We start from the raw sequence: 72,089 nt of genomic DNA, 5'->3' as shown, positions 1-72,089 counted from the left end.
TAGATACATCGCCTTTTGTATTAACCGGAGGATCATAGCCTTTAACAATACGTACCCAGGTTTGAAAATCACAAGCTTGAAGATAAGCACACATAGCAACTTTCCACCCTGAGTGGTTTGAGCCATCAAAGACTGGTGGTACGTTTACTGAGATAACTCAGCTGTCCATAGAGTCAGATCGCTACAAACACAGACTTGTGAGGTCTTAACGTGTTTGCCTGCTTTGATACCAATTGAAAAAGCGTGGGTCTAACAACACCACCCAATATTTCGCGTGGCAATATGTATGGACTAACTCCGAAACACTTTCTAGAGAATCAACTAGACAGTCAGACTCAATCTAGGTAAAAGTATCTCAAGGAGTTAATATCTCTCTCTTGTTTTGATCCACTCAAGCTAATAGAAATCAGCGAGTCTATAATCAAACACAAGGAATAACTTGGACGGTACCAATGACCAATGTCCAAGGATCAATCAATATCAATCAACAACCAGAGGTCAGATTTCCAATTGATTGATTCAAACGCACAACCTGTATTATTTCAATTATATAAACAAATATAATGTGGAAATAGAAATAACACAGACACCATAATTTTGTTAACGAGGAAACCGCAAATGCAGAAAAACCCCGGCACCCAGTCCAGATTGAATACACACAGTATTAAGCCGCTACAGACACTAGCCTACTCCAAGCTAACTTCGGACTGGACTATAGTTGAACCCCAATCAGTCTCCCACTGATCCAAGGTACAGTTGTACTCCCTACGCCTCTAATCCCAACAGGATACTACGCACTTGATTCCCTTAGCTGATCTCACCCACAACTAAGAGTTGCTACGACCCAAAATCGCAGGCTTTAACAATAAACAAATATGTCTCACACAGACAAGTCTATCAAAGGATCAATTTGTCTCCCACATAAAAACCCTAAAAGTTTTTGTTCCGTCTTTTGATAATAATCAAGCTGAACATGAACCAATTGATAATCCGGTCTTATATTCCCGAAGAACAGCCTAGATTAATCAATCACCTCACAAAAATCTTAATCGTATGGTAGCGAAACAAGATGTCGTGGAATCACAAACGATGAGACGAAGGTGTTTGTGATTACTTTTTATATCTTGCATATCGGAGAACTCTCACGATCTCAAGCCAATCAATATGGTTGTACTGTTACGATAGAAGATGCAAGATCAGATCACACAACTACAATAAAAGTAGCATCGATCTGGCTTCACAATCCCAATGAAGTCTTTAAGTCGTTAACCTGGTTTTAGAAGAAGAAAACCAAAGGTTAAAGGAGAATCGACTCTAGCACGCAAACTAGTATCACACGTAAGGTGTGGGGATTAGTTTTGCACAATACTAGATGTCTCCTTATATAGCCTTTCAAATCAGGGTTTTGCCTTAGTTACAAAGCAATCAATATTCAACGTTAGATGAAAACCTGATTTAGATTCAAGCTAATATTTCTCAACCATTAGATCGAAAACTTAGCTTGTCATACACAAATGACTTTACGCTTCTAGGTTTGTTAACCTCACCCAAACGTGTACATTGTTGGTTCAACAATATTTTACCCAAAGTGGTTAACCATATGAGCGTTTCATACCAACTATGTTCTTCTTCACCATAACTAGTTAAATTGACTCAAATGAACTAGTTAAGAGAGTTGTTCAATTGCAAGGAAATCTTATGTAACTACACAAGACACAATTAAAGCAAAGATGATTTGATTCACTCGAATCGGTTCATGAACTTTAATAGCCACGGTTTGCAAATGCATTCCTTAGTCTTTTAAGATTAAGTTCAGAAATCATCTTTAGATATATAACTTTCTCAAGTTCGCAGACTAGGTTCGTGGACTTAAGACACCGGATAGAGTTTACGAACTCCAGCAAAAATTCTCGGGTTCGAGAAATACGCCGGTTCACGGACTGGGTTCGCAGACTTGGCTCACGCAAGTAGTTTGTCAACTCCAGCAGAAATTATCTGGTTTGAGAACTTCGGCAGTTCGCGGACTGAGTTCGCGTACTTGGCACTTGCCATACTTCCGGTTCTCTTGATCAACAAAGTTCGAAAACTTCGGTTCAAGGAATCCATTGGTTATGTAATCTAAACTCTCATTCCAATCGTTGAAACATTCTTAGAGGACGTTGTATAGTTGCTACACTATTTCTCGTCAAAGCAATTTTCAAGGTGATTGAAACATTCATGACTTTCGTCACTAGGTAAAGATAAACTTGGTCGAAGCGAAAAGATTACCAACACATATTTCGAGATATAGATAGGCGAGGTATACTCGGCTCGAAATACCAAATGTGTATGATCTAGTCTATATATATAATATACGACTTTTGTCTCAAAGAGTATGAGATAAAATAGATAGACTTTTGAGTGACAGATAAGTTCAAGTCTCCACATACCTTCTTGTCGAGAAGTTCCACCGTTCCTTGAGTAGATCTTCTACTTGTATGATGAATCGCCATGAAGTCCTTGAGCTCAACTACACTTACTATCCTAGTCCGAGACTTAGCTATAAGAGACTAGAAATCAAGACTTATAGTTTTGATCACTAACATTGACAAACATGCCTGAGATAGCAACGGATGCGAGTTTGACCGAGCAGTTCTCTAACAATCTGTGAGCCGGATCAATATGTGAAATAAATTGGATGGTACCAAAGACCAATATCCAAGCGTCAATCAATTTCAATCAACAACCAAAGGTTGGATTTACGAATGGACAATCTTGTTGACTTTGATTTCTAAGATGAATATCTTGATAACTCAGTTTCATTGATCATAAGACAGATTATAACTTTTTAGGAAAAAAAATAAACGGTTCACTAGAGTAAAGTCTCCAACGTAAGCTAAGACACATAATCGTATATCTGTCAAAAATAGAGATTCTAATGAAACTGACTATGATGATCCACAGTGCTTCAAGTGTGAAGGGTTCAGTCACTTTTCCAATGAGTGTCCAAATAGAAGGAAATACACTGGCAACAACAGTTTGGCTGCATCACTTGATGAAACATCTGATCATTATGATTTCTAAGATGATGAAAGTTCAAGTGTATGACTCTTGGGAGAAATTGTCAATTTTGAGGAATGTATCAATACTCATATCAATCTTGATAATTTTATTGATGACTCTTCATCAAAAACTTTGGAGGATGTTATGGATTTTTCGTACAATAATGGAATTTCTCTTAATATTTCAGGTACCCTGTGTGTTTAACTGCTAACGTCGTTCCTGAATCAATCTCCAAACTGACATATCCTTAATGTACCATTGAGGGTCACGGACTCACACAATGTTTTAAGTACAAACACAAACGTATGTCAACAAAATACAATGGAGGGCTAGTCGTTTGGCAAATGTGCTTAAACTTGTTCAAAAGTCCAATCCCGAGGTATGCAAAGTTAACTCTTCTTCTTCCGAAAGATTGATTGATTCAAAGGTTAAGGTAAAATCTCAAACGAAGGAAAGAGTCCGGACTAAATGTCTCGTAAAGAAGAATATTGCATATTCCATATAGGAATCTAGTGGTGAGCACTCTATTGCTCACCTCAACATAATTTAGTTGTGTTGAAATGTGCATCTTGTCTCATGTTCCCTTAAAAGATCTATGTAGAAACTTAAAGAAGGATAAAAGTAACATTTTCATTGTCGTTGGGTTTTATGTATACTCTAGTACGTGAACTTTTAAGGTTTCGAAATCCTGCATGGTAAATATCTTCTACTTCAAGACTCATATCTCTTTAACAAGAATTCTTGCTTGTTGAGCAATATATTTGTGTTTTTCACAAATCCATTTTATTCTCACGAATGATGGAGACTCCAAGCACAACATCTTCTCATGAAAATTATGCTCCAATGGTTGTTGATACTCGTCCAACTAAAAAGGAATAAGAGATGTCCTATCATGTTATCTCATCTCTTAAGAGGAAAAGGAATAATCAGAAGAAACCTAAAGCGGATAACTACAATCAGAAAAGGTTTGAAAATCTTCTTGAATAACTTAAGAAAACCAAGAATGAGGTGTAGGGACTAAGGAAGCTTCTACATAAATTAATCTCTTAAACTACAAGAAGCACTTGTCAATCAACAACCTGCCAGGTTTGCAGGAACTAACTCTTTCATTCATAAACCGTATGTTCCCATGCTAGTTATTGATAAGGAGTTTGGAGATGATAAAGAATTTTTCAAAGATTTTAAATATTATGAAACTTCTTGTGAGAATTTATTCTTACTTTTGAGAAGGATAACTAGGGTTTGGTATAGCAAAAATTGTGATTCCACAAGCTATTTTCAACGTTTTTCATCTTGCATGTTCTTAGATTTATTTATTTAAATTCTAGAGTTGTTGGAAGATCAACTTGCAGTATGTAATCATTATTGGATTAATTATTGCAAAAGTCTTATGACATATATGTGCCTTTACGTTTTTCGTGAATCGAGTTGATATTTCATATATGCTCAGAAGTTCAATCTATTATGTTTTTATAAACTGAAAATAAAACAAACTCTTTGAGAAATTTTATCGCAATGTTGATATACTCGTGATCACACTTTTGTGTTATTACTGCAACATACACTCTGTAATACTTTCTTATGTTGAGTCATACCGATTGAAATTATCTCTTTGATCATAACTGGCGTTGAGATTAATTTAAGTCAATTTTAAGGATACAAATCCATGTGATTTGTTAATTTCCGACAAAATTCTTCTTTTCATAAAGCAAGGTCACTCATGTTGATCTCTTGGGAATGCTATCTAATGGGGGAGAGTTCTTAAATTAACTTGTGTTTAATTGCAATATGTTTTTTGGGGGTGTGTGTGGAATCTGAAGGGGATGCTTGTATCTCAAATGTCCTCGATGAGCACTAAGTATTGTCTCACTATGTGAAATCATCTAAATAAAGTTGATATGTAACCACCTTGGAATCCTGCAGTATCTTTTGGTTGTAATCGTTACGATCCCATGATTTTCGTACCTTTGCCTATTTTATTGACAAAAAGGGGGAGAATTATTTAGAAGTTTCACACTACATACATCTGGTTTACGGATCATTATATAAGGGGGATTGAATCAATAATCTATAGGTTTCACCTATTATGCAAAAGATGTAAGTATTGATTAAGGGGGAGAAACACATTATCGTAGTATTACTTCAGAGTTGGACAATTGAACTTTGGAGAAGATAATAATACTATGTTTCTGTATAACGATGGTTGAGAATATTTGTTTTCAAAGTTGTTATCGCTACGGATCTTCAACAACAATGATGCTGAGTTGAATACGTTCAGAATCATTACAACTTGAAGTAACGAAGAATTCAAGGAGTTGAAGAAACCAAAGAAATCAAGCATGATGGTATCTAAGAGTTTTAAAGCTTTATTTTTCATCCATATGTATTGGTTTTGTCACTAAATTTGACAAAAGGGGAGATTGTTAGAGCATTGCTCGGTCGAACTCACAAGTGTTGATATCTCAATCTTGTTGTCAAATTTAGTTGTCAAAACTATATATTGATTTATAGTCTACAATTAGTTAAGTATCGGATTAGGATAGACGTGTAGTTGACAAACGAACATCTCGGAAGTCATCAATGCGTTCTATCATTTGAAGTCGAAGATTAACCGAAGTTTTTGGAGAACTTCTTCAACAAAAGGTAAGTGAAGAATGAACCGCCTATTTCTCAAGTTATATTCATCTTTCTATCTATGAGATGATGTCGCATAACTAATTAGACTGTCATGCATATATAAGAATTTCGAGTCAAGTTTATCTTGGTAATTAGTTCTCGAAATATAATGACTAGGCTTAATGAACATTTGTTCATACTTGATGAATTTCGGTTAAGAAAAATTTATTGTTCGCAATCAAAATCATGATCCAAATTTTATCATTCGAAAATATCCTGGAATAATGATATGTGTCATTGATGTTATTCGGGAATGTTTCAAATTGATTTAGAGAGAAATATAGAACTACTGTAGATTCAGATATAGGAAAGTGTTATTAGTCTTACAAACTGGGAAAATTGTTATAAGTCTAGAGCCGTATTACTTGTACTCGTACACGTAGAGGAGTAGCTAAATGTCGACAAGCGGATTTTTGGTACGCATATCTTTATGCACATCTTGTAAAAATTTGTTAACTCGTGAACCGAATTGGTACGCATACCCATATGCAAAACGAAAAGGAACTGTCATCACAGAACCATCTTGGTATCCATACCGGTACACATACCAGCAAATTTTTGTGTTCCGAAACTCGGTTCGTGAATCCATACAGGTAGGCATACCAAAATAGTTCTGTGGACTCTGAAACTGGTTATAGTCTTAAGATACAGATACCGGTACGCATACCTAATTAGTTTTTTGAACTCCGCAACTTGATTGTGCTTAACAGTATACAAACTGTTACACGTACTATGACTGAACTAACTCAAGAACGACTATGGTATTTGTACTTTGTACATCTACTAACCATGTCGATTATTTTCAAATACAATAAAATTATTTCTACGAGATAGTTTCGTCTAACTACCTTGAACATAGTCTTTATACACTGTTCGATTACGGTTTTACCTAACCAGAGTGTATATGTTGTTTATGTAAATAAGATTCAAATATTCATCTAACAGTGGATAATGTTTGCTTGGTTCTAAAGTTATCTTAGCTCAAACCTAAAACAACTTATGCTTTGAATGTCTATAAAAGAAGAACTTCAAGCAACTAGGATATTTGAATCCCGACACTGCTTTCCTTGGCGTGTCCTAGTTGTAACTAGAGTCGTCCTCTTCCTAAAACCCTTTTAGGGTTTAGCGACTACAAAGACTTTATTGGGATTCGTGAAGCCAGGTCCAGCTATTGTTTATCTTGATAGCCCGAGTATCCTGATCTTGTTCGATTGTTGAGATGCTCACTCGAACAAGATATATAGAAATCATCAAAGTTATCTTCGTCTCAGACTTTGTTAATTCCACAAATTTTATACTTGTGAGGTGAATAATAATCTGGGATGCACTTCGGGTTGCATAAGTCCGGATTTTTAGGTTAGCTAGACTTTGTCTATTGCTATCGATTTCCATCACCGTGATCAAACTTTTTGATCGTAAAGGAAATCACATATAAGCTTATCTTTGGGAGGAAGATTTGTTTAAAGTCTTAAATTGAGTTGAAGAAACTCTTAGTTGGTGTGACCTCGGCTAAGGGAATCAATTGCGCGGAGTCCTATTCAAGAGGCGTAAGGAGCGCGACTGTAACTGAATTGCTGGGAGGGTTTAATTCAGTTTCAAATACATTCTAGTCCGAAGTTAATTGCTAGTAAGCTAGTGTCTGTAGCGTCTTAATACAGTTTAGTGTTCAATCTGGACTAGGTCCCGGGTTTTTTTGCATTTACGGTTTCCTCGTTAACAAAACTTCTGGTGTCAATGTTATTTCTTTTTCCGCATTATATTGTTTATCTTTATAATTGAAATATCACAGGTTGTGAGTTAATCAATCATAGTAGATACATCTAACCTTGTTTGTTGGATACAACTTGATTTATACTTGGAAATTGATCTTTGGAATCACCAAGTAATCTCACCCGGAAATCAGGTTCACAGACTTGTGTCTTTAAACGTTGTGATTTGAGAGAGATAGATATAACTCTAAATATTCGTTCTTGATTGAGATTCATTAAGTTGAACTCTCAGAATTATATTTGAGTTTGTTCATAAAGATTTCCTTAGAAAAAGTTGGTGTTGTATTTTGGTACCCCCGTGTTTTCATATATCTTTGTGGTGAGTGCCGGTATGAAACTTTAGGAGAGAACAATACCTATAAAAAATCTTTCCTTAGTGAAGATGCTAAGCTACAGAACTTGGTGGAAGGGTATGCTATCTTTAGTCTTGATAATCTCTTAAGGCGTATTTCATTACAATCCCTATATGAAAAAAAAAGGTAAAAAATTATTTAGTAGAAATACTAAGACATATGGCTTTACCGAGCTTTATCTAAGGGGAGGTGAATTACCAGTGTGAAAGTAAACTTCAAACGTAACAAAAAAAAACAAGTAAAGACTAAAGGCGGGTACATATCACCGAAGTATTGCTTTAAAGTTTTGGTAAGCGGAATTTAAAGTAGGTAAAAACACTATGTACTAGCACAAAAACGTGAGTAGATTGATTAGTCATTCTAAAAACCCTCTAACTTGAGTATTCTCCTAAGTTTTCATTATGCTAAAGATCTTCAAAAAGTACAGAATGGGCATGCATAACCGAAGGCGTTAAAGATTTGATAAATCAAGAAGCATATTGAAATTAGAGCATAATGTTTTTAAAAGTCCATATGTCAAATGATTTCGACACCAAAAATGACAGTCATGAAGGTTATTAGATTGTTGATCGGTTGAACCCACTGGTCTTGGTATATCAAGTCAGTTGTCAAATTTGGATGTCAAAATCATTTTTTGTTTAGTCTACTAAAATCGGTTCATACTATAAAAAGTTTAGATAGTAGAATACATAATCAAAGTTATCCTTGAAGACTGAAGATTAAAGATTCACAAAGATATATATGGATAACTCCATTAAAGGTTAGTAACTGTTAGATCACTGCTCGGTCGAACTCAGAAGTGTTTTTTTTTTTTAAATCTCAAGCTTGTTGTCAATGTTAGTAACACAAAACTATATCTTGATTTCTAGTCTACTAAAGTCAAGTCTCATACTAGGATTAGAGTATGGTAGTTAAGTACCAGACATCAATGAATAACCTCGAAGATTGAAGATCAAACGAAGACATTTGGATAACTTCATCGACAAAGAGGTATATGAAGACCGAACCATTCTATTTACTCACGAAAACCATTCTATCTATATGAGACTATGTCTTATGACTTCTTCTAGATTTAATATTGTAAATAAGAAGTTTTGAGGCAAGCTTGTCTTTTCAAACATCTCGAAATATGATTCAATCAATGGATGTTCATAGATCTTTAACAATATTAATTAAAAATGATTTATTTTTCAAGAATTTTTTTTGTTTCAAATGGATCATTTGGAAATTTCCATAACAATGATATTTTATATCCATGACGATTAAGAATGTTTCAAAACATGAAACGAGAAGTTTTCAGAACTCCTGAAATCTGGACACACAGTAGGTAGCATAGCCAGTACGCTAACCCTAGTCAACTAAAGGTAGGTACGTGTACCCCGAGGTTCTGAAATTTGTAAATGGAGAGGTACGTGCACCCATTATGCGTACCCCAAAGGATTGATTTAGTGAATAACATAAGGATATGCATACCCAGTACGCGTGCCTTATCTCTCTGAGTTCACAAACTGGTTCATAGGTACGTGAACCCCTGTACATACCTACCCACAGATGTTCATAGGTATGTGAACCCCTGGACAGAATAATTAGATTTTTTTAGTAATTGTAGTTCTATTAGTTCTTATACGATAATTAACGTGAAATTTTCCAACATTTGTTTATAGATTATGAGGTCACTTAAAAGATTTGATATGCTGTTAACCAACATCTTTACCTGACTTTGCAAAAAAAATAATTTCCATGATTGGTTGTGTTCAGTTTTTAGCTCTAAGAATGCAAATGTGCAGTGTGTGAGCTTTTTATTTAGGTATATTGGAAATAAATATATTCAAAATCTTTGGTAATATTCAGGTTGAGGAGAGAGCTATAGCTTCCAATATCCTTAAACACATGGATGAGTGGAGTCTGTCTTTCATAAATACTCGACCTCAAAACAGAGTTAATAATAGTCAATATAATCACACCTCGAAACCACCTATATCTCATGTGGGAAAAATAAACCTTGACTCATCTTACATTGATAATGCAAGTATGTTTGGGTTAGGAGTAATTTGTAAAAATTATGTCAGCAAAAGTAATAGATCCTTGGCAAGCTAAGGCATCCGCAGTGATAGAAGCAATTATTTGGCAAAAGAAAGAGGCTTATAAAATGTACACCCGGAAGGGGACAACATAAATGTGGTGAACTCTATGAACGGGAACTCAACTGCTGTGAAATGGACTGCCAGTAACATCATTAATGATACTTTGATCATTCTTCTTTTGATTCTTGGACTTTTTCCTATGTCCATGAAAATACAAATTGCGACGGATTGGAAAATTTTCCTAGAGCGCCAGGGCACGCATGCCATAACTCCCCGATGCGCCACTCTGATGCTACTTATAAGGCCTTAAAACTCATCTTAGCGCCAGGTAAATTTACGTACATTTTCTCTTGCAAGCATGCTCGACAAGCATGAAGCAAATAACTTAGCTTCCACAATGTTCCAACTTGCGCGTAGGCCATTGTAGACCTTATTCCATCTCTTTACTTAGCTTAGGCATTGCTGAAAGTATGCACTAATCTTTCTCATGCCAAGAATGTATCAACCAGGTTAGTGCCATACCTTTCTTAGGCTTATGCAAGCTCCGCTACTTGCATATCAATATAGCTTATTTTTCTGGCCATGCCCAATGCGCCATTGGTGTTTGCCTACGTCAAACGCCTCGATAGAAAGTATGAGCATCTAAGGAATGAAATACAACTTACCTCATCAAGTTTGACCATGATCATCTCCTGCATCGAATGTCAAGCCAGATGATATGAGAGAACAATACGTCGCAAGCATCTCACAATTAGATGATATGAGTGGCAACATGCTGGACTGACAATGCTGCAACTTATTCCACATGCCTACTTACCCTTCCCTACTCTAAAGGTATCAAGCACTGACCGTAGTTCATCCACGAAGGGATAAGCAACTTAAGACAACTCGTGTTGCAAGGCCGTGGCCAAGCAATAATGGCCTAGTCCGCATAGACTATTCCATCAAAATGCATCAAGGAGATGCATATTTAGTCCGCGACATGACATAGTGACGCCTAAGAATCATATGCCCTTTTGGCAAGGCTACACAACTATAAATGAGGCCTAAGCATCACTTATGCTCTTCCAGCTAAGCTATGAAGCATACATGTGCATGGTCCTTATATGCACCTTCAACCACTATACACCTCACAATATATGTCTTAAGGAAATTTCTAGAACTCAAATCGAGGGACCAGTTTGACATTCACCAAGTCACATTTTTTAGGTGCTTGCTTCATTATTCATGGCCATTGCCACGACTAAGATCTGTGAAGCATCATGATGGATGTATTTCCAACTTTGTCTCATAGGCCAACTCCAATGTCCAACCATGATAGTTGTGTTTTCGTTCCGTCTCATAGGCCAATTCCAATATTAACAACCATGATAGTTGTACATTATCTCGGCCAGCCTGCTACGGACTGATGCACCATTGTGTTGCGATATTAGCCATAGGCCAATGATCCGCACAATGTGCAATAGTAGCGCTATTTTGCTCAAGGCCATCCTCCCCACTGGCCCGATGTATCATGATAATGCGACATTGGCTCTTGGCCAATATAGATCACTTAATGCACCATCAATGGTGCTATATTAGCCCAGACCAATATGCCCAACATAATGCGCCATTTTGACGCGGTATTGGCCTTTTGCAATATGCCTTCACAATGCACCATACTTGGCGCCACATTGGCCCTACGTCAAACACGCAACATAAACTTCAGACTAAACTTTATCCAAGGCTATGGCGTATCTTTGATCATACGCCATACGAAAAGTGCAGATGTTATACAAATAATATTGCTGATTTATTAGGTAGTGTTGCTGATTTATTAGCAAAACTTGTAAAACTCAAACTAATGAAGACGAGAGGTTTAATGGTTGGCCTGATCAAAATCAAAATTATGATCCAAATATACCAAAACAATTTGTCATCTCTCCGTAATGTGTTGATGATTTCATGTCCTACTAAATCGAAAAATATAACTTATCCGAGCCGGGCCGGCACATATCATGAAACTATCAAGAGATGGGCTCACCCATTTTTTCGATGTGCTGATAGGTTGACCCGGTCCAGCCCATATGAAACCCCTAGCTCTAGCTATAGAGGTTTCACAAAGAAATCCTCTCGGGCACAACTATCCCTGGAATACCCGATACTACCCCTGACTAGTCTCTGATCTCTCTCTTTCCATCTCCCAGAAAATATCGTAACAGAGGAGTTTTGTGAGAGAGCGAAGGAGAGAAACATTGAAACACAAAAAACGCTGTAACTAAAACACAAACAATCAAAATATCGCAAAACCCTCACTTCTGTTCCTCCTCCTCCTTCTTCTGTACCAGATGAAGCCGTCTTTATCGGAACGAGCTTCATCTTCATCCACCTCCTTGTCTTCATCTTCCTCCTCATCATTTTCATTTCCAAATCCTCCACAACAACAACAACAACAATCTCAAGCTTCATCGACGGCTGAGAAATCATCTCAATCACAATCCGGTCCATCACCATCACCGTCGTCATCAGCGGCAGCAACAGCGACGATGTCCTGTGTAATAGAAGAACCATCATTAGGGTTAACATCATTATCGTCGTCGTCATCAAGGGGAGAAGGAGGAGGAGAATCAATGTTATCAATAGAGAGAAGGAATGATCATTCAGCAATCTGTAAATGGACGGTTCATAATTTCCCTAAAGTGAAAGCTAGGGCACTATGGAGTCGATATTTTGAAGTAGGTGGTTACGATTGCCGTTTACTTATCTATCCAAAAGGTGATTCACAGGCATTACCAGGTTATTTCTCAATCTATTTACAAATCATGGATCCTCGTGGTTCTTCAACTTCTTCTTCTTCTTCTTCTTCATCCAAATGGGATTGTTTTGCTAGTTATCGTCTTTCTATTGTTAATCAAACCGATATGCATAAATCTATACAGAGAGATTCTTGGCATAGATTCTCAAGTAAAAAGAAATCTCATGGTTGGTGTGATTTTACTCCTTCATCAACAATTCTCGATCCTAAATCAGGGTTTTTGTTTAATGCTAATAATATTGATTCGCTTCTTATTACTGCTGATATTCTTGTTTTGAATGAATCAGTTTCGTTTACTAGAGATAATAGTAATAATAACAATGTTAATAATAATAATAGTAATGAGTTACAACAACAGCAACAACAATCGACACCTACATTGCCGTCTTCATTGTCTTCTTCTTCGTCGCCGTCTGTTGCTGTGGTTGGTCCATCAGCTAGAGCTGATGTTCTTAGTGGAAAGTTTACTTGGAAGGTTAATAACTTTAGTTTGTTTAAGGAAATGATTAAAACACAGAAGATAATGAGTCCTGTGTTTCCAGCGGGTGAATGCAATCTTAGGATAAGTGTTTATCAGAGTTCTGTGAATGGGATAGAGTATTTATCAATGTGTTTGGAGAGTAAGGATACGGATAAAGCGCTGCTTTCTGATCGGAGCTGCTGGTGTTTGTTTAGAATGTCAGTGCTAAATCAGAAAGCTGGGTTTAATCATATGCATCGAGATTCATATGGAAGGTTTGCCGGCGATAATAGATTCGGTGATAATACTAGTCTTGGGTGGAATGATTATATGAAAATGTCAGACTTTATTGGTCCTGATAATGGGTTTCTGGTTGATGATACTGCGGTTTTCAGTACTTCATTTCATGTCATTAAGGAATCAAGCAACTTCACAAAGAACGGGGGATTGCTTGGAGTAAGGAATGGAAGTGGCAGCCGCAAGTCTGATGGGCACCTTGGGAAATTTACGTGGAGGATTGAGAATTTCACCAAGTTGAAGGATCTTTTAAAAAAGAGAAAGATTACCGGTCTATGTGTAAAGAGCAGGAGGTTCCAGATTGGGAATCGGGATTGCCGCCTCATTGTGTATCCTAGAGGTAATCATATGCCTCATTTCATTGTACTTCGTTTCATTGTGTTACTTGTTTTCACTAGACTTAGTAGTTGAAAATGTTTGTAGCGCTTTAGTTAGAGATTAAACTGATACTGGTTACTGTTTCTCTTTTTGAAATGGATTAGTCTCGAATTTGAAATGCAGCTCTAATGCTCAAGCCATGTTTGTAATATTTACTTAGCCAAGTAAGGGCGGAATAACTATAGTTGTTTTAGATTGGGAAGACAAATAATAGAAAGAACTAATGAAAGTCTACTTTTACTTGATGGCATCAGGGCAGTCCCAACCTCCATGCCACCTTTCAGTGTTTCTTGAAGTCACTGATTCACGAAACACATCCAGTGATTGGAGTTGCTTTGTAAGTCATCGGTTGTCCGTCGTAAACCAGAGAATGGAAGACAAGTCTGTAATGAAAGAGTCACAGAACCGTTACTCCAAAGCTGCAAAAGATTGGGGCTGGCGTGAGTTTGTGACACTCACAAGCCTCTTTGATCAAGACGCTGGATTTCTTGTTCAGGATACTGTCATCTTTTCTGCGGAGGTACTTATCTTGAAGGAGACATCTGTGATGCAGGAATTCACTGATCAGGATGCGGAGGTCAACAGCGACGGAGTTGTGAAAAAAGGATCATTTACATGGAAGGTTGAGAACTTCTTATCCTTCAAGGATATCATGGAGACCCGTAAGATTTTTAGCAAGTTCTTTCAAGCTGGTGGATGTGAGCTCCGACTTGGTGAGTTCATGACTTGATGTAGTTGGTATCTTTCTCATTAAATGTTGCCTATTTATTAGCTTCTGCTCATGCATTTGATGGTTAGTGTCTTCGGCTAACGTGCTTGATATGCATTTTGTAATGCAGGTGTGTATGAATCTTTTGACACCATTTGCATCTACCTGGAGAGTGATCAATCATCTGGAACTGATCCGGATAGGAACTTTTGGGTCAGATATAGGATGGGTGTGGTGAACCAAAAGAACAGTGCCAAAACTGTGTGGAAAGAGTCTTCTATCTGCACAAAGACGTGGAATAATTCTGTTCTTCAATTCATGAAGGTTTCTGATATGTTGGAAGCTGATGCTGGATTTCTTGTGCGTGACACAGTTGTGTTTGTTTGTGAAATCATCGATTCCTGCCCTTGGTTTGAGTTTTCAGATCTGGAGGTGAGTACATAAATGCCAGTCCCATGCTTTTTTCTTTAAAGCTTTCTCAGTTGTATCTGATGTCTTTCTTTTTATTAATTCCATATACTAGTTTTAGAGGTGGCATCGGTATTATGGCTTTATCGAGTAAAACCTATGCTTCCTCTACTGATAAACCATGACTTTAAAATTGATTGCTACGAGACTCCTGCCACAATGTAGGATAGATGGAGTACAGAGAGGTCTTTGTTGTTTTCATGTAAATCTTATCAGGTTAGAATTAAATCTTCTTATTTGTTATGGTCCTTTTGGAAGAAGTTCCCTCGACCTGTACTTAGTGAGTCCTATATCATGTTAGTATAGAATTTTTAGGCTTGGCAGCAGTTCATATATAGATTTCTTACATGATAATGTATTGTCTAGGAATCTATTTGTTTTTATGTAGCAAATTAAGTGCGATGATACCATCTGGTCACATCCCAACAGTAGAGAAGTTTAGGCTTGACACAATTATAATACTCTCAGTGCACTGCACTGCCTATATAATGGATTCTTGTTTCATCAATATGTCGTTAGCTTGAATGGTTAGTCAACTTGCTATCTCCACAAATGCGGGGATTTCCAGTGTGATATTTTACTTTTGTGGGCGATTGAATATAAGGCCCCTAACAGCGATGAAGTATTGTCTCAACACAATTAAATATACTCTCAATGCACTGTACTGTCTATATTCAGGATTCTCGTTCCATCAGTATGTCGTTTGATTATTATATTAGCTTAAATGGTTAGTCAACTTACTATCTCCACAAATAGCTTCATTATCAGTGATTTTCAGTGTGATATTTTACTTTTCTGTGCGATTGGAACTAAGGCCTCTAAATAAAGAAATTTACACTCGTCTGTTCTACAGCTATAGTGATGGAATTGTGGTACAAACTTTTGTGCAAACATATATCTAAAACTTGATGAACGTTTATTGACAAAAGAGGCAATGGTATGAGCTTAACAAAGTTCAATGGGGCAATGCAATGAGGCAGAATGTGTCATTCTTGCATAAATAGATACTTCAAATATGAAATGGTTATGACCTTCGAGTTTAGATACAAAATGGAAAGCAGTTGGTTTTAGTGTTGAGAGAAAATTGAGTTCGTAGTTTTGCAAAAAGTTTCTTATAACATTAGATCTGCCAGGCAAAATGGTGGATATCAGCTTGCTTACGCTTTATGTAAGTTATGGAAACAGGTAGTTGATATGACAGGAATAATATGCTAAAACACAGTTAAGTCGGTTAAACATTAACATTTCATTTCCCATATCTGCAACATCACGTTCTCATAATCGGTATCTGACTTTAAAGCACAGTTCCTTTCGTTATCCCTCATACCCGCACATAACAGAAAAGGAACATTTTAATATTTCAGATAAGAAAGAGTTTTTGCCTCCATAAGCACACAGTTATGTTTCAATGGAATGTCTTGGGAATTTGGAGCCCCATGATGTGAGACAGAATAGAAAGTCTGTATGCAGTTTATATTTGAGTATTATGTTTCTTGCAGAAACAACTTAGGCATTCAGTTAAGTTAAGAGGATGTTCTGCCAATATCTATAGAAAGGGTCTATAGGATGGAATAAAAGTATATTTTGATATGAAGCATTACTGATTTTGTGAAGCAAACTGAAGCATACTCTAATTCTGGTTATCCCTTTGGGGCAGGTTTTGGCTTCTGAGGATGAGAGGGATGCTTTGTCAAGTGATCCCGACGAGCTTGTTGACTCCGAAGACAGTGAAGCAATAAGCGGAGATGAAGAAGATATATTTAGAGATCTCCTTTCCAGGGCAGGCTTTCATCTTACGTACGGAGATAATCCTTCTCAGCCTCAGGTCACTTTGAGGGAAAAACTTCTTATGGATGCAGGTGCTATAGCTGGTTTTTTGACAGGACTTCGTGTTTATCTTGATCACCCTGCCAAAGTAAAGCGCTTGCTTCTTCCTACAAAGCTCACGAGTAGCACCGATGGGAAGAAAGAGGGCACAAGGAATTGTGAATCTTCTCCAAGCCTGATGCATATGCTGATGGGAGTTAAAGTCTTGCAGCAGGCAATTGTTGAGTTACTTCTGGATATAATGGTTGAATGCTGCCAACCTTCAGAAGGAAGAAGTGGTGATGAATTTTCTGATACAAGCTCTAAACCTTCTCCAGATAGCAATGGAGCAGTTAGTCCATCAGAATCTGGTAGTGATACTGGAGGAACAGAACATGCACAACCTCCTTATGAAAGACTTGATTCTGGTGCAAATGAAAATATTAATGGATTTGCGGTACAGAGCTCAGACATGAATGAAATCAGCATATCTGAAAATGCTGTTCCTGGGCAGCCTATTTCTCCTCCGGAATCATCTGGTGATAGTCTTTGCGTGGATAATAATTTTAGTCAATCTCCTAAGGTACAATTATTCGAGCAGTTTGATATACTAAGTAATTGCTGTTCCAAGTTCTTTTTTCCTTCCTATATTCATTTGTCATGTTATGTGATTGCTAGACCAAGTGGCCAGAGCAGTCAGAGGAGCTCCTAGGCCTAATTGTTAATTCACTGAGAGCCTTAGATGGTGCAGCTCCTCAAGGTTGCCCAGAGCCAAGACGAAAGCCTCATTCTGCGAGAAAGATCGCCCTCGTACTAGATAAAGCTCCAAAACATCTGCAACCAGATTTAGTGGGGCTGGTTCCTAAATTGGTTGACCATTCAGAGCATGCAATTGCTGCTCGTTCACTCATAGATCGTCTTCTTGCGGCACCCTCTCTCCGAATACCGGTAATTCTGAATTTCTTGCAATTTTTTGGGGATGCCTTCTTTGGTTTACTAATTGCTGCCATACTTTGTTATATACTCCATTAACCCCGACGATGACTAATTCTTATTTGTTCCTCAGGTTTTGAGTGCTATTAGTCAACTGAAATTGAGCAGTGCAGTGTGGGAGAGCGTTTTAGCGAAGTCCTTACAACTGTTGGGGGATTTAAATCATGAAGTACTTGGAGCAGCAATCAGTTTTATATTTGAAGCCGCATCAAAGTGTCAGCATCTTCCAGAAGCAGTACACATGCATCCATATCTGAAATTTATATTGGATATTTTAGTGGAATTATCATGTTAGTTAGGACTTGGAGAAATTTTCCTACATCGTTATTTTTTTTTTCTTTCTGTGTTTTCACTGTTCACATTGTAGGTGAGGGCTGTTCGCGCTAAGCTGAGAAGTTTGGGTCCTGAGGTTTCACCTTGTGTCCTTGATGTTCTAAGTCAAACTGTTAATACTCGTGCGGATGTTGCTGAAGCTGTATTAAGGGATATTCATTCTAACTGTGAACTAGATGAAGTTTCCTCTCCATCAGCTTGTGGTCACTTCTCATTTGGCGAAACTGGATTTAACGAAAGGTTTAATGGGGAAGAGCAGGTTTTTGTTGCACTTCGTCATTTTTCTGACGTTTACATGCTGATTGATATGTTACTTTTACCCGGCCTTGCTGTTGAAGCTTCGCAAGCTTTTGGAAAAGCAGTTGCTCAAGGAGCCATTTTGGATCACACAGTAGCCATGGTCTTGGAAAGACGTCATTCTCTTAGATTATTCAGTAGTAATTCCCGGTCACCGGCCGACAATTCTCAGCAACTAGCGGAGGAGCAATCTAGTGAGTCCTTTTCTGTCCCCGATGGTGATTTTACTGCAGTTCTTGGCCTTGCCGAGACATTATCTCTCTCAAGAGACCCAAGAGTACAGATCTTCGTTAGGACGTTCTATGCTATATTATTCAGAATGTATGCAGATGATAGTTACCGAGGGAGGATGTTGAAGGGGCTTGTTGACCGTGCTACCAGTACAACAGATAATTGTCGTGATATAGATATGGATTTGGATATTTTGGTATTTCTGGTTCATGAGGAAGAAGAAATTTCTAGGCCAGTTCTAAGCATGATGAGAGAGGCTGCTGAACTTGCAAATGTTGATCGTGCAGCTCTTTGGCATCAGTTATGTGCTAGTGAAGATGAAAACATTCGCGAACGTGAAGAAAGGCAAGCAGAAGTTTCAAATATAACGAAAGAAAAAGAGATTCTGTCACAAAGGCTGAGTGAATCCGAAGCAACTAACAGCCGACTTAAGGTATCATCTGAATTTCTTATTAGAACTGCCATTTATGTTGTTCACCTCATGTCATTTGTTATGGAGATTTCTTATGTTAACTTTCACACAAAACTGCAGTCTGAGATGAAGACTGAAATTGATCGCCACTCTCGGGAGAAGAAAGAGCTTTGTGAACAGATACAAGAAGTTGAGAGTCAGCTTGAATGGGTCCGCTCTGAACGTGATGATGAAGTTGCAAAACTCATCTCTGAGAAGAAAGTACTCCATGATCGGCTGCACGATGCGGAGACACAAATTCAACAGTTGAAGTCCAGGAAACGTGAAGAATTAAAGGTAAATCATATGTTCATTAATTTTTCTCAGATTTCTGTTGCTCTTTCATGCTTGAGAGTGATCAATTTGATTAACCATCTGGATGAATACTTTTCTGTTGTCTTCAAGGAAGTTGAAGTTTAATAGGTGTTATCTGAAACTTGACTATGTGTTTTCTATAACCTTGACCAACTACTATGTTCACTAACTTCAACGTTGAATATTCTTGCCATCTTATTTTCTAGAATATTTCAAGTGGTATGTGTGAGAATGAAAGTACATGAGAGTTGGTTCAAGTTTAACCTGATTTTGATCCGAGTTATTTCCATCCCGTTTTCCTGAAAATTTTCAAGCTCATACAGCCTTTCTTTAACCTAAATATGATTTTTTTTCCTTCATTTCGATTATCCCATACCTCTCGAGTGTTTTTTTTTTTGACATAAGTGTGCTTCTCGTACTTCGTGAATGTATTGCGTGCAGTTGGGATCAATTACTTGGAATTGATAACTAATACTTGTTTTATTAATGAATATGGGTTTGGCTCTTTATTCCGAAAGACATTGGTTTGTCGGTTGACTTCAATTTGGTTGCTGTGCAGAGAGTGGTGAAAGAGAAAAATGTTCTTGCCGAAAGGTTAAAGGGTGCAGAAGCTGCTCGAAAAAGGTTTGACGAGGAGTTAAAGCGCTATGCCACTGAGACTATGACTCGTGAAGAAGTTCGGCAGTCACTGGAGGATGAAGTTCGACGTTTGACGAAGACAGTTGGACAAACTGAAGGAGAAAAGCGAGAGAAGGAAGAGCAGGTTGCTCGTTGTGAAGTGTACATTGATGGGATGGAGGCAAAACTGAATACTTGCCAGGTTTTTTACTCTCTCTGCAACCTGTGAACACGCATATGCATTTTGTGGATGACAATTCCACCATATACTGAACATATTTTTACTTTCCCGCAGCAATATATCCATACTCTAGAAGCTTCACTCCAGGAAGAGATGTCGCGACATGCTCCTCTCTATGGTGCTGGTTTGGAATCTCTCTCTATGAAGGAGCTAGAGACGATATCCCGTATACATGAGGATGGTCTCAGACAGATCCGCGCACTCCAACAACGGAAAGGAAATGCTGGTGGAAATCCTCTTGTGTGTCATCATAATCTTCCCCATTCTCATGGGCTGTACCAGTCAGGGCATGATCCGATGCCCATAGGTTTACCATCTTCTCTAATCCCCAATGCTGTTGGATCTCACGGCAATGTGCAAAATAACGGTGCAGTTGGGCCATGGTTCAACAATTCGTCCTAATAAGCTTGTCCTGTAATTCCGATCAATAGAAGTTCACTTTTGCTCCGGAGTAATTGTCTGCCCGTTTACATCTCATTATATATAAAAGAAAATGAAAAAGAAAAAGTTGGTCCCTCTTCATAGTTTGCCTTCGTTCCTTATATTTTTAGTTGATATTTTTTTCAGTACTAGCAGAGCCAAATGATAGGTCGTTGGATATGCTACCGTTTGTGAAAAATTGGCCCGCTTTTAATTTCAAGTAGATATCACTAGGAAAACGAAGAAATCATTAAAAAAGAATCATAGCTTTTTGTAGAAATCATCATTAATCTGGTATTGGAAACCGCAACTACAACATTAATAACATAAATCACCATCTACCATTTTGAATATCAACCGTTGAAGATTAACGATTGAAATAAAAATTTGTGGATGAGAAAGTATCGTATTTCAGAATACTCTCATTTTTGGTAGGAATGTAGAGTTTCATATGAGGAATGATGTAGGACATCTACCTGTTTCTAATGTATCAACTGTTCCAGTTGATTTGTATCAACAATGACAGTTGATCCCTTTGCGCTGTATCAACTGTCACGGTTGATTCTTTGCTTTTACTTTGGTTTACTTGTGCTACAAGTCTAGAACTTCTTCTTTTAGAGTTTCCTTATTTTTCTTCTTTTAGAGTTTTACTATTTTTAGGTTCTTATCATGCCTATATAAACAGGCTTATTAAGTTTTTATAAGACACATTATTATTATTATTATAATTATTATAAATTTTCATTAATGGGAGAACGATGATTACACGAAACTAGTTGGAAGCCTAACAAGCTAGGCTCCAACGACATACTACTACATTAATTGAACAGGTTGTTGTGCTAGCCTACCAGCGGGCCTCATGGGTAACCTTGCCAAGGGGAGCCGAAACGGCGGACTGGGGGGCGAGATTGTGTCACAAGGGGGGCAAGCGAACTCTAGCGTCCATAATAATTCCTGAAATATTACGCCATGGAAGACTCGAACCTAGGACCTCCTGGAGCGCATCACCTTTGGGAAACGGGGATGACCAGCTGAGCTAGGGCCCGTTGTTATTCAAAACAACTCTTTAAGAGTAAACCTATCTTTCTCATCCCTTAAACTCTATTGTTCTTCTGTTTCTCATCCTTTTCTTCCTTTCTCAACACCTGCAATCTCCGTACTGCCTTCTTCCCTTACACGTACTACACTAGTTGGTATCATTCGACAGAGTTTTTAGATTCTTATCTAAAAACAGATCCTTTACAGCTTCCGCACAAACTCAAAACCCTACTTTTCTTTTTCAATGGCAGATAAAACTCCTATCCTAGCTGAAATTGCAGAACTTTTGAAAACTATTCAAACCTCTATTGATACCAGTAAAACTGACATCAAAGATCTTACAGATGGTATTAAAAAGAAGTTTGGATCTATTGAAACAAGGATGGTAACCCATGGAGAGTATATAAACAAATTATTGAAACACACTGGTTTAGAAAAAGAAGACATACCTGATTTAGTCGATGATTCAGAAAGCGACAAAGGAACAACTGGAACAAAAGAAGATGAAGCAAAGAAAACAAAAAATCCTGATGATGAAACAACAAAAGCAAAAAAAAATCCCTTTGTTCACTCTACTCATGTTCCTGAAGAAATTTCTCAATTTCTTAAGTTCACAAAACAGTTTGAGAGCTTTCTCAATAGTCCTTATAAGAAACCTGCAATTTTGAATCCCCACAGTGATGAAGATGAGGACAAAATTGAAGCCGAAGAAGCGAAAAAGTGGGATGATGAAAAAAGGTTAAAATCCAGCATTAATCCTTATGGAACTTTGCCTGAATACAAATTGAAAGCTGATATTCCCAACTTTCATGGTGGTTTACAAATTGAAGAATTGTTGGATTGGTTTTATGAAGTCGAATCTTTCTTTGACTTCATGGAAGTACCTGATTCTTCTAAAGTAAAACTGGTTTCCTATAAGCTAAAGGGTGGAGCTGCAACTTGGTGGGATAAGATCTGTGAAGATCGACGTAACTTTCACAAACCTCCAATACGTACTTGGAAACGAATGAGAGATTTATTAAGAGATAAGTTTTTACCTCATGATTATATGCAACAATTGTTTATCAAGCTTCAACACTGTCGACAAGGAGCTAGACTTGCGAGGAATATGTAGCTGAATTTTATAGCTTGGTTGCACGTAACCAGTTGAATGAAACTGAAGCACAATTGGTTGCACGTTTTATCGATGGCTTAAATAACTTAATTCAGCAAGGGATGACACAAACAGTGTTTACCATGGTTGAGGCGATTCAACAAGCTATTAAAGTTGAAAGGCGTGTACTCAATTCGTCACGACAAGCAACTCCCAGACAAGCTCGTTATCAATATTATGCTAAGACTGCAAAACCGTATAATTATTATTATGGTACCTCAGTTGACCAGGGATCAACATTCGTTGTTGATCCATATTCAAAGAGATCAACATTCGTTGTTGATCCACCAGACAGAAACAAAGGTCAATCATATCAACAACAACAACAAAAACCAGTGAGTTTTTCGTTTGCTCAACCAACTTCTCCTACTGATATTTCACCTATTTTACCATCCCCTGTTGCACATCCATCCATTCAACATCAACCTAAACCAGCAAGCATTAGATTTTCTAATAGGATGCAAAATCAGTTTCCACCTCCAAATAAACCAAATAATATCTATTCGAAATATCGTGGAGATAAATGCAATAAATGCAATCAACCTGGTCATTCTTCAGCTGACTGTAGGCACTTTAATGGTTTCATTGGAGATAATCAAGTACATACTGAATCAAACGATGTTGAAATTTTTAATGATGATGAATGTGAAGAAGATGAAAATCTTGATTTTCATGAGTCTTATGGTGAACACTTTGTTGGAATGATTCGACCACTTATGCTTACTGAACCATGTTATTCTCAAAGACATAATATTTTCAAAACCAAGTGCTTTATTGGTGGCAAAGTCTGTGATATGATCATTGACAGTGGCAGTGTCGACAATTACATTGCTTCCGCTGTTGTCGAGAAAATGGGTTTACCAACTACACCACATCATACTCCTTATTCTGTAGGTTGGGTGAATAGTTTCTCTACGCAGATAATTACTCATCACTGTGTTATTAAGTTTTCTTTTGTTGGATATGAAGAATTTGTGTTATGTGATGTTATCGATATGAATGCAACACATCTCCTACTTGGAAGACCATGACAATATGATGTTAGGGAAGTTCATAACTGTTTTGAGAATACTTATACCTTTTACAAAGATAGTAAAAGAGTGACTCTATTTCCTTCCAAGTCTTCTTCAGTGTTTCAAGAACGTAGTGATTGCAAGACTACTGCATTGGTGGCTACTATCTCTCGCTCTTTACACTCATCTCACACTTTGAGTTCTCATGAAGACACCAAACCTATGGTAACAATTTCTACTCAGGTACAACCTTTATTATCAAAATTTAAAGCATTATTTCCTGAAGAATTACCTGTGAGTTTACCACCTTTTCGAGATGTTCATCATTGCATTGATCTTATTTCTGGAGCTGTTTTACCTAATCAAGCTCATTATCGACTGAGTCCAACTGAACATGAAATATTACAAGGTCAGGTTAATGATTTATTAACTAAGGGATTAATTAGACCTAGTAATAGTCCTTGTGCATGTCCTGCTTTTCTGGTGCCAAAAAAAGATAATGGATGGAGAATGTGTATAGATTGCAGAGCTTTGAACCGTATCACTATTCCTAATAGGTTCCACGTATTGAGGATATGATTGATCTTTTAGCAGGGCCTATCATTTTTATTAAACTTGATCTTCACAGTGGTTATCATCAGATTAGAATCAGAATTGAAGATGAATGGAAAACTGCTTTCAAAACAAGAGAGGGGTTATATGAATGGTTAGTTATGCCTTTTGGCCTGTCTAATGCTCCTAGCACCTTTATGAGGCTGATGAATCAGGTTTTGCAAACTTTTCTGAGTAAGTTTGTCATTGTGTACTTTGATGACATTAATTTTCAGCAGAAGTGCCAAAGAGCATATCAACCATCTTTCTCAGGTGTTCAAAGTTTTATACGACAATTCTTTGTTTGTGAACTTGAAGAAATGCACATTTATGTCCTCTGAAGTTACCTTCTTGGGATATGTTATCTCTTCCAAAGGCATTCACGTGGATCCTTCTAAAGTTCAAGCTATTATGGATTGGCATGTTCCTAATTCTATCAAAGAGGTTAGAAGTTTTCATGGTTTGGCTTCTTTTTATAGACGTTTTGTAAGAAATTTCAGCACCATTGCTGCACCTCTTACTGATTGTTTGAAGAAGGAAAATTTCATATGGACTGAAGAAGCTGATAAAAGTTTCAATGCTCTTAAAGAAAATCTATGTTCAGCTCCCATCCTTGCACTGCATGACTTTTCCAAGCCTTTTCAAGTTGATTGTGATGCTTTTATTATTGGAGTTGGAGCAGTTTTATCTCAGGAAGGACATCCAATTGCTTACCATAGTGAAAAGAATTCTGATACTCAAAAAAAGTGGTCTACATATGAATTGGAATTGCTTGCTCTTGTACAAGCTCTTAAACAGTGGCATACTTGTTTGGTTCATCAAGAATTTGTGATTAATACTGATAATCATGCTTTGAAATATCTCCAGACTTCATCTAAGGTTAATCGTATGCATGATAGGTGGTTATCCACAAATTAATAAGTACACTTTTTCTGTCAAACATAAAAGTGGAAATCTTAATCAAGTTGTAGATGCTTTGAGCCGACGACGACATCTTTTGGCAACCATTCAAAATGAGAGTTTTGATTTTGATTATATCAAAGAGATTTATGCCGAGGATGATGACTTTAAGTCACTTTGGGAACAATGCAGTTCTTTGGTGCATGGAGTTGATGACTTTCTCATTCAAGATGGCTTCCTATTTAAAGGTAATCGTCTTTGCATCCCTAATGGCTCTTTACGTCTTCATTTAATACGTGAACTGCATGGAAGTGGACTTGGTGGCCATTTTGGCAGAGATAAAACTATTGCACTTATAGAGGAACATTATTATTGGCCTTCATTTAAGCGTGATGTACAAAAATACGTTATGAAATGCATGGTTTGCCAGCAAGCTAAGGGTACCGTTCAAAACACTGGACTTTACACTCCTTTACCAATTCCATAAGCTCCATGGGTGGACATTAGCATGGACTTCATTCTTGGTCTACCTAGAACCGCTAGAGGTAATAATTCAGTGATGGTTGTTGTAGATAGATACTCCAAGATGGCTCATTTTATAGCCCGCAAAAAGTCTACAGATGCTTCAAATGTTGCATCTTTGTTTTTCAGAGAGATAGTTCGATTGCATGGAATTCCTACGTCTATTACTTCTGATAGAGATACAAAATTTCTGAGCTATTTATGGAAGACATTATGGATGCGTTTGGGAACTAGTTTGCAGTTCAACACTACTTCACATCCTCAAACAAATGGGCAGACTGAAGTTGTCAATCGTTCTTTGGGAAATTTGATTCGAGCTAAAAGCATTGATAACAACAAACAGTGGGATATTTTGCTACCTCACATGGAGTTTGCATTCAACACTTCAATAAACAGATCTACAGGTAAAACTCCATTTGAAATTGTTTATTCAAATGTGCCTAATCATGTATTAGACTTGGTTGTACTTCCTAAGTTACATAAATCCAATGTCAAAGCTGATAATCTGTTGGAACAAGCTTCTCAACTACATCATGAAGTCAAAACAAAACTTGAGGAATCTAATGCTAAATACAAGGATGCTACAGATAAGCATAAAAGATTTAGATATTTACAAGAGGGAGAGCTCGTAATGATTCATCTACGCAAGGAGAGATTTCCAGTTGGTACCTATAACAAAAATAAGATGAAGAAGTACGACCCTTTCAAAATCATGAAGAAAATAAGTGACAATGCATATGTCATTGATCTACCCAAGGAATGGAACATTTCTCATGTGTTCAATGTTCAAGTGATTTTCACCTTTCATGGTGATAATGACCTTTTATTTGTTTCAAGCAACTCAGGGACGAGTTTTTCTCAAGAAGGGGGGACTGATGTAGGACATCTACCTGTTTCTAATGTATCAACTGTTCCAGTTGATCCAATTGATTTGTATCAACAATGACAGTTGATCCCTTTATGTTGTATCAACACTCACAGTTGATCCCTTTGCGCTGTATCAACTGTCACGGTTGATTCTTTGCTTTTACTTTGGTTTACTTGTGTTACAAGTCTAGAACTTCTTCTTTTAGAGTTTCCTTATTTTTCTTCTTTTAGAGTTTTACTATTTTTAGGTTCTTATCATGCCTATATAAACATGCTTATTAATTTTTTGTAAGACATATTATTATTATTATCAATTATTATCAAAACAACTCTTAAGAGTAAACCTATCTTTCTCATCCCTTAAACTCTATTGTTCTTCTGTTTCCCATCCTTTTCTTCCTTTCTCAACACCTGCAATCTCCATATTGCCTTCTTCCCTTACACGTACTACACTAAGGAACATGTCACCAAATTCTTAGCTTCAAATTTATCGTCGTTTAGATTTTTTAGAAAAAAATGGGTCACCATGTCATGATAACGTCATTCTAACCATGTCGTCGGATCCTTCCCCAATAAAATAATAGTATTAGATTGGTGTATATCTTCCACGTCTTTGTAACCATTTTTTTTTAAATTTTCCTTTCATCTTTTTATTTTATTTTATTTAGACATGTAGAGGAAAATCTTATATTATAAAAACAGAAAATATCTTACAAGTTGATCGATTTTATGTTAAGGTAAGGATCCGTTGACATGGTTAAAATGACATAAGCTTGACATTTAGAGCCGTTTTTTCAAAGGAAAGTCAATACAAATCTTCTCATCGTCATTAATAATCCTCTGATTCCTGCAATGTCCGAAAGTGATTATTAATTCTAGTGTCTTGTCTTTACCTGCACTCTGATTACTTTCTTTCATTGTCTGAATCTCTTTGATGTTTTAATTGTTTCTTGTTTCCCCCAATCAAAATTTGCATGTCATCGATTTGATCTCAGTTGAAGATTTTGTTACGTTTTTTACCCTCCTGGTTTTGTTTTATGGCTTGCAAGTGTTAAGGATTTTGCCTGGTCTTTGTTGCCTTGTATAGATACAAAGGTTTTGGTCTTCAAAAGGTTCATTCCAGTATTAGTCAATGACGGAAAAAATCAAACTTTCAATTTGACAATCAGTTCTCCACAAAAGGTCAGATTTCTGGTTTATCTTGTTGGAAAATTAGTGGCAAAAAGTTAACGAAAAAATCAACATATCTCAATTGGAGCAAATTGAAGTCTGTTTTCATCATCATCACCATCTTAACTTACTTCAACCCAACTTTCAAAACCCATGTTGTTTATAATATTACGATCCTAACATGGGAGACATGAAATACCTTGAAGAACAACTGATGTCCACTAATCTCAACAACTCTGATTCAGATGAAGTTCCCCAAACTTTTGTTTATTCTCAAGTCAATCTGGACAAAGGAATATCCAAATGGGCTACCCGCATAGTGGGAAAACTCTTTTATACTGAACCTATGAATCCTGACACTTTAGAGTTTCATCTCAAAAATCTTTGGTTGAAGCAAGTGAAGAAATACAGATTAGGAACCCAATCTTAAAAATCTAGAGAATGCACCTTGGTCTGTGAATGGTTATATCTTCATGGTGAAACTATATGATTCTTTTGTTCATATTCAAAAGATGGATTTTAGCACTCGAGAGTTTTTGGTTGATTTCAAAGATCTTCCTAAAGAATTATTTGACGAAGAAACTATGTTCAGGTTTGCCACAATCCTAGGAGAAGTGAAGGAACTAGACCTTGAATATGGAAATCCAGTGGACACAAATGATGTTAGTGCTAACATCAAAATCAATATGAAGACTCCTATATACCCTTTTACTATCAGAAATAACCGGGAAGTCTCTGCAAGCCTGCTTCATTTTAGACCATGATGAAGAAGAATGTGAAAGGAAAACGAGTTTGGTTTGTGCTCTTGCTAACAAATCTCTGTTTAAGTTCGGGCAAACAAATCTGTCTCTGCAAGATGTAATGGCTATGAATCCTAATTATGAAGATGTCTCACCAATCACTCAAAGAAGAAATCTTCTGATGCTAAGGAGGTGGTGTTTCAAAGACCATCAGGTGGATATCATGTTAGCACTTTCACTGAAGAAGTTTCCAGGCCATTTAAATGTTGGCGAGGGTTCTATCTAGAGAAGAGGAAAGAGAACCCGAGAAAATGTAAATAAAGCCATAAACTTTCACAATGCTATCAATATGGACTCTACATGTCCAGCTGATAGAAGTGAGTACCAACCTCAATAAAATATACTAAACTAATTCTTTTATTAAATATTTTAGTTTTCCTAACTATTGGTCGCAGTCCTCAATCGGCCTCTCTGGGGCATTGCTATTCTATGGAAAAAATGGTATAGGATTAAAAATGGTTAATAAATGCATAAATCAAATAGAAGTAATGGTCACAGCTGGTCCCCAAAATGTGTAATGGGTATTAACTTGTCTTTATGGAAGTCCAAGATACAATGAAAATAAAGCTCTATGAGAATCAATTACTTCTATGAAAAGAAACCTCTATGGGTATTAACAAGTGGTGCCATATGATTAAACAATGTATAAGAACCACATCAATATCTATTCTTCTTAATGGCTCTTCTGGTTATCCATTCATCCATCAATGGGGCTACCACAAGGAGATCCAATATCTCCTTACCTACTTATTCTGTGTATGGGGATTCTCGAGAATGTTATGCAAGGAAGAAAGTTTGAAGAAAATACAAGGTATTAAACCTAGCCAACAAATCCCGAGTATCCATATTTTATTTATAGACGATTGCCTCATTTTCTGCAACGCCAAAGATCAAGATATAAAGAATCTGCTTGACATCATCAATAAGTTCAGCTCGGCATCATGCCAAGTCCTAAATTTCAGTAAATCAAGTTTGTTCTTTAAATTTATATTAATTATTGAAAAGACTAGGGTACCCAAATATACCACAATCTAAAACTTTTCCACCTATAAGTCCTTTCTCCGAAAGTGATTGTCTATGGACTGAGTCGAGACTATAAAACTAATCGGTTTACACTTCGTGTGATCGTCTATGGATACGAGATCGAGATAATACGACAACAAGATAACTTGTGTGACTGACTACGGATACAAGATCGAGACAATGCAACAATGAAGTATGTTTACTTGATAAATGGTCCGGACTTAACCAAACACAATATGATTACTATCAAGTAAATATGAATTAACGTTTGTGTATATTACTTCTAATTATAACAAAAAAAATTATAATTGCGGAAATAGAAAAGTAAAAGACACAGCAAGATTTTGTTAATGAGGAAACCGCCAATGCATAAAAACCGCGGGACCTTGTCCAGAATTGAATACTGTCAGGATTAAGCCGTTATACAAAATCAAACCAACTTCGTATAGTTGAGACCAAGCAACTAAACCTATAGTTCACCTAGTTCCGTCTGTATTCCCATGCCTCCAACTTGTAATAAGTCACACACTTGGAACAATTCCTTTGGTTCGTATTCCAAACAGTAAAGGAACAACAAATCTGTTTGGTAATAAATCTTTTCAACCAAATGATGTGAGTTCGACAAAAGGCTCTTCCGTTTATCCCAATAAACTCCTTTGTCAAGTCCTTAGATCTATCTAATAACAACTACCAAAGTAATTGTCAAGATTTTGGAATCAATACTTTGAATCACAAATAATTGTATTGATGCTGATCTACTCAACTAATCAATCCAATCTACCACAAGGATAAACCGATTGTAGTTGGATCCTCTTTAACCGAAACAAGTATTGTGCACACTAGAGCTAGCAAATAAGCCAAAACCCGCGGGTTTATCCGGACCGGCCCGTAAAAAACCCGCACCCGGCTCGGATGGTGTCTAAACAAGCCGGGTTAGGGTTGGAAAAATGCCAGCTTGTGGGAAAACAGGCTAAACCGTCCCGGCCCTCAAAACCGCGGGTACAACCCGTAAACCCGTGTGTATCATATATAAACAACGTTACCATCTGATAACCCTAAAAAACTAAAATGTTCGACCTTCTTCTTTTTCTCTCACAGCTACGACCATTAATCCAATACAGAGAACCACCACTATCAATCAATTCACCACCTCTTTCTCCTCCTCCTTCTTCTAATCATCTTTTTCTCTCCATACAGAGTACAGACAAACAAAGTTATGCTTTTTATTTCAGAGTTAGGGTTAGGGGATCAATTCGTGAAGAACTCAGGGGAGAAATTGAGAAGATGAAGCCGTTCTGAGTAGAAATCGAGAGTTTATGAAGAATTACTTGATGGGTTTAATCCTGAGTTAGGATAGGGATTAGAGATTGTTGCTTGTGGATGAGAGCAGATCGAGAAGACGTCTAGTGATCAGGGTGGATTCAGTTTCTGGAATCAGATGAAGATTGAGTAAAAGGGGTTTGTCGATGGGGGTCTGAAATTAGGGTTTTTGTTATATGATTTAGTTAGGGTTTCTACTGGTTTGAGGTGTAGGTGACACAAAAGCTACTGAAGAGGTGGAAATGGATCTGAATTGAAGGTGGAGGAAATCAGTTAAATTAATTGAAAAAAGGAAAGCTACAAATGAATGGGGTTAGGTGCAGATATCTAGTTCAGTGATTAATCGAATGGATCAATGGAAGATTTCAAGTAGCCTCATCCAAGCAGCTGGTGTTAATGGAGGAAATCGGTGAAGAACCGGAGGCTAATTTCTATTACAGAAACTACAGTTGAAATTGGGGATTTCGGGTTTTGGTTTTGGTCTAAATTGTTGTTTATTGTGTTCGATGGATGGAGTAGCTATATGTAATGATTCTGGGGGATTGAATTGTGGCAACTGTGGTTTCTTGATGCTGTTTGAGAAAGTGCATACTTAGATGTATGTTAAGACAGGGTTGTGAAGATGAATATGCATATGTAGCTCATGATTTTTTGTGTTGAGTGGATCTGTATTTGATTTTTGTGTTGAAATTGAATAAATCCTTATTTGATTTTTGTGTTGAATAGAGATTTAAGATGCTCAAAGCTTAAACGAGACCACAAATTAACTTCATTAGGTTTAGATTAATATTAATTAAACAAGTCGGGTAACCCGTAAGCCCGCAGGTTTTACCCGCTACGGGTGCGGGTTGATGAAATGACGACCCGTGAAGAATATCAACCCGCAATCTTGGACCCGTGTTAACCCGAACCCGTGTAACCCGTAACAAGCCAGCCCCGGCCCGCCCGTTTGCCATCTCTAGTGCACACCAAAGATTATGAACCCAAATAAGAAATCTTCAAAGTCTTTTTTTTCCTCAAATCTTCTTAGATCTTCAATAAACACCTGCACAAAATCAACTTGAATCTCTTGTGATCAATCACGCACATAACGGAGTCTGTTAACAATGGATTATCACAAGGCGTCTTTAGATCTACAAAAAGTCTAAAGATCCCCGTCGAAACTTCGATCTAGTTTGAGTGAATCTTATATCAGAAGAGAAGATTATCAAGCATAAACAAACTAGGTGCAATCAAAGTTCAACAACCGTTAGTCAATCAAATCAATCGGAAACTAATAATAAACCGCAATTATCTAATAGAGATTCTCAATCCCAAAGAAGTCTTTAAACCGAGCGGCCGTAAGAGATTTCGCCTAATTAGGTTACTTTCCTCTCCGAATAGGCGGCTCCACCAGTAACAACACAACTAGGTAGTTTTGCTGGCTCTGAGTATTAGTTTGCTCGAAATGCAAACTTTGATATTTATAGACCAAGGAAGTTTGGACACCATGGAATTTCCAAAACCGAAAATTCTCAAGATATGCAATATGTTTCCAAATTCGGTTTCCATAATTCCTGGAAATGCTTTGTCCAAATATTGACCGAAAATCTCTTAGAAAATCTCCAATTAGTAAATGCACATTACTAATTTTTATTTTCCAAATATAAAATTAAAAACCTTAATTAAAAGATTCTCAATTTATTTTCGATCCGGGATTTTTTCCTTTATCTATTAAGGAATATCTTTGAACAATAAAAGATAGGCGTTACTGCACATGTTCAAAGCATGTCGACATCTTAACTTTGTATGTTCTCTTTCATACTTACAATCTTGAAACCTATTTGCCACACTTCCAAACAAGTTTAGAATTGGTTCATCTGACTTTCAAGAACTATGTGATTGATTAAAAACACTCAATCACCAAACATGGGTTTCACGGTTCTACCAAAACAAGTTTCAGTTCTACCTCCATGTGGGTACTGCAATTAGTCACACTAGTTTTTCAAAATTCGGTTGACTAGGTTCTAGGATCGGTTCCCACATATATATGGTGGTATCTAACTTGTATTTGTTGCACATGTCTATAAGATCAGTTCACAATATCTAAAAACGCGTTGCAAATGTTCATAGGATCGGTTCCCAATATTTAGAAACTTGCTTCACCTCATACAAGGATCGATTCCCCTCTTGTGATCGGTTGCACCTCTTACTAGGATCGGTTCCCCTTTGCCTAGAGTTGGTCAATACCAATAACACTAAATCGATCATACCATCTCAGGTGATTACTTAAGATCGGTTTCGCTAATAAAAGTCATACCAATAAAAAAGTCAGGCCTTGTGAATAGTTTTAGCAAGAAATAAGCAAGTCATGAGCGGTTATACTAATCACACATATTGGTAGTTCAAAATATATGCAATGAATAACAATACCAATAAGCCTAGCGATTTCCCATTCGATTCACAAAAAAAGTTCATGAATTTACTTCCTTTAAACGAATGTAAAACATTGTTTCCTAGGATAAAATCTTCACCTCATACCACATAATCACAATAGCATTCAAACGATTATGTCGATGTCTAATATACGAAGTTCAAAAGATAAGCGTTATACTTCGTATTGTATTCCTTAATACTACGTCTAACTAGAGTATAATCATTCATGCTTCACACTTTTGTTTTCAATATGCACGACTTGAAAGATACGTTAGGGAATGAAACAGTTCAAGTCAAATATCACTAACCTCAAGTGGAAGGATGATGTTGTCGTTGTAGCTCCTTACTTCTTAACTTCTTCAAGTCTTCACGTAATACTTGTAATGTCTCATATCCTAATACTTTCAAGCTAACCTATACAAAGTTGACTCTAGTACATAATCAAGCGACTCTTTAAATGGGTTTTGGTTCACTAAAATATGACAACCAAACTTGACATACCAACGCTTGGTAGGTTCAACCGACCTATGCTCTAACAATTATGTTTGAGCTGATGTAATTTTCTTCTCTGATAAAAAATAAAGAAGATGTGATAATATCAGAAACTCACATTTTTTATTTCAACCGAGTATCACTTAATTTAAATAGACCGAAGTTTCTTATTATTATCTGAAAGGAATATCCAAGAGAACAATTTGAAGCTAGATTTTTATTGTTGAAGCAATTTTAAGGTTTTTTATTTTATTTTATTTGAATCATATTGAAGGTATTCTGAACTTTTTGTTTATTGATTAATGCTTGCATGTTTGAGAAATTTCAATCGTAATTTTTTTTTTTTTTTACTTTAGTATAAGATGCAATAGAGCTGATGAATCAAGGAGAAGGTGATATTGATGCTTACATTCTCCATGAGGTAATTATGCCCCAATTTTCATTGCATACAGTACTTCATTAATTAGTGAATTGATAATCTGTTAAAAGAACTAATGAGTTACCTAGTTACCTTGTATTATTTTAAGGGAATATTAATTCCCTAATTCTTTTTCTCTCCCTTTTAACAAGGAATATTAATTACCTTGTTAAAAGAAAAAAAGAAGACAAAAAGTAAAAAATAAAATAAAAAACGCATGGTTGCAAAGACTAAATAGGATTTCTTTATCTAGGAAAATTTCATAAAACAATTTTTTTTGCTACCCCTTTCAATAGTTCAATATTACCAGGAATACCAACAAACTATATAAAAGAGGTGTATTCGATCAAGAGTTCTAAGGATAAGTGTGGATTCTCGTTTTACATGAAATATATGGATTTATAATATTTCATTATATATACATGGATTTATGTTAAACTATCATGGATTAAAGTGGAATCTTTTAGAGATTTGTATGGAATAATAAAGTTCAAAATTGTCTATATGAAACGCGATTGGCGTTTAATAAAATGTCTGATTGAAATTTATTGTCATGGTATTCTAATCAATTGTGTTTCTATCTTGCACATAGTTGAAAGAGGTAAAACAAGTTACCAAGTTCATGGGTTTGCTATCGAAGTGAGTTTTGATTAAGATGAATACGTGGGTACTTTTTTGATTGACATTTATTATAAAAACAGGAAAATTGAAAAAGCAAAATTTTTTGATGATTTACCAAGGAAAAATGATATGACTTGAACTACTATAATAGTATAAAATTATGGGTTACTGACGAAGTGGTAAGACTGAAGTTTATATGCAGTTGTCTCTCTGAATAAGGGAAACTGATATCATTCTCGATAGATAGGTTATCTTGAGTGTTATGTTCGTGATAGAAATGTTCTCTCAATAATCCATAAAATTCTCTTCCCATACCTAGAGATTTGGAGAGGAAAAAAAAGATATTTTTTTCCATAATTTGATCAGAAAAATTCATAAAAGTATTGGAACATGAAAACATATAATAAATTGAACACCAAAGATTTTTTAGGACCCTAAAAACATATAATAAATTGAATACCAAAGATTTTTTAGGAACATTGAAATATCTAATTTTAATACCTCGGATTTTTTTTTGGAATTAAATATCCGTGGTTTTGAATGCTCGGATTTGTATAAAACTATATAATTCTAGTTTGAATACCACAAATTTATATGGATTCTCGATTATCTAAAAATTGAATACACCCCTAAAAAGGTTTTGACTTTTTTGTTAAAAACTTATATCAATAATCCAATGTATCTTAACAAAATAATAAAAAAAAAACGATGCCCCTAAAAATATCTTGCCCAAGTTGAACTTTGACCACTTTATGTAAGGGCCGGCCCTGGTTCCCATACCTCAAACTCCAGATCTGTATATTCTCTATGTCGTTATAATAGTATACCAAGTCCCACAGCTGTTATAGTATGATGCAAATGTTGTTTTACTCTCTCATATTAGATTTTTCCAGAACTTTAAGTAAATTAAGCTCATCTCTTCATTTTGTATTTGCAAGAGAGGCTTGTGTGAGTCAGGAATAGTTTTCTTAAAGAGGTACTCGGTTGTGATGAGTGCCAAAGTTTGTGTGGCCAGCTATAGAAAACCTAGATATTGTGTAAGTATACACTAGGTGCCGAAAATTTTGAGTATCTAATTTTCATATAAGCTGGTTAGTTGATATTTTGTGTCCTTTCAAATTTCTTATGCGTTCAGGTCATACACTACCACTGTAGCTGCCCGAATGCAGTCTAGACTGAAAGTACAATAATTTGAGTTCGTGCCTCTATCATTGATTTGTTCAGACATATGCGTAGAGGCTTTGGAAATTATGACAATCTACACTATGGAATCTAAAATGCTTGATATCATACAAAGGCAGGTATTGCATGTGTGCCTTCACTTTCCCCTTCTTAGCTTATTTATGTTGCCAGCTTTTCATGGTTCTGGTGAAAGTATGTTTGCTTTTAGAAGTATATGGATGTTGCTGAAGCTTTGCTAAGGGACATTCATTCTAATTGTGAATTAGATGAAGTTTCCCGACCATCAACTTGTGGGTACTTCTCAATTGGTGAAACTGGGTTTAATGAAAGGTTTAATGGAGAAGAGCAGGTTTTGTTGCACTTCGTCATACTTTACTTATACGCGTCCTTTCTATTGAAGCTTCCCAAGCTTTTGGAAAAGCAGTTGCTCAAGGAGCCATTTGGCCTTGGAAAAACGTCATCTCTTAGCTTATTCAGTAATAATTCCAGGACACCTGCCGACAATTCTCAGCAACTAGCAGAGGAGCAATCTAGTAAGTCCTTTTCTGTCATTGGTGGTGATTTTGCTGCAGTTCTTGGCCTTGCTGAGACATTATCTCTGTCAAGAGACCCAAGAGCGCAAACCTTTGATGATGGTTAGTTACCAGGAGATGATGTTGAAGGGGCTTGTTGACAGTGCTATCAGTACAACAAATAATTGTTGTGATGTAAATCAAGATTTAGATATTTTGGTATTTCTGGTTCATGAAGAAGAAGAAATTTCAATGCCAGTTCTAAGCATGATCGGAGAACCTGTTGAACTTGCAAATGCTGATCATGCATCTCTTTGACATCATTTATGAGATAGCGAAGAAGAAAACATTCGTGATTGTGAAGAAAGGTAAGCAGAAGTTTAAAATAGGAGTAAATAAAAAGAGATTCTAACTAAACTCTGAAGTAGCTCTGGAAAGTTAATATACCTAAATTGTAACAAGTAACATCATATTATTTTTATCTAAGATGCCACTATAAAAGATCAAAATATTGCATCTCAAACCAACTAGCAATTGTAATCAGAGCCTTTCACGAAAAGATACCATAACCAAAAGGATTAATCATGAACTTAAGAATCCAGTTTCATAAAATTTTGCTTTCAAATGGTAGCGAACTCAATTTTCAAAAGAACCACTCGAATGTTCGTCTGTTTCATCTTCTGATACAAACACGTTAACAGGTTCCCATTTTTCCGGCTCAAGGTTCAATGTCTCTTTCTCTCCGTTTAAATATGAAACCTTGTGCATTCGTTTCTTATGATCAAATGATGTAAAAGTGGCTTGATAATACTTCATTTTCTCGGGCCACCAAATCTTGATCTTGCCACCGACCAATTCCTTGCAACTACCAACAAACTCTTGTGTTTTAGTAGACCTGCTTCTCTTGCATCCTCCACTGGATTGATTACTATTATCCGTAGACTTACCAGCTACATCAGATTTGGTTGCTGCACCTGCACCAGGGCCGGTCCTGTGAAATTGATGCTCCGAAGTTAATCTTCGGGATGTAGCCCATATAAGGCTATATACATAATAACAAGAGAAACTAGATATTTTTTTAGGCCCATCTTCTCAACACAACTAAGCAACTATTTATTTTATTATATTTTGATTAAAAATATAATAGAACAAAAATATAAATTCAAAAAATATATTAAATAAGAGCGAACATATCGACGTAAAACTTTATAAAATAATAAGACTTTTGGATCACTTTATATTACCACAGTATGTTTACCATATGCAACAATACTAACTTAATTGTAAAAATGTGTTTTATATGATAAACACATAATAAGTGTGATTTTTCTTGAAAAACATTTGAAAAAAATGGGAAATTGTGATATAAGTTGAGTCCCTTTATATATTTTGCTACATTAGTTGTGTCCATTTATTTTTAACCCGTTACTTTGCACTTTGTTGTATAATTTGTCTCTTTATTTTAAACCCGTTGTTTGAAAAATATTGTTGATTCTTGACATGTCTATAATATGGCAAAAAACTCGAAGATGAATTATGTGTCCCTTTATTTTAAAGTTATTTGTGTCCTTTATTTTAAACACATTGTTTTACCACATGGCACTTTAAATTCTTACAAAAATGTAAAACTGAACGTAGTGTTACCAAGTCAAAAAAAATGATCCTCCTTTATATGATAACTATTGATTGGTTGATTCACTTTACGCCCTAAATTTAATTTTAACAAAAAAGAAGAATAAATCGATTAATCAAGATAAGATGATTAGTGAATTGATAATATGTTAAAAGAACTAATGAGTTACCTAGTTACCTTGTATTGTTTTAAAGGAATATTAATTCCCTAATTCTTTTTCTCCCTTTTATTTTCCGATCTAGAAGAAAAAAAGAAGGCAAAAAGTAAAAAAAAAAAAAAGAAAAAAACGCATGGGTTGGAAAGAGTAAAAGGATTTCTTTATATAGGTAGATTTTATAAAACAGATATGACTTGAAATACTATAATAGCAAAAAAATTTGTGATGATTTACCAAGGAAAACTGATATGACTTGAACTACTATAATGGTATAAAATTATGGGTTACTGACGAAGTGGTAAGACTGAAGTTTATTTGTAGTTGTCTCACCGAATATGGGAAACTGATATCATTCTCGATAGATAGGTTATCTCGAGTGTTATGTTCGTGATAGAAATGTTCTCTCAAGAATCCAAAAAATTCTCTTCCCATACCTAGAGATTTGGAGAGGTAAAAACAATAATATTTTGTTCCATAATTTGATCAGAAAAATTTATAAAAGTCTTGGATCATGAAAACATAATAGATTGAATACCAAAGATTTTTTAGGAACATTGGAATATCTAATTTGAATACCTTGGATTTTTGTGGAATTAAATATCCATGGTTTTGGATGCTCGGATTTGTATAAAACTATATAATTCTAGTTTGAATACCACAGATTCATACGGATTCTCAATTATCTATAAATTGAATACACGCCTAAAAAAGTTTTGACTTTTTTTTGCTAAAAACTTATATCATTAATCCAATGTATCTTAACAAAAAAAAATAAAAAAATGATGCCCCTAAAAATATGTTGCAAAAAGTTGAACTTTGACCACTTTATGTCAGGGCCGGCCCTGCCTGCACCTTCACATTTCTTCATTGAAGTACTTTCCCGCCTTTTGGTTGAAGTATTTATTTTTGTCTGCGAGGTTGAGGAATCCAATTCCTTTGTGCCTTTTTCCCGTTGATGCCTGGTAAAGTACCTTTTGGTTGAAGTATTTATTTTTGTTTGCCAGGATGAGGAATCCAATTCCTTTGTGCCTTTTTCCTTTTGATGCTTTTCAGAAGAATGTTCATTCGTTTCATCTTTTGTTACAAACTCTTTAATAGGTTCCCATATTTCCATATCAAGGTTCAATGTCTGAGCTTCACCATCTAGATATGAAACCTTGTGTTTTGTGTCCTTAAAAGATACAGTACTGGCTTGATATTTATCATTAGACATGGGTGGGTATCTAGCTAGGGTTTGTGACAGAGGGAAAAGATAGGGTTTGTAAGATAGGGAAGAGCACGTTTAATATTTTGGCAGCTATTTGCGGGATGTGCCAAATAAAGGCATACCCCTCGTGAAACCAGGGGCGGAACTAGAAATTCCTTTTACCCCATGACTGTCTTTTAACCCCGGGCGTAAGCCTAAAATTCGTAAAGCTTTTACGGCCAAAAAAAATCAAGTAGTCAAAGACTCCAAATGATAGTTTATTGGGCTTTTAGGGGTGGCTCCAGCTGCGGGAGACATTTTTTTGATGCATGATGGTGTATAACTCCAGTCTGCAATTATAATATATACATATGGTAAATTTCAATTATTCGTAGAAAATAGTCGTGCTTTTTGAACGATCTTTTTATCAATAGAATTTTTGGCGAGGAAGATGTGAACAAAATTTGGGTCATTGGAAGGTGTTGGAACTTGGAAGTAGAAAACTTAGTAATAAATCAAAGTTATTTGGGTTGATGTTAAAGGCTCAGAAGACTAAAAGGAAAACGAAAAGAAAAAAAATAGTTCATAGGGTGTCTGGATACCCATACAGAAGTAAATTTTCGACTTCTGGAAGTCAAGTTAGGTTGATAGCATGTTAACCTCAAGTACCACCTGCAACGCAAGTGCCCTCTACAATAACTTTACAATAAAAAAATATATTTTTGACTTCTACCCTTGTTACGTTTCCAAAGTTACTTATTGATATTTTTACTTATAAGTCAAGCAGTTTCCAAACTAACTTACTAACTTTTTTGCTTCTTATAAGTGCTTCTGCTTCTGGTATCCAAACAGGCTATTATCAGCTACTCACCAAGACGTAATTGTGTACTTCATCAACACAAAATCGAGAGCTTTTATTTTTATTTTTTGCTGAACTCATAAAAATTCGCCTCCCATTAGGAGGCTTTCTGGCATGACTCCTAATATTTGGTAATGGATGATTGTGATTGTGGTTAATATTTCGAAGAGAAGTTTTTTAGTTGCTTTGAGTTGAATTATGTTTTGACTATGATTCATTTGAGTCTTAAACTTCGACATTTTAGCATGGTCTGCTTTGGATCACACAGTCCACATCGCAAATTTGGGTAGCAATGGTAATTATACAGATTTTGGATCGTGAGAATAGAATTAAATTCATGACTATGAATCATGGTGCATTTTTGGGCGTAGTGGATAGTTTGGACTGTGTTGTGAAATTCAAAGTCATTACATAGATTCAAGCATTACACTGGCAACCTTTGAACTGGGATATATGTTTCGGGTCAAGAGATAATTTTTTAGTCATACACTATAAGTCTTAAATCACACGGAAGATTTTGGGTCATATGGCAATTTATGGGCCACGAGGGAAAATTGTGGTCACTTGACAAACTTTGATCCCAAACATGCAGTGAACTTCCAATATGAAAAGTGTTCCTTTCACTTGATAATGTTAATACGTATACAAGAAAAATTGCACAATCTAGGTTTTGAAGAAGCAGATGTTTCTTGGATATGCTTTCCTCATGAGCTACCTACAAAAGCTACAAATCTCAGTCCAAACTGAAGCTTATATTCCCCTAGATATATCCAAATCTAAAAAAACACGAGAAAGAAAGAGGTGGAGAGACATAATCCTCTATTATCTTCATGACCTATAATTGAATTTGGTTTTTACGAAATAACTTTTTGTTTATTGTTTCATTAATATTATTATGAATAACAATGTTATAAGTTTCAACATTAGAGTTTATAGTGTATAAAGATGATAAAGTTGCACGAACAACAAGCTTACCTTGTCTAGTTTTGTTAAATGGATGATACCCAATAAACAGAGAGGAACGAGTATGAATCTACGGAAGAAGAGAGTAAGAGGGACCAAAAAGAGAAGATGAAGGAGATCAAGAAGTCATGAGAGACGGACATGAACAGAGTATAGTAGCAGAAGAGAAACAAACAATGAATAAAAGAGATTTTGTTTAGTTGTGTGTTTCAATCTCTTTGTGGCATAAAATCAGGGATGATAGTTTGTTAGAGCATTTCCGGTTGAACCCACCAAGCGTTGGTATGTCAAGATTGGTTGTCATATTTTAGTGAACCAAAACTCATTTAAAGAGTCGCTTGATTATGTACTAGAGTCAACTTCATATATGTTAGCTTGAAAGTATTAGGATATGAGACATTACAAGTATTACGTGAAGATTTCAAGTATGTGAAGAAGTATGGAGCTACAACGACAACATCATCCTTCCACTTGAGGTTAGTAATATTTGACTTGAATTGTTTCATTCCCTAACGTATCTTTCAAGTCGTGCATATTGAAAACATAACTGAGAAGCTATGAATGATTATACCCTAATTAGACGTAATATTAAGGAATACACTACGAAGTATAACGCGTATCTTTTGAACTTCGTATATAAGACATCTACATAATTTTTTGAATGCTATTGTGATTATGTATGGGTATGAGGTGAATATTTCATCCTAGGAAACAATGTTTTACATTCGTTTAAAGGAAGTAAATCCATGAACTTGTTTTGTGAATCGAAAAGGAAATCGCTAGGCTTATTGGTATTGTTATTCATTGCATATCTTTTGAACTACCAATATGTGTGATTAGTATAACCGCTCATGACTTGCTTATGTTCTTGGTAAAACTATTCACAAGGCCTGACTTTTGTATTGATATGACTTTTATTAGTGAAACCGATCTTAAGTAATCACCTGAGATGGTATGATCGATTTAGTTTTATTGGTATGACCAACTCTAGGAAAAGGGGAACCGATCCTAGTAAGAGGTGCAACCGATCACAAGAGGGGAATCGATCCTTGTAAGAGGTGCAACAAGTTTCTAGTTATTATGAACCGATCCTATGAACATGTGCATCACGGTTTTAGTTATTGGGAACCGATCCTATGGACATGTGCAACAAATACAAGTTATATACCATATATATGTGGGAACCGATCCTAGTACCTAGTCAATCAAGTTTTGGTAACTAGCGTGACTAATTCTAGTATACACATGGAGATAGAACCGAAACTTGTTTTAGTTGAACCGTGAAACCCATGTTTGGTGATTTGATAGGATAATCAATCACATAGTTCTTGGAAGTCAGATGAACCAATTCTAAACTTGTTTGGAAGTGTGGAAAATCGATTCCAAGATTGTAAGTATGAAAGAGGACTTACAAAGTAAAGATGTCGACATACTTTGAACATGTTCAATAACGCTTATTTTTATAATAGCCAAATGAGAATCCTGGGTCGAAAATAAATTGAGAATCTTTTAATTTTATATTTGGAAAATGAAAATTAGTAATGTGCATTTACTAGTTGGAGATTTTCTAAGATATTTCGGTCATTATTTCGACAAAGCATTTCCAGGAATTATGGAAACCGAATTTGGAAATATATTACATATCTTTAGAATATTTTCGGTTTTGGAAATTCCTTGGTGTCCAAACTTCCTTGGTCTATAAATATCAAAGTTTGCATTTCGAGCAAACTAATCCTCAGAGCCAGCAAAACTACCTAGTTGTGTTGTTACTGTTGGAGCCGCCTATTCGAAGAGGAAAGTAACCTAATTAGGTGAAATCTCTTACGACCGCTCGATTTAAAGACTTCTTTGGGATTGAGAAGCTCTATTAGTACCGTTGGTGGGAAACTAGATAATTACGGTTTATTATTATTTTTCCATTGATTTGATTGACTAACGGTTGTTGAACTTTGATTGCACCTAGTTTGTTTATGCTTGAGAATCTTCTCTTCTGATATAAGATTCACTCAAACTAGATCGAAGTTTCGACGGGGATCTTTAGACTGTTTGTAGATCTAAAGACGTCTTGTGATAATACATTGTTAACAGACTCCGTTTTATGTGTGATTGATCACAAGAGATTCAAGTTGATTGTGTGCAGGTATTTATTGAAGATCTAAGAAGATTTGAAGACGAATAAGATTTCTGATTTGGGTTCATAATCTTTGGTGTGCACAATACTTGTTTCGGGTAAAGAGGATCCACCTATAATCGGTTTATCCTTGTGGTAGATTGGATTGATTAGTTGAGTAGATCGGCATCAATACAATTCTTTGTGATTCAAAGTATTGATTGCAAAATCTTGACAATTACTTTGGTTGTTGTTATTAGATAGATCTAAGGACCTGACAAAGGAGTTTATTGGGATAAACGGAAGAGCATGTTGTCGACTCGTATCACTTGGTTGAAAAGAGTTGTTACTTAACAGATTTGTTGTCCCTTATTATTTGGAATACGAACCAAAGGAATTGTTCCAAGTGCGTGACTTATTAACAAGTTGGAGGCAGGGATACAGACGGAACTAGGTGAACTATAGGTTTAGTTGCTTGGTCTCAACCATACGAAGTTGGTTTAATTTTGTATAGCGGCTTAATCTTGAGTGTATTCAATTATGGAAAAGGTCCCTGGGTTTTTCTTCATTTGCGGTTTCCTCGTTAACAAAATCTTGTTGTGTCTTTTACTTTTCTATTTCTGCAATTATAATTGTTTTTATTATATTTAGAAGTAAAATACACAAACGTTAATTCCTATTTACTTGATAGTAATCCTATTGTGTTTGGTTAAATCTGAACCATATATAAAGTAAACATACTTCGTTGTTGTATTGTCTCGATCTTGTATCCATAGTCAATCATGAAAGTTATCTTGTTGTCGTATTGTCTCGATCTCTTATCCATAGACGATCACACGAAGTGTGAACCGATTAGTTGTATTGTCTCGACTCGGTCTATAGACAATCACTTTCGGATAGAGGACTTATAGGTGGAAAAGTTTTAGATTGAGGTATATTTGGGTACCCTCGTATTTTCAATGGTATCAGAGCAGTCAAACACGAAAATATCTAACAATCTGTGTTTGGTGCGATCCAACCTATAAGAAATTGAATCCATGACTGATTCAGTTAACGTTATGCAAGAGTATGAATACTCAAAAGTTGAAGATGGTACCACTTCGTTAACTCATGATCTAGGAGTTGTGAAAACATCTATGTCGTCCTTTGATGGAAAAGAAGATGCTGATAAAGAGTTGGTAAAACTCATAAAGCCTATAAAATCTCTGTCTTCTAAAGTGCTAATATTAAAGACAGGGTCGAATCTTCTTAAGTATGATATCAAAGATAAAGACATTCAACTGAATATTCTAGCTAAAGAGAATATGGATCTCACTGTCAAATTAGAAGCTCTTGGTAAATCTCTTACTCAAGATAAAAATACATGTGCTATGACTCTGACTAATGATGCTGTTGTGATTTCTTCTAATGTTGAGGAAACTACAATTCCTTGCTCGACTTTTATAGATTGTAATAAAACCGATTTAGTCACATCTGAAACAGATCAAGATGATGGTAGTTTGCCTAACTACATCAAGTCAGAAGAGGATAAGAAACCATCTTCTATATCTACTGATGATCAAACGAAATCTTGTCCAAAGGAAACTTTGAACCGATTCCGTGTAAGTGATCCTAAGGAATACAACTTTAAGTCACTTGAGAGGAAACTTATACTTCTTCAAAATACGGTGGTAAAAATATTGAAAGAAGTTTCTTGTCTTAAAAAACTGAAAGATCATTCCTCAGTAGAAAGACAAAATATACCACTACCCGATAAGATCAACTCAAAAGAATCTGAGGAAAGAGTTGATGATCACTTCTGGAAAAAGGTTCCTCCTCACCCATATCAAAACCATTCGTTTTTTGATGAAGAACGACTCCAGAAGAAAGGGAAAGAGAGAATCTCTGCCAAAGGAAACAATCAGGAATTCTCGATAATTGTTTCAGACAATCTTACTGATGTGCATAATAAGGAAATCCTTAAAACGAGAAAATCTTATGAAAATCTCATTGATAGAATTAAGAGAGATTTATCGATCTCTGAAAATTCTCACATCAATACATTTTCTCCACATGATCATACCTCGAGAGTTAGAAAATATTATTATTCTGGGAGAAAATATTTTGGGCAGAAATTCCCAAGGAGATACATGAACTATAGTTCTGATACTCGTTGTAAGCTATAAAAAGCTTACTCCGATACAACTTAGTTGTATCGAAATTGTGCACTCTCATCCCCTTCTGTGCTCTTAATTATGGATGAGAAAAGCACAATAAAATGAAGAGCACATCTTTGTGTGATTGTTTATCAGAAAAATCTGAGAAATTTTATGGATAACTGCGGATCCGTGTCTGTCTAAAAAGTGTTCATGTTTATCATGATCTTCCAAAAATAGGTTTTATTTAGAATTTTCGAATTTTAATAAACCTTCCAGCATGAGAAGTTCGGACAAAGGAAATAGAATATATTTTTCTAGTATTTTTTTTACAGAATTTCCTGATATTTTCGGTCCAAAAGTTGTCTCTTTTTAAAGAGAAACTATCTCTTTCTTGTATTCTGAAACCCTGATCAATCCCTATTTAAATAACCGAGTATGCCTCCAATAACTCGCAGTGTCACAAAGACTAATAAGGAGGAATCTCAAAAGGTTAAGGATTGTCAAGGAATCAATACAGAAAGGAAGAAGAAAATCATATGAAAAATCATGTCTGGTTATGATTCCGATAGTTCCATTGGATCACAAGATGAGTCATTTCTGTTGGCTTACAATTTACAAGATCCAACCAAAACCAAGTGGGTTTGTTCGGATAGTATGATTGACTATATCCAAGGTTTTGAAGAACTAAGAACCAACCTGGTAATGATGGTTCGAAATCAAGATTGGATCAAAGATAAAATTGAGGAGACAAAAGTTCATCTTGATGATACGAAGGATCAAGTTGAAAAGCTTGAGAAACAAGAAGTGGTTGCAGAAAAGTCTCTTGAGACATGCTTTAAAAGTTTGAGCACCTGAAGAAACCTCAACGAACAACAAGAGCACCACTAGAGATTAAGTTATATGATGAATACTTAATCCAAGAAAATAGACATCAATTTTTGATTTATTTCAATGATTGTATTAAGTCTATTATGAATAAAACTATCTTATTATGAATAAAATTATTGGTTTATAATTTTATTTGTGATAGTTTTCGGTTTACATAGATTGTACTTGAATGCTTTATCTTATTGCCATGTACCCTTAATATTCGATTTCTTTCAATGATTGTACTTGATTTCGTTTTTCTTGACCTTAATATTCGATCTCATATGTTATGTACCCTTATGGTTTGGGTGACTTTTTGGTTTAGCAGGATTAAGGATCATGAGGGGTTCTGATTGAAACAATATGTGAAAAAGTTACAATATGTTGAATCATTTGGTTTAGCATAAAAGCATATGTGTTTCGTGGTTTCAAATTTTGCTTGCAATTGTTAAAACCGGTTTTCAACCTTTCTCTGGTAAAGGTTGGTTGTTGTTGTTCTTTTGTCTTGCATGAGGATGACAACATAATGATATTTCAGTATTAATTCTCCTTGGAAAGAATATGCAAACATTATTGGAGAAGAGGATGCGAAATTTGAGGTAACGACTTCGCTAGTTAATCGTTTTCCTATTTAAGAAAAGTCTGATTTTATTGCCTATATTTATTGCTTTTGCTTAACAAAATTTCGGTACAATTGATGTGTATTCCATTATTTGTGTATGGATGTGTCTGTGATTCAATTATTTCCGGTTAAGAAAAACTATTTTTATCTTGCTTTATTGTTTGGTATCAATCGTTTAGGCTTACAAAATTTCGGTGCAATTGCGGTGCTTTAATGTCTATGTTGTTTCAATTGCTTCAGGTTGAGGTAAATAATTATGCAAGTTGATTTATTTGGTTTGTATGAATTGTTCATGGCTTAACAAAAGAAAAGGTTTCCAGGATGAATTGTTTAGTCCAATTCGATTCCGCATAAGAGAAACTAAGTTAATTCTGATCTTAGTTAGACTTATCAAAGTGGAGGTTTCAGTTATTCAAGTCTAATCGAATGCCTTAACAAGAAATGCTAGTTAACTAATCTAGTACTTGTCTTGTTTAAAAGTGAAAGGTCTAAGTTATATGGATAATTAGAACCTAATGAGAAAAATAGAGTTATCTTTATTTTGGTCTTACCGAACAAGCGATTGTATTTGTGCAATCGGTTTAGCAAAGGAACCAAGATGCTTAGTCGATTTTTTTTGTTTGCTAAACTATTAGGGAAAATTTCTTCGGGAAATTGTTTCCTTGGTAACATATCAAAACAAAATTACTTTGTAGTTTCGGTTTTGATATTGGTTATAAAAAATGGTGTGTGGAACCCTCGTGCTTAACTTTTATAGGTTGCAAGTCTTGTGAGATTCGTAAGATCCTTTCGGTTTGTCCTATATTTGCTCGTATCTTTGTCATTTTGTGAAAAAAATGGGAGAAATATATGGAGTAAACAAGTGATATTGGTATTGATTTATATTGATTGGTATCACTAAGGGAAAGGACAATGGTGCTTAAACGTTATATCTAACGAAAGAATAAAGCATAGACTAAGGGGGAGTAGCATATCATATGATAATGGAAATAACAAAGACGTGCGGATTGAAAATATACATATCTTACCTTTAGGGGGAGTATTAGCTTTTTTATTATAATGTCAACAACGACATTTATGGATTAAATGTATATAGGTTATTGTGCTGTTGAATTTGAGAATCAAGCGTATATAGGTTATTGTGTAATGAATTCTTGTAATTTGTTTATCCATATGATGTAAGAGTTTCGTCACTAAAATTGACAAAGGGGGAGATTGTTAGAGCATTGCTCGTATGAACCCACGAAGCGTTGGTATGTCAAGATTGGTTGTCATATTTTAGTGAACCAAAACTCATTTAAAGAGTCGCTTGATTATGTACTAGAGTCAACTTCGTATAGGTTAGCTTGAAAGTATTAGGATATGAGACATTACAAGTATTACGTGAAGACTTGAAGTATGTGAAGAAGTACAGAGCTACAACGACAACATCATCCTTCCACTTGAGGTTAGTAATATTTGACTTGAAATGTTTCATTCCCTAACGTATCTTTCAAGTCGTGCATATTAAAAACATAAATGCGAAGCTATGAATGATTATACTCTAGTTAGACGTAGTATTAAGGAATATAATATGAAGTATAACGCTTATCTTTTGAACTTCGTATATAAGACATCGACATAATCGTTTGAATGCTATTGTGGTTATGTATGGGTATGAGGTGAAGATTTCATCCTAGGAAAAAATGTTTTATATTCGTTTAAAGGAACTAAATTCATGAACTTGTTTTGTGAATCGAAAGGGAAATCGCTAAGATTATTGGTATTGTTATTCATTGCATATCTTTTGAACTACCAATATGTGTGATTAGTATAACCGCTCATGACTTGCTTATGTTCTTGGTAAAACTATTCACAAGGCCTGACTTTTGTATTGGTATGACTTTTATTAGTGAAACCGATCTTAAGTAATCACCTGAGATGGTATGATCGATTTAGTGTTATTGGTATGACCAACTCTAGGCAAAGGGGAACCGATCCTAGTAAGAAGTGCAACCGATCACAAGAGGTTAATCGATCCTTGTAAGAGGTGCAACAAGTTTATAGTTATTGGGAACCGATCCTATGAACATGTGCAACACGTTTTTAGTTATTGGGAACCGATCCTATGGACATGTGCAACAAATACAAGTTAGATACCATATATATGTGGGAATCGATCCTAGTACCTAGTCAACCAAGTTTTGGTAACTAGCGTGACTAATTCTAGTACCCACATGGAGGTAGAACCGAAACTTATTTTGGTAGAACCGTGAAACCCATGTTTGGTGATTTGATAGAATAATCAATCACATAGTTCTTGGAAGTCAGATGAACCAATTCTAAACTTGTTTGGAAGTGTAGAAAATCAATTCCAAGATTGTAAGTATGAAAGAGGACTTACAAAGTAAAGATGTCGACATACTTTGAACATGTGCAGTAACGCTTATCTTTTATTATTCGAAGATATTCCTTAATAGCTAATGGAAAATCTCGAATCTAAAATAAAGTGAGAATCTTTTAATTAAGGTTTTTAATTTTATATTTGAAAAATAAAAATTAGTAATGTGCATTTACTAGTTGCAGATTTTCTAAGAGATTTTGGTCATTATTTGGACAAAGCATTTCCAGGAATTAAGGAAACCGAATTTGGAATTATATTGCATATCTTGAGAATATTATTGGTTTTGGAAATTCCTTGGTGTCCAAACTTCCTTGGTCTATAAATATCAAAGCTTGCATTTCGAGCAAACTAATCCTCAGAGCCAGCAAAACTACCTAGTTGTGTTGTTACAGGTGGAGCCGCCTATTCGGAGAGGAAAATAACCTAATTAGGCGAAATCTCTTATGGCCGCTCGGCTTGAAGACTTCTTTGGGATTGAGAAGCTCTATTAGTACCATTGGTGGGAAACTAGATAATTGTAATTTATTATTAGTTTTCGATTGATTTGATTAACTAACGGTTGTTGAACTTTGATTGCACCTAGTTTTTTTATGCTTGAGAATCTTCTCTTCTGATATAAGATTCACTCAAACTAGATCGAAGTTTCGACGGGGATCTTTAGACCGTTTGTATATCTAAAGTCGTCTTGTGATAATACATTGTTAACATACTTCGTTCTGTGTGTGATTGATCACAAGAGATTCATGTTGATTATGTGCAGGTGTTTATTGAAGATCTAAGAATATTTGAAGACAAAGAAGACTTTGAAGATTTCTGATTTTGGTTCATAATCTTTGGTGTTCACAATACTTGTTTCGGGTAAAGAGGATCCAACTATAATCAGTTTATCCTTGTGGTAGATTGGATTGATTAGTTGAGTAGATCGGCATCAATACAATTCTTTGTGATTCAAAGTATTGATTGCAAAATCTTGACAATTACTTTGGTAGTTGTTATTAGATAGATCTAAGGAATTGACAAAGGAGTTTATTGGGATAAACGGAAGAGCCTTTTGTCGAACTCATATCTCTTGGTTGAAAAGAGTTGTTACTGAACAGATTTGTTGTTCCTTTACTGTTTGGAATACGAACCAAAGGAATTGTTCCAAGTGCGTGATTTATTAACAAGTTGGAGGCGCAGGGATACAGACGGAACTAGGTGAACTATAGGTTTAGTTGCTTGGTCTCAACTATACGAAGTTGGTTTAATTTTGTATAGCGGCTTAATCCTGAGAGTATTCAATTATGGACAAGGTCAGGGGTTTTTCTGCATTTGCGGTTTCCTCGTTAAAAAAATCTTGTTGTGTCTTTTACTTTTCTATTTCCGCAATTATAATTGTTTTTATTATAATTAGAAGTAAAATACACAAACGTTAATTCCTATTTACTTGATAGTAATCCTTTTTTGTTTGGTTAAGTCCGAACCATTTATCAAGTAAACATACTTCGTTGTTGTATTGTCTCGATCTTGTATCCATAGTCAATCACGCAAGTTATCTTGTTGTCGTATTGTCTCGATCTCGTATCCATAGATGATCACACGAAGTGTGAACCGATTAGTTGTATTGTCTCGACTCGGTCTATAGACAATTACTTTCAGAGAAATGACTTATAGGTGGAAGAGTTTTAGATTGAGGTATATTTGGGTACCTCGTCTTTTCATTTAAAAATCGACTTGGTTAGTTCGGATCAACACCCAATAAAGCCAAATTTCCAAGAGTTGAGATCTTAGCGTAGTAGAGTGCCTAGTGGCTTTAGGATATGCTCCCACATCATGCACATATGATTTTTCACATATGCACATATGTGTACATCGATATCTCAAGTTTATGGCATATGTATTCAAGTGACAATTCAACTTCATATTTATATTTAATTTTAGAAGTCATATGAGAGGCACGAGACTTTTGGCAGGAGTGATAATGGGTCCAATTGTTAAATATCTAACCAATTAAATAAAAAAATTGTCAAATTAACACTCTCTGGATTAATATTGCGAAAGAAAACAACTAATTTAGGTATTTAGTTATCCAGCACTATATAAGAGTCTGACCATAGTCATAGGCCTACATGTAAGAATTTCACTATAAGCATGAGTCCGTTCATAAGGAGCCCTGGGAGCCGTAACAATAACGTATCTAGAATTTTTGATCAATACAAAATTTTCCATGTTAATCTTACACATACCACTAGTTTCAAGTAATTTTCAAATGATTAATTGATCAATACGAAACTTTCCCAAGTTAACATCAAATGATTGTCTCACACAAATCATGTAAGATGTTCAAGGTAATTTTCACATGATCATCTTGAATCAATATTAAGTTTCCAACAACTAAATTGTTTACAACTAAACTTGTCAAGTAGATGATGAAGCATTTTAAGCTTTAAACTTGTATTTCGAGAAATATATAAACGAGATAAATTCAGCTCAAAATCTCAAATGTGTATAAACACAAAGTCTATATAGCTATACGAATTAGTCTCATTAGAAGATAGAATATAACAGACTTCTGAGTGATAGATAAGTTTTAGTCTTCACATACCTTTTGTTTATGAAGTTCCGCCAAGCTCTTCAGTATATCTTCTTCTTCAATTGGTGAACGCCGTAAAATATAAATCTCAACTACACACTTCTATCCTAATCCGAGACATAACTATATGTAGACTAGAAATCGAGTATATAGTTTTGATCAACTAAACTTGACAAACAAGCTTGAGATAGAAATGCTTGCGAGTTCGGCCGAGCAGTGCTCTAACACCAACGTTGTTGGATCTCATGGCAATGTGAAAAATTACGGCACAGTTGGATCATGATTCAACAGTTCCTTCTAATAAGCTTGTTCTTGTATTCCAATGAATATAAGTTCACTTTTGCTCATGAGTAATAGCGTATATTGACCATTTGTCTGCCCTTTTACATCACATCACATTACATATAAAAGAAAATAAAAAATAAACAGTTAGTGTATTTCATAGTTTTCTTTTAGTATTCCTTTTTATTTCTAGATGAGATGTTACTTATCCCTGGCAGTATCCGTCTGGAGATCCCAAATTCACTTTGATGGTGACTTCAAAGGATCTTATATTCTTATGTCCACACGATAGGATGCTTGTGATGCTATTAATGCTTTTCACCAGAATTCAGAATGTTTAGAAAACTCCCTTTAAACATTTTGAAATATTCTCAATAGCCATGGATAATAAATATCATTGCTTGGGCAATTTTCAAATGATCAAATTGAGACAAATATAGTTCATGAACAATAAATTGTTCTTAACCAAAATTGTTAAAGATCTAAGAACATCCAATGCTTGGATAATATTTACAAGTTTGATCTGAATTTTTTTTTTTGCAATATTAAATCTACTAAAATCATACGACATAGTCTCATTAGATAAAATGGTAATTGTCGTGAGTAAATAGGATGATTCAGTATTCACACAACCCTTGTTGATGAAGTTCTCGCAATTGTCTTCATTTTTTCTTCAATCTTCAATATTTGAGGGTTATTCCTTGATGTCTGATACTCAACTACCATACTCTAATTCTAGTCCGAGACTTGACTTTAGTAGAATAGAAATCAAGATATAGTTTTTTGAAACTAACATTGACAACAAGATTGAGATAGGAAACTTGGAAGTTCGACCAAGCGATGCTCTAACATTTGTATCATGTAAAATGACTCAATATTATTAATTAATTCGACGTTTATATCTTGCAAAAAAAAATACAGTTGTTAATGAATTCAAAAATTTGACTTGAAACAAGAAGTATTTTTGAAAACTAGTTAAAATTTTAATTCATGGATACTTAATCATAATTTACATTTAATTAGGCTTAAATTTAATTAAAACATACATTTAATTAAGAAATTAAGAAAATTTACAACTTACATTTATACTAAAGTTGAGAATTAAGATATTAAAACTTTATTTAAAATAACAAGACTTGATTATATTTGGGCATTTTTTTTATGATCTCGTAAAAACTTCCATATTCAAATTATTTTCCGTTCATGTAAAGTCACTTCGCCCAACACCTTTCTTCAATGTCCAACGGACTTTGATTACTCCTTGGGCTTCGGCCGGATAACATTACCGCAACAACATATAAACTTACTTCCTTATTGATTACAACGAAGCGACCATTCAACATATTTGCATCACGATTATTGAAATTCATTGTTTTTTCTTGAAATTTCTGGAATATGTTTTCTTACAATACCCTGCCTTGTTGTTGTGTACCATCGATGGAACATATAGTAATACAAACATAATTCCTGCAAATGTATTCATCTTTGGAAACAATAAATTTTGCAAGTCGCTTTCTTGTTGGAGTATCTGAAATATGTCTTCCCTCATTGCCTTGGTTAAGCCATCTTTGATTTTCGACGACATTTGGTTTTCTATGAACTCAGCCATGTTAAAACCAAAATTCATATCTTGAAAAGTCAGAAGAGTTTTCGGAGATGTTAATACACTAATTGAAAACGAAATTACGAGAAGTATGGAAGAGGTGTGTGTTGAAATAAGTTTGGAGTTGAGTATTATAGGGGACGAATTTGTCACTATTAGATGATGAAGCACTGAGCGACGAACATAGCGCCGAGCAATGGAAATTTAAGGTTACAATGAGTTTAAGATCGAAAATAAGAGAATACAAAGTAACAAGATCATACCGTACAAGTACAATACTGAGAAATACGACAAGAGAAAGAGAAGGATTACTGGAGTAAGACAAATACAAGTATGAATAAGATCCGATTAAATCGGAGGAAGAATGGTTTTTCACGGAATTAGAATCCAACCATTTAGTTTTTTTTCTTCTTTAGAAAGATATGCTCCCAAAATAGGAGTGATTTGCTCAAATCTCTGGAAACTAGTGATGGAACTTCCGTCCAAAGAAATCACCGATGAAGATGAATATTTCGTTGTTGGAGAGCATCACTATCGATCTTGAAACCTAACCCAATAACCAAGAACCACCATTAAAGCGAAGATAAACCTCAAAATAGTAGATAAAACCACCATAATGGTGTAGATAAGAAGAAAACATAATAAAAATAAAGCTATAACTACTAACTAACATAGAAAACAAGAAATATTGAAGAAATCTGCTCAGATCCAGCCCAAAATGGACTAGATCTGAGCAGAGAAGGGTTGTTCTTGATGGTGTTGTTGTTGAAGAAGAAGAAGGAGTGAGAGAGGAGAGAGGTAAATGATGTACCAAAACTAAACACGATCGTTGATGTTATGAAGACCAGCAAGCGATGAAAAAGTGGTATATTTTCCACTTAGCCAGTTATATTTGTCACTTTACTATAATACTCATAGTAGGTGAAAAAGTGGCAAACGGGCTTGTTTTCCTTGTGCATAGGGATCGGCCTACTACCACCACCTTCACAGCCGTACTTCTCACAAAAGGAAATGTGTACGTAATTAATCAAAATAAATTTTGCAAATTAAAGTTTATGCCTAGGTCTTTTCAAAATTCGTGTTTACCCGAAATTTGAAAATTGTGATAAGTTTAAAATGGATAAAGACTTATGATTATTTGTATTTTCATTAGTTTTATCATTTTCCATTATTTGAAAATATTTAACTAATTTGGATAATACTCCCTCCGACCCATCATTAAGTGACCTACTTGGTTTTTAATTTTGTCCCACCATTAAGTGACCTATTCCAAATGAATGGGGTGAATTTCCAAAATTCTCCTTCTCCCTAAATGTCACGCATTTTCCCACGGTCTCACTCTCACTCCCCATTTCTCCCTTCATTTTTCCTGAGTCTCACTCTCACTCTCGCTCTCCATTTCTTCGGTCCTATCACCACCACCACCACCACCACCATCACCATCACCGTCAAACGACATCTCTTCTTCTACTACGATGACCACCATCACCTTTATCATCTCCGTCTTCTCATCTTCATCTTCATCATCTTCATCTTCTCTGTTGTTAGTTTTTCTATCTTCAATTTTATTTGAATCTGATAAAAAGATTACATTTTTGGGTTAAACTTAACATATTCTGTGTGGGTTTTTGATTTTATGAATAAATCTTCCAAAGTTTGAAGTTGAATCTGATATAGGTTTTAGATCAAATTTTATTGATGAATCAAGATGAAGAAGATGCTGTTTCTGTTAAATCAAGAGAAAGAAGATATGGGTTTGACTGAATTGATGAATCTGAGCCGTGAGAGAAGAAATTGAAGCAGCTGTTGTTAAATGAAGATGGATTGAATCTGTTTGAAGAACTGAAATGGTGGATTTAGGGTTTTTCAGTAAAAGAAGGAATTGGTGGTTGTTCTCAAATGGGTTTGGTACTGCTCAAATTACGGAAATCGAGTTGTTGCTATGGGTTTTGTGTGAGAGAAGGAGATGATGAGGAACAAGACCAATTGGGTTTTATGGGGTTTGCTCTTATGAAGATGAGAATACAGGGAAGAAGAAGAATGAGCAGCTGATACTCCATAGAAGGGAGTATTAAACTAAAATCTGAAGACGAGTTTGAGATGAAATGATGATGCAGGAAGGATGGTAAGATGGTGATGAATGAATGAATGTTGAACTGAACTAATGCGTGTTGCATAAAAAATGATGATCCGCATCGCTAGCAAAGGTAACTTCTCAGTTCCCTCAATCAACTCTGCGTGACATTCTTGTGCAGCCTAGTTGCAGCTTCCAAGTGCAAACAAAATGTAAAAATGGTGGGGACTTGTAAAGAACCACATTACTTTACTAGTAGGCCACATACCAATATCAGGACTTCTGATGCTGATAGACATGCATTTTAAATGTGAAGTAGGTGGTGGTTTTTTGTGTATAAATTGGTATGGTTTCTTTCAATTTTCAGTACTCATTGGAGTTTGCATTAGTCACCCTGCAAAAGCTTTCAGCTCCTGCTAACGAGGATGATGTGATGGATACACACAAAAAGTTGATGAATGAGCTAGGAGGGATTTCTCAAGCTGGAGATAACTGAAATGTTTCTTTTGTCAATGCAACAGTCAAGGGTCTGCGCTTTGTTTTGAAGCAGCTTCAGGTTTGTTTTTATGTGTGTCCTGCTCGTTATTTGGTTCCACTTGTTTTATTCCCAAAATTTTAAGAAGTAAGGTTTCATGATACTCTAGATTAAAAAATGTAACTTGAGTTACATCCTTATAGGTCCCTATCTTTCTGTTGAGGGCCTTACATATTTCAAACGTACAATAGAGTTAGCAAAAGTAAGTTACTAGAAATTTCACCATCTGATGGATTTCAAATAGTGATTGTAGTAGTGGTAAAAAGGTTCTTTTCAGACTTGTGAAGAAAACAAGTTTTAGATTTAAATTAAACTAGACAATTAAATAAAGTTGTTCAAAGTTATAGAGAAAAACACCAAGACTCTGGATTCCACCACTGTCCCATTAAATGATAAATTCTATTCAATATTCATGCAATTTTTTCCTTTTCAAGTGATTCTAATATTTTCCTATAATAAATTTTTGAAGTAATAATTGTAATCACAGAGTGTGAAACATCAAAAGTTTTAAAAAACCCAGCATGCTTCATCAAAATAATTCACAACTACTCAATAAAAATCTATTTATCTATTTCAATTCCATGCAAATAATCATATAAAAAATATTGCAAATAAATAATAAAAATATAATTATACCAATTAATCTGGGACAATGGCTTCCTCCGTTGCCTCGGCTAATAGGTTTATCTCCTCATCCCAAAAACATAATCAAAAGATGTGTTCATGACTTAATAGGTGTTTTTATTGATGAAATAGTGTAAAAAGAAGTTTGCAACGCTGTAATGGTGTTACAGCGTCACTGTTACAAAGATAAGTGTAGCTGTAAACGATATATTTTTGTTGCTGTAAAACAACGACACTCTGTTTCTCTTTTAAGACTGTTGAAAAACGACTGCATTAGCTTGTCTGTTCTTCGTGTTCTTGAAGGTATTCAATGGCGGCAGCAGCAGCAACAATATCTCTCTGTAACTCGATTCTCTCGTCTCTCCTGACCTCTAAACTCTCTCCAAAACTTTTTCAACCCTTCTATGACATAAACCCAACTTTTTATAGGCTTTAAATCCCCTAGAAACTCGATCGAAATCGTTGAAAATTCCCAATATTCTTTACGGGCAGTTGGGAGAATAATTCCCTTTTTGTTGCGTTCCACTGTTTTGTTAGCTATTCTCTCGTCACAAATCTCTTCTATGACTTGGACTAAACTGATTTGACGTGTATCTCACGTAAGAATATCCCATAAATCTCTCAAACAATTCTTGAACCCTAAACAGAGAAGCGATATCCTGTTTGGACTTTGATCTCTTCTCCCGGCTATTCCAGCCCAATTGGATCGAGGAAATTGCCCATAGAAGCCCAGTTAAGTCTATTAGAGTCCAGCCCAATCGAAATCCAGTGTTGAATCTCATAAAATCACGTCAAAAATCCAAACTCTAATTTACTGCTGTGAACTCCAAATTTCCCACCATTTTTCTGTTTTGAACGTGAAGAAGAAGGGTGTCCCCCTATCCTATGATGGGGTGCGAACAACAAGTGGTCACCCCTTATCAAGTGGGTGCCTTTAGCAATTCTTCTGGGATGTTTTCCACACTTTTTCCTCCGGGGTATTTCTGGGGTGTCTCCAACATACTTCCGAGGTGCTTCTGGTAGTTATCAACGGAGGTCCAAATGCCGCATTTTTAGCCAATTTCGCCACAAAGCCTTATTCTTCCAAAAACACCTACAAATAAATAAAATAACCAAATAAGTATGATATCGAGCACTAACAATATATACAAATGAGATATATTAGACACATAAATGCGTCTATCAAATACCCCCAAACTTATTATTTGCTAGTCCCGAGCAAATCAAAACTGCAAAATAAAATCCTAACTCATTGTCGCGGGCATCGTCGATTGTATTTAGCGTATGCAATAAGCCTTTAAACCCCTAGGTGTCCCTAGTGGCCGAGTTATAGTCTCGGGAGGGCTTACAAGAGATATACCCACAAAACCTGTACTCCAGACCTTAGCTATCTACGCAGAACCTTGGAAGGCACTAAAGAATCTCCTTGGTTGGCATACTTATTGACTACAGGAAGAAGTACCCTGATGCGAAATTCCAATTATTGTACACGAGTTTGCACTCAAGCATACTAAAATTCATATAAAGTGACAGAGCTCTACTAAGATAGTCGCACTATGGACATCAATATCCGGAGTCAAAACTAATCACATGGATAGATCAAGAAGATGGATATAGAAAAACATAGATGGTTTTGATGTTTACTAAGTGAACGGTGTTTCCCATATCTGTCTGAAGGCCTCCGCCAAAATGAACCTATCCTAATGGATTGAGATACTAGTCTGACTAATATCAACACACTGGCATATACAAGGGTACCAGTGGTCGATAACCTAACTCTAGGTCAACACAACTGGCATATACAAGGGTACCAACGGTCGACTTTATTGAATTTATTCCTTTTGGTCAAATGGTCTGGTCTCAATTTTTTTTTTCTTTTTTTTTCTTTTTTTTTTCAAATTTTTTTTTGCATGGTATCTCAATCACTCTAATTCACCCTAGCATTGGTAACAACTTGAATCGTGAGCCCCACCAAATCACTTAGAAACATATTTAAAAAGAAAACAACATCAAAAAAGAAGTGAAAAGGACTCAACGAGATATGGTGAAACTATCATGTTATTCCTAACAACTGAGCTTTGTGCTTTTATGAATAGACTCTTTAGATGTTGCCATCTAATCAGATTGGTTCCTCAACTCCTACAACCAAAATTCTTCCATCCACTTAGATTAGTTAGTACAATCCTCAATAGGCATAAATTTCTAGGTTCTGGAGTTTATTTATTCATACTGCAACTAAAAAGTTTCTCCCATACCCGCAAACTTAAATCTAACATTGTCCTCAATGTTCTAAAGATAAAATTAAAAGCATGAACAAGGAGAAATTGTTACTATTTGAAGCAAAGGAGTTAAGGAAAGATATTACCGTGTTGCATGAGATTGGATTACCTCCCAAGAAGTGCTAAGTTTAAAGTCCTCAGCCAGACATTGGAAAGGATTAGTCAACTCGAACCGTATAACAGTACCCAAATAACTGTGTGTCTTCAAAACCATATAGAGATGACCAAAGGAAACCGCAGTAAACCAAGAAAATGAACAAGAATAGCATGCCCTTACCTAGTTTCCTGATTAAGAAATTTATATCTAATTGTGGTTCAGGTTCAGGTTCTATGAAAGGGTCTACATAGAAAATTTTCATTGGCTGCGTTTCTTCATAGGTGGGATCCAAATCATTAGGTCCTAGAGTCTGGAAAAACTCAAATATGATCTTAGAAGTGCACAATAATAACCTAAATAACTGAGGATCCTCTAAGTCAATAAGATTTGACTTACGTAATTGACCACAATGAGAGTAGTGGTCATTCTTAAGCAAATGTGTCGATTCTAATTTCCTAAAGCATTTAGGTTTAGTCTCACAACTTAATATTCGACACATTTGGAATATAAACGTTCCCACAGTTGGAAGAAAACTATTTGGTGGGAAAACAAAGTCAATCTGGGGATCATAGCCTGGGCAAACCACATCAACCAGAGGATGGGTTTCTAACGACTGAACTTCTTCCTGGACATCATTAGGTTCAGGAAAACGAGTATTAAGGTAATCTTGTAAAATTGTCGAGGCAGAGATATCAAGTCCTAAGTGAAGGGACTTTCTGAGAATTAAAGGTAAGGCACTAGGAAGGTGATAATCACCCCCAAACTTAGAGTTTTCAGTGTCTCTAGATAGACTAGTTACAATCTCCCTAATTTCTGGATCATTAGATTCTTGAAAATGGTCAATTGATTCTTCTAATTTATTATCAGGTAGTGCATCTTTACTCATCTCTACGGGTATATCTTCTTCATATAATACTATTGTTTCTAAGTCGCTAGACTCTAAAACAGCATTTTCGGAATAAACCCGTTCCTCTAAACCACTATCGGCTTCGTAATCAAAAGGAAAAACTACATCGTCTAAAACGGTGGTATCCCTAATCAAATCATCGTCCTTTTGAATAGGTGAATAATCATAAAAATTATTTGGATTTGAACTAGAAATAATATAATCATTATAAAGCTCAATTGGATTAATAGATTCCTGATCACTATGCCTACATATTTCAGATTCTTCATTACTACTATCCTCATCATCATAATAGTACAAAGATGATTGAACCTTATCTAAATAAGTAGTGTCTTTCATTCTAGCCTCGTCCTCTAAATTAGGCAAATATTCACTATTGATATCAAGGGTAGAATTAGAAACCCTATTTTGGAAATTTAGATTATTTCGAGCAGCATTAGCCAACTGTTCATTTTCTGCCTCTAGACGTGCCTGAATTTCACTGAGCATAACACTTATACGTTCACCACTCTCGTTTATCATCTCAGAATATCGTGTACACTCTTCCTTTGAACTATTCATTGCAACTAAACTTTTATACGTCCTTTCAATCCGTTGTTGGGTCTCTTCTAGAGATGGAACAGGTTCAGAAATATCATAATCAGGACTAGTTTCCAAAAACGAGTAATCAGTACTACAATGTTCCTGATTTTCTTGCTCGTAAGACCAATTCGCGTGTGGATAGTAATGAAGCTCACCATGGTATGAACCATAACCTTGAAAAGGTTGGCGTTCCCAACTACTATTCCCACCATGGTCATAAAACTGATGATGTCCATATTCAAATTCAGGTCGATACTCATTGTATTGGCTTCTATCATACCAGTTCGACATTCTTAATTGCAAGGGAATTCTACACAACCACAAACAAGGCCGACTCGACTCCACCAAAACAAACCTAAAGATTTCTAGCAAACAAAAAGCATGATGGCTTCACTTAGATTGTTTCTAGACTTGCTTCTATCTCTCGGAGGGGAATTCGTTACAATTTAAGCAAACCCCTCTGGAATCAATCCGAGTCAAAGTAAGTTGAATTGAGGCGGGGAAGCTCAGTGGAGCTTTGATACCCAAGGCCTCACCGCTATCACAAGGCGGCGCAGTCACGCATTCAACTCACAGAAATCATCATGAACTTCGAGGTGTGCTTAAGAAAGTAACCAATATCCTTCGAAAATTTTTCCTGATAAGCGCGATACCCTATCGGTCTCGTTCTAGTCAAGTTTTAAGCTTGGGTTCGCGTTAGGTTTCGTTTTCCTAAGGCAGGCAAGAAGGGAGCGGTGATGAAATCCGAACCCTTATCTTATATTGGCCGGTCCTTGCCCTTTACTAGGAATTTAAAAACAGTCCAAATTCGTCATCAATCAATGAATCACCTTAAGGAATGCAGTAAACCCGCTAACAGGGGATTCGCGGGTGTTTCGAAAGCTTACCTCCCGTACCAGACGGGGGATGAACCGTTGAAGACGACTCGGGCTACGAATCCTATGTCATGTACGAACCCGAAGGGACGAGACGATATTGTAATCGTCGTCCTTCCCTGCAAACAGTTTATATTTAAATTTTTTTTATTAATAATAAGACCCTTCCGTAGGGTTAAAAAAATAAAAAAAAAATGTCCAAAAGTCCAGAATAAAGTCCAAATAAAAAGTCCAAAAATTACAAAAATTATGAAAAATAAAGCCTATTTACAAATTCTAAAAAAAATAAAAAATAAAAGCTATATACAAAAAAATAATAATAATAAAATTTAAATCCTAAAAAAAAATTATGTCTTTTTTTTTCTTCTCTTTTAGCTTTTAGCTTTAAGCTTTTTGTTCCCAAGTCCTTAGTATTCCACTTCGAACCTGTAAATCAAAGACACAAAAAGAAACGTAAAGAGGAACAAATAAAAATAATAATAAAAAATAAATAAAAAATAAATCTAAAAAAATGCTACCTAAACAAAAATCCGCGTCGGCGGCGCCAAAAGTTTGATGGATTTCAAATAGTGATTGTAGTAGTGGTAAAAAGATTCTTTTCAGACTTGTGAAGAAAACAAGTTTTAGATTTAAATTAAACTACACAATTAAATAAAGTTGTTCGAAGTTATAGAGAAAAACACCAAGACTATGGATTCCACCATTGTCCCATTAAATGATAAATTCTATTCAATATTCATGCAATTTTTTCCTTTTCAAGTGATTCTAATATTTGCCTATAATAAATTTTTGAAGTAATAATTGTAATCACAGAGTATGAAACATCAAAAGTTTTAAAAAACCCAGCATGCTTCATCAAAATAATTCACAACTACTCAATAAAAATCAATTTATCTATTTCAATTCCATGCAAATAATCATATAAAAAATATTGTAAATAAAATAATAAAAATAAAATTATACCAATTAATCTGGGACAATGGCTTCCTCCGTTGCCTCGGCTAATAGGTTTAGATCCTCATCCCAAAAACATAATCAAAAGATGTGTTCATGACTTAATAGGTGTTTTTATTGATGAAATAGTGTAAAAAGAAGTTTGCAACGCTGTAATGGTGTTACAGCGTCACTGTTACAAAGATAAGTGTAGCTGCAAACGATATATTTTTGTTGCTGTAAAACAACGACACTCTGTTTCTCCTTTAAGACTGCTGAAAAACGACTGCCTTAGCTTGTCTGTTATTCGTGTTCTTGAAGGTCTTCAATGGCGGCAGCAGCAGCAACAATATCTCTCTGTAACTCGATTCTCTCGTCTCTCCTGACCTCTAAACTCTCTCCAAAACTTCTTCAACCCTTATATGACATAAACCCAACTATTTATAGGCTTTAAATCCCTTAGAAACTCGATCGAAATCGTTGAAAATTCTCATTATTCTTTACGGGCAGTTGGGAGAATAATTCCCTTTTTGTTGCGTTCCACTGTTTTGTTAGCTATTCTCTCGTCACAAATCTCTTCTATGACATGGACTAAACTGATTTGACGTGTATCTCACGTAAGAATATCCCATAAATCTCTCAAACAATTCTTGAACCCTAAACAGAGAAGCGGTATCCTGTTTGGACTTTGATCTCTTCTCCCGACTATTCCAGCCCAATTGGATCGAGGAAATTGCCCATAGAAGCCCAGTTAAGTTTATTAGAGTCCAACCCAATCGAAATCCAGTGTTGAATCTCATAAAATCACGTCAAAAATCCAAACTCTAATTTACTGTTGTGAACTCCAAATTTCCCGCCATTTTTCTGTTTTGAACGTGAAGAAGAAGGGTGTCCCCCTATCCTCTGATGGGGTGCGAACAGCAAGTGGTCACCCCTTATCAAGTGGGTGCCTTTAGCAATTCTTCTGGGATGTTTTCCGCACTTTTTCGGGGTTCCTCCGGGGTAATTCTGTGGTGTCTCCAACATACTTCCGGGGTGCTTCTGGTATTTATCAACGGAGGTCCAAATGCCGCATTTTTAGCCAATTTCGCCACAAAGCCTTATTCTTCCAAAAACACCTACAAATAAATAAAATAACCAAATAAGTACGATATCGAGTACTAACAATATATACAAATGAGCTATATTAGACACATAAATGCGTCTATCACCATCTTAGGTACAGAAGAAAGCGACTGAATTTGAACTGGCCAACAAGGCATAAGATTTGCCTGGAGATAGCAAAAGCTTTAGCTTATCTTCATGTGAACTTATGAGTGTAAAGATTACAGGCTGAGTGAAATGAAACCATGTAAAATTACATGAAAATACCAACACAGTAAAATGAAACCATGTAAAATTACATGAAAATGAACAGCTTATTGTGACTGTTTGTCTCTGTAGATAAAACCATTCGAGGTTTTCTTGCTGGAGAAACTATGTATGGTTTGCTGAAGTAGCCTTTGCTAGCAGCTGGAAGGCTTGTTCCAGAAACTACATGATGATATCATTGCCATGTGTTTCGCCAGCATTGCAGAAATATCTTAAACATGAGAGGTAATTAGTTGCTTCCTTCACCAGATTCTTATCCACTTCGATTTGAGTAGGAAGTTCACCAATGCGTGCAAGTTTCTTTTTCCCTATATGCTGCAATATATAATTGTTTCCTCCATGAAGATTTAGAACCTCTACCATGCATAGTTGCAATGAGAGGAATACGTCATTCAGAGCTTGTGTCGATAATTCATTAAATGCTTTATCCACAGCCGATAAAAGTTCTCCAACGGTAGTAGGCGCCTCTCTGTGCTGTAACGATTGTATAGCCCTGAAAAACCCTAGATCAAGAACGTTCATGCCGGGACTTTGTGAAGGTTGGAATCTCAACCTAATATCAAAACCTTCTTTTGCGGCTTCTTTTAAAAATTCTTCATCATCCACTTTAATATGTGGTTTCGCATTATCTTGTTGGATGTAGATAGTTTCCCCATTGTAGTTTGTCCACTTTTCCCGAATGGCTGGTAATAATTTCTTAATCAAACAAGCTCTTGTAACGTCTTTGTTCACTGATTCAATTGGTTTATCTTCGAGTGTTCCAGCCGGACGATTTTTGCTCGTTCGCTTTGCTTCCTCCTTTGTTACAAAAGGAAATATACCTATTTTTCCGTTAAAAACTTCATTCCCAAACTCATCGAACCTAGGATGAGCTACTGCTGCCAAAAACATGACCTTTTTAATGCACCTTTTACTTTGACATGTACGATATGGTTCGGTTTCTTCCGGATGAAGGTAGTAATTCTCTGTTGCTTTTGTCATGAAGAACCACTTCTCATCTATATGTATAAAATCACAATTGGCCTTTAGCATTATATTATCCTTGTAAGGGTTAAGCTCAAGCATTCCCAAACAGAATTCTAACCGTGTTTTCTTGGTGTCTACTGTGAAGGCTGGTTTTATTGCGTTCGTGTGTTTTTTAATTGCTCCTTTCTTAACGTATCTATGTACAGTTGACTTGGGCATATTCAGAGCTTCGGCAATGGACCTTATGCTAGTACGTTTTCGCAATGGTATTTCCATAATCTTGCTTAAATCAACCTTCCTGGGTTTAGGACCAACTCTGGTTGGTTTTCGTGAAGACACGTCAAAAGGTAAATCCTTTTCTTTACAATCTTTTCCTCGTTTCCATATACGTTTTACTGTAGACTCTGATACTGAAAATAGTTGCGCTGCCATTGGAACCGAGCCTTTTCGCACTCTTCCGTTGTTACTCTCTTTCAACAAGAAATGGAAAATACTTAGACGTTGTTCATTTGTGAGATTTTTTTATTTCTGGTGGGACACCTGATTCTCCGGCATGTGTCGTTTCTTGAAGAGTTTCTGTGATTGTTTCTGGAGAAAAAGGGCTTGAATCCGTCTCCTCCAGCTCTTCATTGTTCATACTGAACTCCATCTCCTCCATCTCTTCGTTATTCATCATATACTCGTTATTCATCATGTACTCCTCCTCCAGCTCTTCATTGTTCATACTGAACTCCATCTCCTCCATCTCTTCGTTATTCATCATGTACTCCTCCTCCAGCTCTTCATTGTTCATAATGAACTCAATCTCCTCCATCTCCTCGATTATCTCCATCATCTTAGTTAATTAAAAAGTATTGCTAATTAGTTCAGTTAGAGTTCATTAGTTTATGGATGTAACATTGGACAAGGAGTCTGATGCTTGACACTAGAAATCTTTGATGATGCTTGACACTAGAAATCTTTGATGTAAAACAAGGGTGTAGTTGATCTAAACCTTCAGTGTTTTCAACCTGCTTACAGTTGAAGACCAAATGATAACTTAGCTTAGTATATGTGCAGTTTCTACAACTATTGGATAATGTATTGACATAGTCTTACAGTGCAAATCCTTGGATGTGAAATCCAAGCATGAAATGGAAGACTTAGATGTCATGCAAAACTAGGAAATTGTAAAGAGCACAGGTGTTCCGGGACATGCAATAAAGCACACATATTAGAGTTTTGCTGAATTTCTGATATTGTATTCAAGCACACATGCGATAAGCTTAATAGTTCTTCTTTCAAAAGCAATTTTCTGATATCAAGCTTAATATTGCATCCTGCATCTGTTTTATTGCAGAAAAAAGGGTTGAAATGTGTTCACCATACTATGTTGTTACTAAACTGAATTTTGAATGTCACATGGGGCAGACTTCAAAATGATACTCCCCACATATCTGTGTTTTGATCTGGTCCAGTTCTTATGAATTGTTTGTAATTGCAAATTAGATGATGCAGATTCTTCAGTTAATTTGACCTTTCTTTCTGAAATCTGTTAAAATCAATTGATTGCTTCTACATGTGCAATGTTCTACATCTGCTACTATGCTTCACAACTTAATATGATTAGAAAATGAGGTAAAGAGTTAGAGATTTACCTTAGAAGTTTTGCTTATTCTGAAACTCAAATTGATTTTCCTGCTTTACAATACTCCTGCTCCGAGAATTTGATTTGATATTTTTCAGATCTGAAATTTATCTCATTTTCAGGTAGAGATTTGATGAACTTTATCTTATTGATTTTTCAGATGGAGTACTTATCATGGGTACATACAAATCACCTGAAGTTGTGAGTGAATAGAGATCTCAGATTGAATCACCTGTTTACAGTAAAGAGAGATCTGAGTTTGTTTTGTAACTTTGTTTCTGTAAAAATCAAACTTGAAGTTTATGAGTGAAGAGAAATCTCCGATTGAATCACCTGAAGTTTACAGTAAATAGAGATCTCAATTTGTATTTGTTTTTGTAAAAATCAAACTGGTTTCTAGGAATTCTGAAATAAAAAACGAATGAATGTCTCCGGTCACGTATATTCTGGGGTTTTGTATTGAGAACGAAAGTTGAAATTGTGAATTTGTCGATTTGAAAATTTGGAGATTGGAGGGAAGGCGTAGCTGGTATTTCAAAAAAAATTTAGGACAAATACGAAAAAAATAATAGGAAACCACTCTCTCTTCCACTTGCCTTAAAATTTGTGTAAATTCAAACTATGTCACTTAATGGTGGGACGAAGAGAGCACTATCTAACTAAGACTTATTTATTTTAAAGCGTGTAACAACGATTTCAAAGGCAGTGGTTCTGGACGAACCACTCAAAACACAACACAATAACAATAATAACGTGAATACGCTCCTTAAATGGAAATGGTGAAACCTAAGAGTAGGTCCGAGTCCCAAAGTGAATGCCATGACACCCAACCGAAGAATATATATGAGAAGCGGTATTAGTACAGTTTGTGGGGACGACACATCTTGAGTGTTTGTTTCAGAGATCCCAAGTTCAAAATCTTTGAATACTGACAGTGATCCCACATATTTCAAAAACTTTTTGTCGCTACTATTTCACAACAACAGTTGGAGGGAAACGGGCTCCACAAAAACCATTGGTTACTTTCTCCTCTAGGACTCGGCACCCCCTTCCAACTGGAAAAAGAGCTCATTCACGTGTAAAGTCACATGCTCAGATTTACTTTTATTGCTTCCATCTTGTTCGTTGTTTTAGCTAGGTTTAGTTATGTTTTTCTCCTACCATTTGGTATGTATTGTACACCCTTATGGTAGTTTTATCTTCTCTATTAGACAAATTTATCTCAACTTTAATGATCGTTCTTGATTTTTATGAAGCTTAAGATCACTTGAGATGCTTTCCAATGGCGGGGTTTTCATTTTTGTCTTCGACGACGGAATCTCCACTATAATCTTCATCTTTCGATTATCCGGTGACGGAATCTCTACCAGAATTTTCATCAATGAGACTGAATATCGTCACAATTTTTAAGAGATTTGAGTAAATCACTCCACCTTTAGGAGCATTTCTTTATGAAGAATCAAAACAAACAAAATTGCTGGGATTTAATTCTACGAAAAACCATTATTCTACCGTAAATTCTTCTCTTTCTCTTGTCGGATTTTTCGGTGTTGTGCTTGTATGGCATGTTCTTGTTACTTTGTATTCTCTAATTTTCCTAATATAACCTTGAATAAAATTTTTTTAATAAATATAAACATAAAATGTAAAGTATCTTTCTTTAAAGGTAAAATAAAACAAAGCATGAACCCTGAAAATTGAACCTTGAACCTTAACTTCTTTCAAGTATCTTTCTTTAAAGATAAAATAAAATAGGGATGGTTTTGTTATCTTGTGCAACCATGCACAAGATAAGAGCCAATCATTGTCATTGGAAATGATAAAAACAATAAAAAATTATGAGAGATGTTGTATTTTGCATTGGAGAAGGAAAATGTTCATAGGTTTTTTGAATTTTTCTTTATCTTGTGCATGGGTACACAACATCTCTCATAATTTTTTATTGCTTTTTATCATTTCCAAGGCCAATGATTGGCTCTTATCTTGTGCATGATACACAAGATAACAAAACTCAAATAAAACAAAGCCCCAACTCTGAAAATTGAACCCTGAAGTTGAACCTTAACTTTTGCGGGGTATACATGTCTGTTTTCTTGTCGCATGTTGCCCCACACATGTGAATTAACTTGGTTAATGGAAATGGTGACGGAAAGCGGCCTTTTCCCAGTTTGTCCGCAATTGAGCATTTTTCCGACGTTTCGTTTAATTTCAAGCTTATTATAGGGCTGCATGGTTTATTAGAGGGGCGACATTTTAATTGGACAAAAAGGGTCATTACATGATCATTCAAGATGTCTTTTATTAAAAAAAAATGGAAATGATAAATTAATCCTCATTATTGATAACCTAGTTTAGTGGTGATAATCAAGTTTAATGTTAATGATTAATTTCACTTATATTAACTCAAAATCAAAACAAATTCAGACTTTTAGAGTTAAAAAAAAAAAGTTCAGAGGAGAAGAAAAAGAAAAACTTTTGTGATATTTGTGAAACCCTAGATTTTGATTCACTCAACCAAAATGAGTGATTCTAGTGACCCGGTATACTTCTAAATTAGTTCCAATTAGCTTTTTCTCGCTCAAAATTATCTAAAGTACGTAACAAAATCAAAACTTTTAAATTTTCAGAAGAACTTACAGTTGCAATTTTGCTCGTGACCAACCGTAACTCTTAGTTACGGTTCGTAAGTTATCGAATACCAACCGTAACTGGTTAAATTTGGGGAAGATCCAATCGTAAAACCAGTTACGGTTGGTAATTAAATTTGGACAACAACTGTAACTAAATTACGGTTGGTAACTAATGAATCGAGACCAACCGTAACTACCCTACGGTTGGTGTGTCAACCTTAACTTTTGAACCGTAAATCATTATTTGATAAATTCTTAAGACACAAGATTATTTATGGTTGGTATGGTTGTTTGAGTAACAAACCGTAACTCAATTACGGTTGATAAATATGATGCAAATACAAACCGTAACTGAACATATTTCTCAAAACTAAGAACTTACGGTTGGTATTTGAGTTAAAACCAACCGTAACATCAACCCAATCTACAGTTACGGTTCGTATTTGAGTTATCACCAACCGTAACTCACATGCAACCAGAAATTTCAATTTCAATTTTCATACAAAACCCTAATTTTCGATACAAAATTAACTTAAATCCAACACGATAAACTAAACCGTAACTGGGTTTTTCCAAACATTTTTCAAATCGCCGATTAATCGAAGACGATGAAATTTTCAGTTTTAATGGAGGTTACGGTTGATGAAGGAGAAGAGAAGATGAAGAAGAAGATGAAAAAAACTGATTTGATTTTTTCTGATTCATTAGGTTTAAAAAAAATTGATTTGATTTTGGTCGATTTAAGGTAAAAAGAGTAATCTAGTCAATTTACATCCCCTTTTAAGACATCCCCTAACCAACTAAAGGGACATTACTATCACAATGATGCCCCTCTAATAAACCATGTCGCCCCCAATAATAAGCTTGTTTAATTTTAGGGAATTTTTACATGTCTCGAAAAAAAAATTATACATACATGTCGGTTGGTTGGAGATCCAAAATTCACTCGGATTATGCTTCCATAGGATCTTATACTCTTATGTCCACGCGATAGGACGCCTGTGACGCTATGCTTTTGCTCTCGTGGTAAAACTTAATGGCTAAAGTCTGAATTTTGACGTGGCATAAAAAGTCATTGTGACAGGCAATAAACACTGATATCTTATGAATATCCCAAAAATTCTGCTCATTTCCTTGCAAGTTACGAGCCTAATGGATACCCTATTATCTTGGACAAGTGAGTCGTTGCAATCTATATTAAGATTGGAAAAATGAGTCGTTACAATCTATAAAAATTACAATTTCGAAAAGCCCACATAAAATTATGCCTCAAATTTTCTTATAATTTTGACTTTCCCCAAATTGTCAAAAGACTGACGTTTTAGTCAATGTTGGGAGGCAATACAGATTAATGCAATCTCAGAAATCTCAGTATGCGCCAGAAATAGGGCTGCACAAGAACCGGTCTATACGACCTGAACCGGAGTAGAACCGGAAAAACCGGACCGGTACCGAACCGGAACCGGTTTGACCGGTATAGACACTGGTTTTGAAATTTGAGAACCGGACTAGACCGGTATAGATACCGGTTCTTGGGGAGAACCGTACTTGAACCGGACCATCTGTACCGGTTATTATTAGCCGTTGAGATCTATCTAGGTTTTTAATCCTAGCCGTTGAGATCTAGATAGGATGTCGAGAAGAAAAAAAAAATGAAGAAGCATTCTTCAGTTCTTCTTCGTTTCTTCTTCTCACTCAGCGGCAGCATCATTTTCTCGATTCTCTTAGGGTTTGAATCGAGATTGAATATCAGTAATATCAGTGGATCACCATCTCTATCAGGATTCAGGTCAGTATTCTTCTCCTTAGGCTTTGAAACTTTGAATCGTTTGATTGTACATTGATTTCGTATTGAACCCTAGAATATTGATTTTTTTGACATAATCTCTAGCAAACTTTTTGATTTTATGAAGTTCAAATCATGGGTATGGTTCTAATTTCAGTTTTATGATCCGAGTTTTGATTGTATTGATTTTTTAGGGTTACTGTACATCTGGTTGTATTGATTTTTTTAGGGTTTATTTTTTCCTTTTATTTTGTTTTGGTTTGTCTGATTGTGTCTCAGTAGAATTCCTTTTCTAATTTCAGTTTTATGTTCTAAGTTCGTTTGTATTTTTTTTTCTTCAGATATTGAGAAGATTAGTCCAAAGGCCAAAGCAGAGAAGAAGGAAGAATTAGATTTTTGGGGTTCTCAAGTACTGCACAATGGCTTGTGGTAAGCTCAATTTTTACTCAACTCTTATATAAAGAAACAAGCAATAAGAGTTCAGTGCATATTGATATGGATCACAATGCAGTTTAGCTATTCCTTGGCTTTACAATAGGATTTCATTTTACTCTCATAAATGAAGGATCAGCAATTTCTGCAATTTGATGTAATTTAGAAAGTACATATATGATGGGTTTCTACAAGGGACACACTAAGTTTCTCTTCTTCTTGAA

The 72,089-nt window shown here is 35.6% G+C and overlaps 2 protein-coding genes across 3 annotated transcripts; one reads left to right on the top strand and one right to left on the bottom strand.

Moving 5' to 3' along the window:
• The first annotated feature begins 12,146 nt into the window (after nt 1-12,146).
• Nucleotides 12,147-20,839, top strand: LOC113282768. Of its 2 annotated transcripts, XM_026531838.1 has the most exons (10): nt 12,150-13,815; nt 14,108-14,566; nt 14,693-14,994; nt 16,688-17,419; nt 17,515-17,784; nt 17,903-18,064; nt 18,197-19,123; nt 19,223-19,438; nt 20,016-20,276; nt 20,370-20,839. In XM_026531838.1, exons 1-10 carry the CDS (start codon nt 12,252-12,254, stop codon nt 20,715-20,717), a joined length of 5,241 nt encoding a protein of 1,746 aa, XP_026387623.1. In that variant the 5' UTR covers nt 12,150-12,251; the 3' UTR covers nt 20,718-20,839. The 2 variants fall into 2 exon arrangements, with proteins under 2 accessions (XP_026387624.1, XP_026387623.1); XM_026531839.1 differs by lacking the exons at nt 19,223-19,438; nt 20,016-20,276; nt 20,370-20,839 and having other exon boundaries at nt 12,147-13,815; nt 17,903-18,044; nt 18,197-18,357.
• Nucleotides 20,840-64,586: 43,747 nt separating this feature from the next.
• Nucleotides 64,587-65,609, bottom strand: LOC113279622. Its single transcript, XM_026528299.1, has one exon. It carries the CDS (start codon nt 65,607-65,609, stop codon nt 64,587-64,589), a length of 1,023 nt encoding a protein of 340 aa, XP_026384084.1.
• Between the last annotated feature and the right edge of the window lie 6,480 nt (nt 65,610-72,089).

The sequence above is a fragment of the Papaver somniferum genome, chromosome 5 (assembly GCF_003573695.1).
Source record: "Papaver somniferum cultivar HN1 chromosome 5, ASM357369v1, whole genome shotgun sequence".
Lineage (NCBI taxonomy): Eukaryota > Viridiplantae > Streptophyta > Magnoliopsida > Ranunculales > Papaveraceae > Papaver > Papaver somniferum.
The sequence above is the reverse complement of the archived record's forward strand: the minus strand, read 5'-3'. Positions and strand labels throughout refer to the sequence as shown.

Coding starts and splice junctions, on each gene's coding strand:
- LOC113282768 (XM_026531838.1), top strand. CDS start 12,252: ATGAAGCCGTCTTTATCGGAACGAGCTTCATCTTCATCCACCTCCTTG. Junction 18,065..18,196: donor GTCAGCATCTTCCAGAAGCA/GTACACATGCAT, acceptor TTCACATTGTAG/GTGAGGGCTGTTCGCGCTAA. Junction 19,439..20,015: donor GGAAACGTGAAGAATTAAAG/GTAAATCATATG, acceptor GTTGCTGTGCAG/AGAGTGGTGAAAGAGAAAAA.
- LOC113279622 (XM_026528299.1), bottom strand. CDS start 65,609: ATGCCCAAGTCAACTGTACATAGATACGTTAAGAAAGGAGCAATTAAA.